Source organism: Ylistrum balloti, unplaced genomic scaffold (genome assembly GCF_031769215.1).
Source record: "Ylistrum balloti isolate Yb309-2 unplaced genomic scaffold, AGI_CSIRO_Ybal_v1 Utg370672, whole genome shotgun sequence".
Classification (NCBI taxonomy): domain Eukaryota; kingdom Metazoa; phylum Mollusca; class Bivalvia; order Pectinida; family Pectinidae; genus Ylistrum; species Ylistrum balloti.
The window spans coordinates 777,794-849,501 of NW_026782406.1; the positions used below are offsets into that span (position 1 = coordinate 777,794).

General features: G+C 37.6%; 1 protein-coding gene across 1 annotated transcript; it reads right to left on the reverse strand.

Moving 5' to 3' along the window:
- Nucleotides 1-9,688: 9,688 nt before the first annotated feature.
- Nucleotides 9,689-29,595, reverse strand: LOC132557456 (neprilysin-1-like). Its single transcript, XM_060221944.1, has 21 exons — nt 29,522-29,595; nt 26,377-26,561; nt 25,401-25,436; nt 24,998-25,159; nt 24,771-24,854; nt 22,230-22,438; nt 21,089-21,268; nt 20,795-20,881; nt 18,218-18,357; nt 16,569-16,668; nt 16,035-16,163; nt 15,182-15,280; nt 14,565-14,642; nt 13,763-13,866; nt 12,956-13,014; nt 12,271-12,322; nt 11,746-11,813; nt 10,806-10,936; nt 10,313-10,474; nt 10,046-10,122; nt 9,689-9,788 (listed from the first exon to the last, which is right to left on the reverse strand). The coding sequence occupies exons 1-21, from the start codon at nt 29,593-29,595 to the stop codon at nt 9,689-9,691; spliced, it is 2,316 nt and encodes a 771-aa protein (XP_060077927.1).
- Nucleotides 29,596-71,708: the final 42,113 nt, after the last annotated feature.

Sequence of the window (71,708 nt, forward strand, 5' to 3'; positions counted from 1 at the left end):
GTGAGACTACACCCAATAGAGTGCAGACGTCAGACTACACCCAATAGAGTGCAGACGTCAGACTACACCCAATAGATCACAGACGTGAGACTACACCCAATAGAGTACAGACGTGAGACTACACCCAATAGAACACAGACGTGAGACTACACCCAAAAGAACACAGACGTGAGACTACACCCAATAGAGTACAGACGTGAGACTACACCCAATAGAGTACAGACGTGAGACTACACCCAATAGATCACAGATGTGAGACTACACCCAATAGAGTACAGACGTGAGACTACACCCAATAGAGTACAGACGTCAGACTACACCCAATAGAACACAGACAGAGACGACACCCAATAGAACACAGACTTGAGACTACACCCAATAGAGTACAGACATGAGACTACACCCAATAGAGTACAGACGTGAGACTACACCCAATAGAACACAGACAGAGACTACACCCAATAGAACACAGACGTGAGACTACACCCAATAGAACACAGACGTGAGACTACACCCAATAGATCACAGACGTGAGACTACACCCAATAGAACACTGACGTGAGACTACACCCAATAGAACACAGACGTGAGACTACACCCAATAGAACACAGACGTGAGACTACACCCAATAGAGTACAGACAGACTACACCAAATAGAGTACAGACATGAGACTACACCCAATAGAGTACAGACGTGAGACTACACCCAATAGAACACAGACAGAGACTACACCCAATAGAACACAGACGTGAGACTACACCCAATAGAACACAGACGTGAGACGAAATCCAATACAGCGATAAGCATTGCATAATAGATTTTGAAGGGAAATTCTTGGTTTCCAACATTTACATGTGTAGCCTACGTACGCACAATTTGTTTAACTCTGTTATAACAGAGGGCAAATGATGATGAAAGAGGGATACAGTGAATTCAGACCCAATAAAACACTCTGATTACAACTTGTATATCATAACTAAATAGAACACAGAATTCACATGTTAATGTACGGTAAACATGTAGTGTTGTATCTATGGCAACAACACACCCTCAAAATCAACTAATAAAGTAGCCACCTTAAAAAGTACGGTATATTATATCGAGGGATACTGCTGACAACTGATCCGCATGGTAAAATGTACATTGAAGATTACATACTTTAGACAAAATGGATACAAATCCGCCTGATTAAATCCATCATAGACAAATAAACACGTGGACCAAAGCATCGTCAGCTCACGTTTCTCGTTTACAAATGAAGATTTTGATAACTTAAAGATTGAATCATAAATCGCCATTAAGACTAGAAAATACAACGCTGAAAATAGACCATACATCAATGTGATAAAATGATAGAAACACTGGAAGATGGAGACCATTGCCAGGTGAGTAACGTGTTTCATTTACAAATAAATACCTTAAAATAAGAGCTTTAAATTTTGCAGTGGTTTTGAGATGAAAATTCCTGAAAGTGAAAAATAGCCGATGAAAGATACAAGTATCGGCGTATGAAATATTAAAATTTGTTATATTAACGGTTAAAGTGGGAGACTATTTTCATAAACAGGTTTTATCAGGATAGGGTTGTTTATCCCCGGCCATAAAGAAATGTTTCCCGACACACTTCCAGAGAAAATTGTTGACCCTACGTAGATATTAAAAGTGCGGCTTTAGCTGGGATCAGAAATACTTGGGGAGAAGTGAGGACAAACACAAACGACGAAAATATAAGCTTTTAATAACTCAACTAGATACAGAGTATACGTCCTGGTGTGTTGTACGTACATGTTACCACTTGTACAAACACTTTTACATGTTTATAGATGTTGGCAGATTCTGCATTTTGTGTGTTCGGAAGCAGAGAGAGTTTAAACACAGCATTAGTGTAAACAATTCATATCCAAAAAAAAATACATTTTTCGTGAAATTGAAAAAATGACGGTTTTTTTAAACATATTTACAACAAAATTAGAATTATTTGAGGTTTGATTAGAAAATATATTTGTTTAACATTACTCGGTGCATCGAGTCATATAACAAAATGGCTACCGGATAAATACATTGAGATTCGTCAAATGTTCTGTTCCACGAAAACGAGGCTCTTTATGCCCATTTATCATGCTATTACATATGTTAAGAGTCTTGCAATGATTGTACATAAGCCATACAAGTGATGGGGTCGGGCGTGAAATTCAATCTTGCAAAAACAAAAACGGTATATTGTTTATCTTTAATATAAGCTTAACTGGTGCGGATAAAACAAATTTGTGTTACTTGTAAGAATTAAATGCGTAGACTACCAAAAGCATCTAGCAGTCTTCTTCGGTTCGGATTGTAAGTGGATAACGTCTGGCTTTCAAACATATCATTCGTACCACAGGTTTACTCCAGGTACCTTATTTGTCTTTATACGGTAAACGAACATATAATATCAAGCAGTCAAGACTAAGAAATCATGCTAGTACAATGACGAATTATCCTTTTAGTGCCAGTCTTGTTACTTACCGAACAACTTTGTGGCTTTCCTATCGAAGGTACCTATCACTTATTTCTAACTGTGATCCTGATGACACTCATCCGTCAGCTTGATGCATACATTCCTCTCACTGTGAATTCATTCTTTTTGGTGGCACAAATCTTTCTGAGCAAGAAACGTACAAATTTTCATGATACTCAGCTTGACATTCATTGTTTTAACGTATTCTGATGGTTGATTATTAAGGGGACAAACAATCAATGACACATATTATACATCACTTCTTAGGCAGTTAAGAGAAAAGATTAAACTAAAGCGCAGCGGGACACTCAGTAAATGTGTGTTGTTCTACCAGGACAATGCCACTGTTCACAATTCTGCCATTGGCATTAACAATTGTGGCTTTGAATTGATTCAGCTTTCTGAAAGGTCAAGAAAAGAATGGCTGTTGTACAGATACCGAATGGGATTATATTGAAAAATAATGCTATATGTCCGCGTAAAGACAAACCCTGAAATATGAGGCTCACAATCTACTCGCCCTCGATCGAAAAAAAAGATATTTACAATGATACCCTGACAAAATGGAATAAGATCAAGTGTTCCAGAACTTACTTCGAAATCGGTTTGCAACTTTTCCCGATCTACAGGTTTTAGGAACCTGGAGCAAATTTGGAAAGGAACATTTCATTCCGACTTACATATAACATCTGCTTACCCCCCATGAAAGATGATAAGATACGCTCCCACGTTAAACACCATTAACGAATCATTCATTTCAAGGATTGAAATTTAAGATAATCATAATCAATAAAGAAATCTACGGAGAACAAAATCATGAAAATAATCAATTTCCTGGTTGACACTGTCTTATTCGGGTTTGGTGGTAAGATCCTCCCAGAGGCTTTTGCCATGTCTTCTGGACTTGACTTTATGTCCAAACGAGGATGAAATCATTGAATATTTTATCGAAACAGGACAGAAAATCATTCGGTTTCAATTGATCAATTGATGAAGTCGCAGTCATTGTTTGGCTTCACTGCTTCTCAATTTAAATTATGAAAAGGTGCTATTCCCGTGCGTGTATTTTGTACAATTTTTAAAACAGGAAATCTCATTGACCATGTTTTCCGTATATATCCATCAAAATTGGAAATCAAGGACAGGAGAGACTTTTCTACATCAACCGCATACCCCGATACTGGCATACAACGAAAACAATTGGACAGTTTTCCACCAAGCTGTATGATATGGGGGATAATTTCAGTTTTTATAATGTGATTTTTCATTTCTGGATAGCAACATACCTGCTTCTCCAATCTATGGTGTTTACATGCCGTACTTGATCCCATATTCTAAGGTTTGTTCCCAAAACTACGTTTGTTGTTCAAGATGGCGGCAACTGACAGCTAAAGTCACAACACAAGGTTTCGGGAGATGCATGTTGATGACAAGGAAGGTTTACGGTCGTTATAGTGATGTTATTGTGAGATGTATCATATCTTTGTGCGATATGAATCTTGACGTGTTTGATGTATGTCAGTTTGCCATTGTTGATTGAACTGACAAGATTTATTTGGCTCGTGTCGAGATGAAAACAGTCAGTATTTCCTGGTCTAATTCTCCTTGTATTTTTTCAGACGTCTCCGTTTAATTTATTTCTTTGGGTATGTTTTACCACAGTGTCATTGTATTTGTGTTTGAATTAAGATTATGTTATCTGTATTTGTTATTACCAACTTTAGTACATTACTTTTATTAACACGTAGCGTTGTTGTTTCTATTTTTCAGTTCGGAGCTTGACATTAATTGGATTTACCTAGATTTACGTAATGCCGTCAAAAATCGAAGAACGCTTAGCCTTCCTGAGCTCCTAGTCTTCTTCCAATATATTTTAGGAATTGCCATGTAAATCTTTGTTTGTATTCAGTATTGTATTTGTCACTAGGTTTTCCTACAGGATTTCCATAAATCGGTCAACACAATGTTAATTACTACTGACTGCATAAACATAAATCACTATTGATAGGAGAAACATTGTTCGTGATTTTAATTGATTTTATTACCATATCATTAAACGTCACGGACGTAATTATATAACATTACGGACGTTATTTAAACAATACGGACGTAATCATCAAACGTCACGGACGTAATCATAAAACATTTCGGACGGATATCTCGAATGAAAAGTGTACATCCATCCATCTCAACATTATATACATTTATATGATTTTAAGCACATACATATGCTAGCCATTATTAGAAAATTACTACAACTTATACACGTGTAACAGTTTAATCAGAATATAATACATTACTAGGAAAGACAGGAATGATTCAGTGTTTTAATTGTTCTCGTCAAGCCTTTGAATTATGTCCCATATACCGTAGAATTATTCATACTAGACGATTTTTTTTACAAAAGTCAAACATAAATCAAATAAAATATAACAAGAATTACATTTTTATAACTTTGATATTTAAAATGTTTATACATATATCTTATCGTAAGAATTAATAATCTTATTACAGCCTTATCAACGATGTATGATTCATGTTGTGGTAATAGCAGTGTTTTGACACATACAAGTATTGGTAACAAATTTAATATCGTGACAATGATATCAATTAAAATCATGGATTATAAATGACCGTTGTCATAGAATATTTCATGTCACCATAGTCGCCTTGAGAACATCATATCTATAATAAAGTAGCCACCTTAAAAAGTACGGTATATTATATCGAGGGATACTGCTGACAACTGATCCGCATGGTAAAATGTACATTGAAGATTACATACTTTAGACAAAATGGATACAAATCCGCCTGATTAAATCCATCATAGACAAATAAACACGTGGACCAAAGCATCGTCAGCTCACGTTTCTCGTTTACAAATGAAGATTTTGATAACTTAAAGATTGAATCATAAATCGCCATTAAGACTAGAAAATACAACGCTGAAAATAGACCATACATCAATGTGATAAAATGATAGAAACACTGGAAGATGGAGACCATTGTCAGGTGAGTAACGTGTTTCATTTACAAATAAATACCTGTACATGATACCAAGAGCTTTAAATTTTGCAGTGGTTTTGAGATGAAAATTCCTGAAAGTGAAAAATAGCCGATGAAAGATACAAGTATCGGCGTATGAAATATTAAAATTTGTTATATTAACGGCTAAAGTGGGAGACTATTTTCATAAACAAGTTTTATCAGGATAGGGTTGTTTATCCCCGGCCATAAAGAAATGTTTCCCGACACACTTCCAGAGAGAATTGTTGACCCTACGTAGATATTAAAAGTGCGGCTTTAGCTGGGATCAGAAATACTTGGGGAGAAGTGAGGACAAACACAAACGACGAAAATATAAGCTTTTAATAACTCAACTAGATACAGAGTATACGCCTGGTGTGTTGTACGTACATGTTACCACTTGTACAAACACTTTTACATGTTTATAGATGTTGGCAGATTCTGCATTTTGTGTGTTCGGAAGCAGAGAGAGTTTAAACACAGCATAAGTGTAAACAATTCATATCCCAAAAAAAAAAAAAAAATACATTTTTCGTGAAATTGAAAAAAATGACGGTTTTTTAAACATATTTACAACAAAATTAGGATTATTTGAGGTTTGATTAGAAAATATATTTGTTTAACATTACTCGGTGCATCGAGTCATATAACAAAATGGCTACCGGATAAATACATTGAGATTCGTCAAATGTTCTGTTCCACGAAAACGAGGCTCTGTATGCCCATTTATCATGCTATTACATATGTTAAGAGTCTCGCAATGATTGTACATAAGCCATACAAGTGATGGGGTCGGGCGTGAAATTCAATCTTGCAAAAACAAAAACGGTATATTGTTTATCTTTAATATAAGCTTAACTGGTGCGGATAAAACAAATTTGTGTTACTTGTAAGAATTAAATGCGTAGACAACCAAAAGCATCTAGCAGTCTTCTTCGGTTCGGATTGTAAGTGGATAACGTCTGGCTTTCAAACATATCATTCGTACCACAGGTTTACTCCAGGTACCTTATTTGTCTTTATACGGTAAACGAACATATAATATCAAGCAGTCAAGACTAAGAAATCATGCTAGTACAATGACGAATTATCCATTTAGTGCCAGTCTTGTTACTTACCGAACAACTTTGTGGCTTTCCTATCGAAGGTACCTATCACTTATTTCTAACTGTGATCCTGATGACACTCATCCGTCAGCTTGATACATACATTCCTCTCACTGTGAATTCATTCTTTTTGGTGGCACAAATCTTTCTGAGCAAGAAACGTACAAATTTTCATGATACTCAGCTTGACATTCATTGTTTTAACGTATTCTGATGGTTGATTATTAAGGGGATAAACAATCAATGACACATATTATACATCACTTCTTAGGCAGTTAAGAGAAAAGATTAAACTAAAGCGCAGCGGGACACTCAGTAAATGTGTGTTGTTCTACCAGGACAATGCCACTGTTCACAATTCTGCCATTGGCATTAACAATTGTGGCTTTGAATTGATTCAGCTTTCTGAAAGGTCAAGAAAAGAATGGCTGTTGTACAGATACCGAATGGGATTATATTGAAAAATAATGCTATATGTCCGCGTAAAGACAAACCCTGAAATATGAGGCTCAGAATCTACTCGCCCTCGATCGAAAAAAAAGATATTTACAATGATACCCCTGACAAAATGGAATAAGATCAAGTGTTCCAGAACTTACTTCGAAATCGGTTTGCAACTTTTCCCGATCTACAGGTTTTAGGAACCTGGAGCAAATTTGGAAAGGAACATTTCATTCCGACTTACATATAACATCTGCTTACCCCCCATGAAAGATGATAAGATACCACGATAATGTCCATCTCCCGTTTTAGTAGACGCTCCCACGTTAAACACCATTAACGAATCATTCATTTCAAGGATTGAAATTTAAGATAATCATAATCAATAAAGAAATCTACGGAGAACAAAATCATGAAAATAATCAATTTCCTGGTTGACACTGTCTTATTCGGGTTTGGTGGTAAGATCCTCCCAGAGGCTTTTGCCATGTCTTCTGGACTTGACTTTATGTCCAAACGAGGCTGAAATCATTGAATATTTTATCGAAACAGGACAGAAAATCATTCGGTTTCAATTGATCAATTGATGAAGTCGCAGTCATTGTTTGGCTTCACTGCTTCTCAATTTAAATTATGAAAAGGTGCTATTCCCGTGCGTGTATTTTGTACAATTTTTAAAACAGGAAATCTCATTGACCATGTTTTCCGTATATATCCATCAAAATTGGAAATCAAGGACAGGAGAGACTTTTCTACATCAACCGCATACCCCGATACTGGCATACAACGAAAACAATTGGACAGTTTTCCACCAAGCTGTATGATATGGGGGATAATTTCAGTTTTTATAATGTGATTTTTCATTTCTGGATAGCAACATACCTGCTTCTCCAATCTATGGTGTTTACATGCCGTACTTGATCCCATATTCTAAGGTCTGTTCCCAAAACTACGTTTGTTGTTCAAGATGGCGGCAACTGACAGCTAAAGTCACAACACAAGGTTTCGGGAGATGCATGTTGATGACAAGGAAGGTTTACGGTCGTTATAGTGATGTTATTGTGAGATGTATCATATCTTTGTGCGATATGAATCTTGACGTGTTTGATGTATGTCAGTTTGCCATTGTTGATTGAACTGACAAGATTTATTTGGCTCGTGTCGAGATGAAAACAGTCAATATTTCCTGGTCTAATTCTCCTTGTATTTTTTCAGACGTCTCCGTTTAATTTATTTCTTTGGGTATGTTTTACCACAGTGTCATTGTATTTGTGTTTGAATTAAGATTATGTTATCTGTATTTGTTATTACCAACTTTAGTACATTACTTTTATTAACACGTAGCGTTGTTGTTTCTATTTTTCAGTTCGGAGCTTGACATTAATTGGATTTACCTAGATTTACGTAATGCCGTCAAAAATCGAAGAACGCTTAGCCTTCCTGAGCTCCTAGTCTTCTTCCAATATATTTTAGGAATTGCCATGTAAATCTTTGTTGGTATTCAGTATTGTATTTGTCACTAGGTTTTCCTACAGGATTTCCATAAATCGGTCAACACAATGTTAATTACTACTGACTGCATAAACATAAATCACTATTGATAGGAGAAACATTGTTCGTGATTTTAATTGATTTTATTACCATATCATTAAACGTCACGGACGTAATTATATAACATTACGGACGTTATTTAAACAATACGGACGTAATCATCAAACGTCACGGACGTAATCATAAAACATTTCGGACGGATATCTCGAATGAAAAGTGTACATCCATCCATCTCAACATTATATACATTTATATGATTTTAAGCACATACATATGCTAGCCATTATTAGGCAATTACTACAACTTATACACGTGTAACAGTTTAATCAGAATATCATACATTACTAGGAAAGACAGGAATGATTCAGTGTTTTAATTGTTCTCGTCAAGCCTTTGAATTATGTCCCATATACCGTAGAATTATTCATACTAGACGATTTTTTTTACAAAAGTCAAACATAAATCAAATAAAATATAACAAGAATTACATTTTTATAACTTTGATATTTAAAATGTTTATACATATATCTTATCGTAAGAATTAATAATCTTATTACAGCCTTATCAACGATGTATGATTCATGTTGTGGTAATAGCAGTGTTTTGACACATACAAGTATTGGTAACAAATTTAATATCGTGACAATGATATCAATTAAAATCATGGATTATAAATGACCGTTGTCATAGAATATTTCATGTCACCATAGTCGCCTTGAGAACATCATATCTATAATATGACTCAGTGTTGATATACATTGTAACACAGCCCAGTACTACCAGACAACTCAATGTTGATATACAAAGTAACATCCCAGTACTACTAGACGACTCAATGTTGATATACAATGGAACAGCCCCTTGCTACAAGACGACTCAATGTTGATATGCAATGTAACAGTCCATTTCTACCTTCCGACTCAATGTTGATATGTAATTTAATAGTCCAGGTGTAACAATCCAGAATTTAACAGTCCAGTACTACCGGGCGACTCAATGTTGATATAGATTGTAGCAGTCTGGTTCTACCAATCCTCTCAATGTTTTAATCCCGGCCTCAAGTTTTACCAAATGACGCACTTTTTCACTGGATTCTGAGGACTTCCAACTGGACAGTTGAACGCCTTTGCAAAATCTTCATTGTTTGACGTCGGACCATTTGCTCTGCAAAGTCAGATTTCATTAAAAGTTTATCATAAATTGTAAGTTTAGTAATAGATATACATACAAACCATATAAATTGTATTTTCATACGATCACATAAACATATTCTGTTCACTTCTTTGTACCACGTAGGAACAATTTCATAAGATATATTAAATGATCTGAGAATATCTAACACAATTTTGATAAATACAGATGAAGTGCGCGTGTAACTATCATAAGACAAATACAAAAACTGTTTTATTTCCGAAACATACCTTGATTTTACATCACTGTGTACATCAACCCGAATTCTGCGGAGTGCTTCTTCTGGTCTAATGATCCCGCACCACACCTAAAAAGTGGATAAAACAATTATTGATAAAATTCAAATCTGAACTGCAATGCATTCTCTGAAGTCTATTTTCGTCCCAACGGTTCGTGCTACAGATATGTATTTTGGTAAAGGATAAAAACTGCTATGGTTTGAAGGTATATTTAAATTGATATTTCTATTTTCACACTGAGACCATAAATATACTTACATGAGCTGCGTTAAGGAAGAAAAGCTGATTAGGAGTGTACTCTAGTCCTGGAAGTTTCGGTTCCTCTCCGTTCTCTTTGACCCACTTCCGGTACGCCCGGAAGCTTTCTTTTAGTCCGCCATTGTCAGCAATGTTTTCACCGAGTGTTAATCTACCGTTTAACTGTAAAAGACATGGCGGCAAACTTGTACACTGATATGTACTTAAATAATTCATTAAGGTATATACATCTCATCTCAGTTAAGTGAGCGGTAAATTGTGTATCTCTTCTATTATAGCACCGAAAAGATTTAACACAGAGTGCACAGGGTATACAAAAATACCAGTGAAATATATAAACAGGGATCGTATTTTATGTTTTCGAGATAATCGTATACCATGATAATTTCCCTAAAGTTGCGTGTGACAAAAAATAATGGTTGTATAACACTATAAGTAATAATATGGTCGAGACAATACAATGTTTAACAAGGTCATGGTATAATATTCTCACGTTTGTATTGGCTGCCTCCACTCTGTATCCACTGTATTGTTCCACCATACAATCCGCTTTGGTTTTAAATTGAGCGATGGAAGCATTTGTCCACCAGGCGTTTAGTTTTCCAGTTTTGTCATATCTTCTCCCTTTATAGAACAAGAAGTCGTACAAAGTGTTAGATATTCATGACCATTCCGATATGTTTTTAACTATGGTAACCTGTAGCCAGTCACACTTTCGTAGCAATATTATATATATATCTATAACGCAAAAAACAGTAGAGCTATGTAAAATCTTTATTCAATGAATCTTACTAGAGCGTTCGGTCGGTAGACCATACTTGGCACCTATGTAACAGAATGGGGCTGTAGTAAGTCGGTCGAGTGACCATCGATGGCACATAGGCCGGAGATTGAGGCCGGAATACAGCGGTCGAGTGAACATCGATGTCACCTAGAGTTCGGAAGGTAGATCATACTTGCCACCAATATATCGATTGAGAGACCATCGATGAGACCTAGGATCGGTCGGTTACCCATCGATGAAGATTCGAGGCTTACTTTTATGCAATTGTTTCAAAAAAATATTCGATGGGTCTCTTGCAATTCGCTCAGTGATTTACTGAGAGTATATTCTACGGCTGACTTATCATGGCCATGGATTATAAACCCGCTAAACAATTACAGTGAACGACTTCATCCCAAATGATAATTTTCGCATTATCATTTGAGTTGGATAAATGTAGATGAAACAAAAGAAGCTTATCTTTCCGGAACACTTGATGATACTCTCCCTTCAGTAGTGTCTTTTCACTTTTCATCATTTTAAGGCCATCACTATGATGTTAGTTATATACACGGGAAATATGTTTACAATTAGTTACTAATCTTAACCAGTGTGTGCTTTGTAACTATCCGATCGTCAGTGTTGTAAACAACAATGAAGTAATACGTACCATTGTCGTCAAATCCATGAGTGATTTCGTGACCTATAACGTAACCGATTCCTCCGTAGTTCAGGTATCTGGAAAGATAATTCCAGACCATATACACACATCAATGTATACAATTAAACTTTATTAAGATTTTTCTTGACGGAGACATCATCTGTTTCCTTGTTCTAGATACAAATTACTCATCACGATTTCTCTGTCATTGTCAAATGTATGGTAATATCGAGTGATAAGAATGAATGATGCTCAATGCAGGGATTTTAATGGAACAATATTTAGCATCCGATGTAAAATATTGTTAGTTATCATTATTTTACTGTTTCGCTAAATGTTTAAAGTAAAATTGTTTTTTTCTTTTTCATTGAAGTTCCGAAACAATGACGTTCTCTATCGATTTCATTTCCAATGTACCTCCTGTTCGCATTTACATTCCATCCTCTGTGACAGTGATAAATGTCTAACTTTTATAATATATATCAATATACTTCACATTACATATAAATTAAATAAGTAAAAAACCTCACTTACTGTGGATAATCTTTGTGATAAAATGGTGGCTGCAGAATTCCGGCAGGGAACGCTGTGACGTAGAAATAAATGCCGAGGTATATCTTAATCAGCAGTTTATGCCAATATCCTACTACATAACTTGAAAGTTTCAATCAATTAAGAAAGAAACTTGTATAAACCTTGCAGAAATCATGTTTATGTCGATATCAACAGTGATCTTTAAAATTTCTAAAATGACAACGTTATAACCTTTAGTTAATTGTTATGACTTTTTTCTATAAATAACTGAAATCATGAACTTTGACCTTCCGACACAAAATCAATTTAAGACATAATGCAGCCATCTATGCTGTTTAAGCTTGATAAGTGGTGCGGAAACTTTTTTATCTGATAAGAGAGTGTACATATACAAGACAATCTCCTGTACCTAAGTCTGGATTTTAAAATGTACTAGGCAATATGTATTTAGGTTTTAGGACGAAAGATCACCTGTATCAACAAGCAACCGACATCCGACGTCGACAAAGACTGTACAAAACAAGTGAATAGCACCTTCTGATAATTTAGAGTTAGATACAGTAGAGCCAAACAATGAATTAAACTGTAATATAGAGTTGTTTCGTCCTTCTAGGACTCTACAGTGATGCTAAGGGCCTAAACATTAATGTCAACTTTCTGTTGTTTCCTGACAAAAAGTACATACTTATCTGATTCCTGGGAGGATTGTAGAAGGCATTTACTGTAGCAGGATCAGTGTCCCAGCTGTATAATAAAGAGTAATAAAACCGGTTAACTTGATAAATGTTTTAAGATTACAAAGCAGAATAACCCTATCATTACAGTAGCTAACGATGTCACTTCTATGGGCTGTTAATGAAGGGAACATAACACCAAGATTGAATGAAGAAGTGTTGCGTAGCATTTGCCATAACAGTACATTGATTTAAATGAACAGAACTGGAGCAATAAAAAAGTCTATTTCTTCACCAACATCAAAATAAAAACAAGAGGAAAGCACCAACATGTTAACACAATCACAATCAAAACCAAAATTCAATAAAACGAGTGCAAAATATGAACAAAATAAAAAATGCATGGAAAGAGTCTTGAAAAAGAATGAGAATAAAACACCAGGAGTTCCAGAAGAGTAAGCGTCTTCTGCTTCATCGACGACACCCAGCATGTAAATTTTGATCAATCCAAACAATGTCACGTTCTCAAATTGAGGAATATGACTAATACCAAGAACAATCTGACGATGAAATCATGATAATTATAATAATAAAAATTAAAGAAATATGATTCTGTTTGATTTGGTAGTAATTTTTAACAAAAGGTAAAGTTTTGCCCCTTTGTCTCATACATTGTATGACGCTCAGCATATTAGACATTTACGAGGCGCTTTTTCATTTATCACGTGACATCACAAGGGTCATCCAAATAAGGAACAGATACGCTATTTGAATACATGGTATAATCAATAAAGTCTTTAGTATGATCTAAAACGTACATTTGTCTGTCAACGTTCTTTCTCAGCTTGCGGAGGCTATAGTACGCACCGTTCATCCTAGAGTTTAATGTGTTGTTGAAATAAGCATTGACAATCACTGTGTGCTGAAAAGTAACAAGACAATTAATTCTTTGCAGAGGCAACTTTGCAAAGCGAGCATCTGACAGCAATTTTCAACAAGCAAGTTGGAGGCAGACTTATTAAGGATATAGGTTAAAAGGTTGACGTATATGTTTTTAAATGTTGAAACTGCGGTATAAGTAATTAAGATTAAGAGTCATGTTTGCATTAAATACAACATTAGTCGTCACAAATGACCAGAAGACAGTTCAAAAGGCAATACAAGATATATTTACTGAAATGATTAATTATGACATGTAATATACAAATACTTCATTACATGATGGCCATTTACATAAGCGATTATATCTGTGTAATATGTTCTCATGTAATATGTCACCTATTGTGACGTCTGCATCAGAAAATAAATTAAAGTCATATATTAGCAGCTTATATTATCACTTATAGAGACGGAAAAAGCACCAAGTGTGACATGGATAAGCGCGTTTCCAGCAATATTTGCCAGAATCGTTTGTCCGATCCAGTGATAAAGAGGATATCTCATTCCTTTCGCTGTCATAGTATACTCAAACATATCTTTTCATTTGCGCACACCATAGGCTCACTTTCATGAAAAATTCTCTGAGACTAACTTCAAAAATCACACATATAACGGACACTCTTGTAAGATCCTTTAAACAGGTGTATTAAAATTAAACATTACGTTTTACTTCTTACTTACATTCTCGTAGCGTTTGTCTAGAAAGCTATCATCCATGACATCATCCGGGTAACCAATCCGGGGCTCAATGGCCTTCAACTGTTAAATAGGAATGTGCCACATTACCAATTTATTATTTGAAACCTTATTCACAAAACCTTCTTCCACGCACTCTACTCCTTTGTTTCAAATTTTCATACCAGCAAGATTCAAATGTGATGTTAATGGATCTTTTTCAAATAGCTGCTATAGCACTACACAATAATTGTCGTAATTGTTCAATATTAATATGTTACGCCATTGGCATAACAATTATAAAAAAACGTTTTCCAATACTGTAAAAAAGACGTTAAATGAATAGCACCTTTTAATATGAATTTTGTGTTAGAGTAAATCAAAGAAAGGAATAAAATAAAAAATTAACCATTCAGATAAAGCATGAAAGAAGTTTTCATTATTAATTTTGATAGATAATAACTTTTTTTTCGAATGTCTATGCGACAGGCTTTTCTTAATATCAACAAACAGTAACTAGCAAATGGCTTCCACATAGATTAAACATAGTGTTAAGAAAACCATTACAGTGCCATGTCGGCATTGTTGCTGTTAATTTTTAATTTTCTTATCTATAACATTACCTTATCGATAGCCACGACTTTGGTGGCATCGTCCATCCAGTCATTCTCGGACAACAGACCTTTCATAGCGGAACGAAGATTTGATATCATCTGTAACGCCTGTGATTCACAATTCACAATGTTATACATAGGATTAGGCTTTTTCACATGATTTGTTAAATTATCTTATTATACCAGGTAATATTCTTGCGTATTATCTAATGCACTGTATATCTATTGTGACGTCAGGATTAAAATAATGAAATGACGTCACATATTCGCTTATAATATTGTTAGCTCAGGCTTGGAAATTTATCGCAATTTCTAGATATAAAAATGATATTGAATTTCATTTTCTGATATTAGATATATTAAACGGTTATTAAGGACATAGCAAAATTGAATATATATATATTTACATAAAAAACTAATACAAAATCAATTCAAATAATCCAAACAAACAAATTGCTCCAAATTAAAGTATATTTACAAACATGCGGTAAACCAAAAGCATCAAGTTACATTTTTTAATGAGAATAATTAAGATTTCCTGTGAATAAGACTTATTTTAAACATTGCTTATATAGCCCGGAACAAATCGAAACTGTTTGAGATCTCAGCCATTTAACCTGTAAACATTAACGAAGGACACATTCACTTACTGTGATTTTATATCATACCAAGATCTTTATAAAATTGTTAATATCATCTTCTACTGACAAAAAATAGATACAATTGTTCGTATCTGTTACAATTTTACACATTTGTAATTCATTACAGAAGGGGAAAATAGTGGTAAAAAATGGCATGAAAAAATAAACTCCTTGGTTTCAAGTATTCCGACACAATACTTGAGTGAAATAAATTTGCTTACATCCTGTTTGGCCTCCTGGTCGAATGCTTCTTTAACAAATAGCTTTCCTACAGCCAGTCCAAATACGTCATTAGCGACCCCAGTACAGGCGTGCCACCTCGGCTCAGAAGTCTTTGATCCTTTCAGAACCTATGTTAGATTCCAATAATACACTAAAGAGTTTCATATGTACCAGCAGGTGAGCATAAACAAACATTATAGATAATTAGGGCCTTCGGAATGGACGAGCCTCCAAACCCAGCCATCTAACACTTGAAGATACACATGAGCGCCCAAGTAGGTTTTAAAGTAAGGAAATGGCTTTCCGAATATTCTGATTTCTGTGTTTTATTTATACGAGTTTTAAGATAATTCTGACATCCTGAATACTCTTGACCTAAGCTAGGGCGTTGAAAATTTGGTGCGTTTAACATCTTTTTTGAAATAAACTCAATCCTTTCAGTAAATAATGTCTCAAGAATCCACGTTCATAATGTACAAAACTTTCACTTCATGATATAAAGTAACCATATTTGATAAAAAAAAAAAACGTACCCCATAGTAATCCTGTCGCAGTGCCCGGATGTTAGCTGGAAGCGAGAGGGTCATTCTTGTCAAACTGATCCACACCACATAATTTGCCAGCACTCGTTCTCTGTGTTAAAAGGATATACTGAGAAATTAGATCTAATTCGTTACCTTCTAGGCTTTAAATGTAAGTCCTTAACATCACTGACGGGCCCCTAAAGGACGAAACAACAGTATGATGCAGTGTTATCCATTATTTAGCTCCACTGTATATAATTCCGAATTGGTATGAAAAGATGTTATTAACATGCAAGTCTTTTGTACAAGCTTCATCATACTCCCCATATCGATAGAATTGTGAAATTAAGAATATACCCGATCGACTGCTAAATCAAAACATTTCTCCAACCAGCCCAAACAGGCTATTACATTGTAGTGATTAATGAAGATTGTGTTCAAAATCCTGGGGCCCATTTATATCTACAACATCCACCACTTATCCCAAAAATACATGTTAACGAAATGTTAGCAGAACCTTAATTTATACATAAATTCGATATAACCAGGAAAACATTTCAACAAAGGATATATGAAAGAAAACAAAAGACTCGTGCGAAAATAAAATTACTACTAACCACTATACAAAGTACTAGCGACATTTCTCTTTAAATGAAGGCTGAACCGTTAGAAAACATAAAGATATAGACCAAAACGATTTATGTCTCAAACGTATTTGTGATAGGGAGCAACGGAATACATGAATATATAGACGCTGTTTATGAAATACCATGAACGACAAGCGTAGTCTAAGGCCACACTGTTCGAGCGTGGAACACGTAGTCTACGGCCACACTGTTCGAGCGTGGAACACGTGGTCTACGGCCACACTGTTCGAGTATGGAACACGTATCTACGGCCACACTGTTCAAGCGTGGAACACGTATCTACGGCCACACTGTTCGAGCGTGGAACACGGCCACACTGTTCGAGCGTACGGCCACTGTTCGAGCGTGGAAACGTCGAGCGTGGAACACGTGGTCTACGGCCACACTGTTCGAGCGTGGAACACGTATCTACGGCCACACTGTTCAAGCGTGGAACACGTATCTACGGCCACACTGTTCGAGCGTGGAACACGTGGTCTACGACAACATTGTTCGAGTATGGAACACGTGGTCTACGGCCACACTGTTCGAGCGTGGAACACGTATCTACGGCCACACTGTTCAAGCGTGGAACACGTATCTACGGCCACACTGTTCGAGCGTGGAACACGTGGTCTACGGCCACACTGTTCGAGCGTGGAACACGTATCTACGGCCACACTGTTCAAGCGTGGAACACGTATACGGCCAACACGTATCTACGGCCACACTGTTCGAGCGTGGAACACTGTCGTGGAACACGTGGTCTACGGCCACACTGCACGGCCACACTGTTCAAGCGTGGAACACGTATCTACGGCCACACTGTTCGAGCGTGGAACACGTGGTCTACGGCCACACTGTTCGAGTATGGAACACGTCCTGTCGTAGCAGCTCGTGACGCACCATTGCACAACACCTTCGGGGCGAGTTGACATGAGACCTTTACTAGAGGAAGATCAGCTCATCATCTTATAATCACAGCAGTATCAGCATTCTGAAAAATGTTTCTGTATAACAGGTTGTACTTACTTGTTCGGTGTTCCGTTGATCATGGTGAAAATTTTACTTAGATAGTCAGGATTTTCCACAATAACATTTTCTGACTCGGTTACTGAGTATCCAATTTTTTCGTCGCCCAACACTCCGTTAAAATAGGTCATCCACTGAAACTGTAACAAATCCGGAAGTGAACTTCTGACATCTGACAAGGCAGATTATCTTACCCAATCGTACACGTGTATTATTAACAACATCAACATGACAAAATAGATGGCGGCATATTTCTCCAGAAGGATCAGTGATTACTGCTGTAATGACAGGTAAAAATGTCATTATGAGTGATTTGACGCTCCCGATGAAATCAAACCGATTTCTCTTTTAAGTAAATTTGATTTTTCATTCACTGGATCTATATATGGTCTCAAAATCACATCCGCTTGTCAACTTCATGGACCTGGTACTAGTTGGTGAGAGGATACGGACAGTGCGAGTCTGTGCCTGCCTTCATCTAACGAGACATTCCGACTTATTCTTGAAACAATTATAAATTTCTTTTCCTTTATAAATGCTAACTGACGGAAGTGTTTTCTTTTCCTAAAATATTCTAGATTCTTTCTTTCTTTCAGAATACTTTATTGTCATGGTGGTATTGACAGTAGGAATTGGGCAACAGGCAGAGCCTATGAAAGCCCTCTCCTTACAGTGCATAAACAAGTATACAGTCACATCAATCAAAATTAGAGATAACAGATAATAAAAATATTAGGAATAAGAATGTAGAAGATAGATTCAAATGGATGATTATATAACCGAAATGCAAAATAGGCATCACCATCGTTTGTATTATTGAGTTCCAGAACAGTAACATAAACTAAAAAATACAAATTAGGTATCACAAGATATTACAAGACTGGGTCAAAATATGTCCATTTGTGGTGGGACAGGCTGCAGGTTCAAACAGTCCATTTGCACATAATCCTGAGCTGAGTCCCTAAAATGGACAGGCGGACCCACACTTGAGACATCAAATATAAATGAGAGATAGAAAAGATAGAAGTATATAGAATGGGATGTACATTTGCTAAAGTAGGCGACCAGTGTCAGTTATGAATCTCTGAACTATATCAAGAATAAATTTATTCATGTTTGCATCAAGTATAGGAGAACCTTTGAGAAATGTATCAATTGTAGGAGGTAAAGAATCACTAAGGTCAGAAAGGGAATTAAAGAGGAGTTGTCTCTGGTTAGTAAAGACGGGACAGTGGAAAAAGAAGTGGGTACAATCTTCAACTGGGTGGCCACAGTTACAGGCAGGGTTAACTTTAAGGTGGGAATTGAATAAATCAAAATTCAGATTACTTGCAGAGTTTCTTAGTTGACATAAAATTATGTTAGCTTTTCTTTGTCCTTTATATTTGAAAGTATCATTTCAGTGGAAAGGAGGAATGGTAGCTTGCTGTGATAAAAAAAGATTTTTTATCGCATAAATAGAAGTTAATGAGGGATACAGACAAGATGGGCCATTCCATTCATTCATGAGTTTTGGAAAGAAGCTAGTGCTATATTGACAAGTTCTTGTATGGGGCACATCAAACAATCTATTGTGTCGAAGTGGATAAGGAGCATTATTATTGTTTATAAAAGGTTGGATAGAGTCAAATACATGAGGAGGGCATCTGTTATTTAAAATCTTTAAAAAATGGATATTTTGATGTAAGTGTCTTCTTTTAGCTAAGGGTATTAATCCAGACTCATTATATAGAATTGCATGACTGGTGCCCCGTCTTAGGCCAGTAATAATGTGAATTGCCTCTAGTTGAATTGATTCTAAGATGTTGCATTCCCTGTCTGTGCAATTAGCCCAAATTCTAGATTCTGATGTTGCACTCTTACTTTATTTAGTATTGTGTTATTTAATACCATCCTATAATTCACTGATCATTTGATTGATGTATCTCTATACTTATATATATATTCCATAGGTTGTGCCAGCTGCCAAATTCATTCTAACATCAATATTTTGACAATAAACAATTGTATGATGAAATTAACAAAACAAAGGTAAATACGTATTTGTCTTTCACTGAACATGTTTACTGAGTTAGTATAGGCTGTTCTACAGAATATACTGGACAGATATCACTATCCATTGTTACCTACCTGTGGGTACCTCTGTTTCAGCGTCGTCACAGTCATTTTGTTATAAAGTCTAGATTGTTCTACAGAATGTACTGGACATTGTTACCTACCTGTGGGTACCTCTGTTTCAGCGTCGTCACAGTCATTTTGTTATAAAGTCTAGATTGTTCTACAGAATGTACTGGACATTGTTACATACCTGTGGGTACCTCTGTTTCAGCGTCGTCACCGTCATTTTGTTATAAAATCTAGATTATACAGAACAGGTATTACTATCCATTGTTACCTACCTATGGGTACCTCTGTTTCAGCGTCGCCACAGTCATTTTGTTATAAAGTCTAGATTGTTCTACAGAATGTACTGGACATTGTTACCTACCTGTGGGTACCTCTGTTTCAGCGTCGTCACAGTCATTTTGTTATAAAGTCTAGATTGTTCTACAGAATGTACTGGACATGGTTACCTACCTGTGGGTACCTCTGTTTCAGCGTCGCCACAGTCATTTTGTTATAAAGTTTATCTGCATTTCTTCTCTGGTCGGATGGCATGGTCAACTGGAGTTTGAACCAGATATCAATTTATTATTTTTAATAGCATCACATTATTAATTTATAAACATTACAAATGTTATTAATAGTCATATTTTGATAAATAAATCAATGGAATAAACAATCAAACACGTGATGTTTACTCGATCACAACAAACAGATGTATGATAATAGACTGGCTTCGTTCAAATTTATTATCTACTAATAACGTACGTTAGCAATCTTTATTTCAAAATCCACCATCTCTTTCATTTGTTGTTCTGCCACAGTGGGATCAGCACCGAATGCCTTAGCTAATTCTACAGCATATTTCTCATACGCTTTCAACATTTTGTCATCGCGGCCATTTAAAAAGTATTTCCGGTCAGGCATGCCGAGTGATGGCTGGTCGATCTGTTCACAAGAAAATGAAACAAACTTAATTAATAAAAACTGTTTACTTTTATATGTATATCATCATTTCCCGTAAGATTAGTTTCAATTCAGAAACATTTTTAATCCAATGATCTTAATGCACAGAATTTGGGCAACAAGAAAAATCCGTGGATGCCATCTCCTCAGAAAATTAAAGTTTACCCATCAACTTAGTTATAGAAGTACATAAAGATGAATCTGGGTATCTACTTAGCAATTAGGATACAGTATGTAATTATGTAATATGGAAGATGGACAATGAAAATATTACTACTTTACAAATTGACCATCATTCTACACATTCTCAAAAATTATAACACTACCACACAAATATCATTTAGTTTCTCTGGTTTGGTCCGTAGATCAGAACAGACAAGCTGGTTATAAAATTCACCGATCTATGTCGATCTATGCTAGACAGTTGATAATAGACCAAGATTTGTGGCAACAGGGATAGAAAAGAAATTATCGAATAGATCTGTATTACTGATGAATCTCTGAACTAATTCTAGAGTAGATATTCAGGTGTTTTCATCAGGACCAGGATATGTCAAAATATCGAATGGTATGGACAGTATGGGGAGCATCACCAAGAGCGGAAATGGGGTTAAAAGACATGTATTTCTTATACATAAACTTACACATGTATTTCTTATACATAACATTACATCTGTATTTCTTATACATAAAGTTACATAGTATTTCTTATACATAAAGATACATAGTATTTCTTATACATAAAGTTACATAGTATTTCTTATACATAAAGTTACATAGTATTTCTTATACATAAAGTTACATAGTATTTCTTATACATAAAGTTACATAGTATTTCTTATACATAAAGTTACATAGTATTTCTTATACATAAAGTTACATATGTATAACGGTATGATATTGTATATTTATTTACATACTGTTATGTACTGTGTATACTTACATACATTATGTTATGTTCAATATCTTTAGAGTCGTCGTACACATACATATCCAGAACAGGCCTGTTACTGTACTTTCTCGTCCGTTTTAGAAGCTCTTCCAGGCCGAGTGACCTTGGCTGACCCCCGGCTGAGTTCTCAAGAACGGGCCAACCTCCCAGCTCATTGATAAATTTTATTCCGTCTGTGATTCCTTGAGAATCTATTGTCTCTATAAAAAAATAAAATTTCATCGTTGTACGTAATAGCCATGCAAGTTTTATTCTTCCATGAAAGATTTTAATTCTTCCAGAAACTAAATTAATTTTCTGCAATTTTTTCCGGGTTTGTATCATTGTAAAGCGAACACGTCGTTAAAACTTGCTAAATAGAAATGTAACTATAGTTCCTGATTAACCGTTCAGTTAACACCGTCATTATCAGTCCCCAGGGTAGATGTTAACATTCTTTGTCTAAAAATAGAAGGAATTCTTGTTGACATGGTGACGGTATGAATTGTCGTTCAGTCACTCATTCTATTGCTGTAGTTTACCTGTGTAGGATTTAGAACAATGTACACCTGAATTGATGTTGTTTGACCTAATAGAACGGCCAAGATCTACATGTAGTTTAATCAAGATTGATGATATTCGTTTCGTATTTGCAGTCTCACTTTGTACACTTCAACAGTAAAATTCGTTATACGTCAGAGAGGTGAAATAGACCTTATAAAGCGAGGACAGAACATCACAATACAGGAGCTACATTAATGAGAACGCACGTTTTTTCACAGAGACACATTTACACACATGTTGTAATGTTGTAGTAGGCCTGATAAAATAAACCTATTTATTTCTAGTTACAACAACTGACCTTTCAGTTTTCATGAATTAAATACAAGGGAGTGAAGCGCCACAATAGTAGCAATATCCTTCGTCTGTGAAAAATCAGACTTGATTAAATCGCCAAGTATCGATTCCGTGATGGACTATCGGTCCAAATAATGACAACAATACAGTCCCCCCCCCCCCCCCCCCCCCCCCCCCCCCATCCGACCTTTTGAAAATAGTTTGTTTCCTAAACTACGTGAAGACATGATGTAACAAATGATAAACAAAGCGATAGAGTCCATTTTAATCTTATGTAGTAAACTATGAATGTCGATGACGTCAACATAATGATATAAAACAAGGAAAGTTAAAACAGGTGTTATGTTGAATTGTACAGGGCTTAATCCAAATATCGACGTTTTCTTGCGAATTCTTGTCTGTGTAAAAATTGAAACTGGGAGTTCGTAACTTTTTATATTTTGAGTAAATAGAGAACGGTGTCCATTATATCGCGTCCAAGCCGAATTACCGTTATAGACTTCTTGGTAACTTTTTTGTTAACAATTTAGGCCCTTGAGGTTAGAGGTAGTAGACACAGTTTGTTGGTCTTAAGTATTCAAGTTTTGCTGTGACCTACATGCCACGTTTTAATTAATTCGAATAATGGCACGGTTCAGACTATACACATGTACTGGACGTTCTTCTAAAGTTATCAGACATCTTATTATTAAAATTACGAAATTACGCCTGTTAGAGTTCACAATTTAGGTCCTTAGGGTCGTGGCAGGTCCTTAAGGGACAGTGTGGCTATGTCGTGCAGTTGTATTCATTGTTCAAGAAAATACCATCATGACAACACAATCATAATTCAAACTCAAATTCCAAGTAAGTAATGTCACGTTCTCAAATGAGAACAAGGTAAACAACAACGGAACCAACAAGCAAACTAACGAACACCAAATACGTCCTGCTTCATATTTCACAAAGAAATAGAATATTTCTCAATGAGATCACTATGGCAACCATAAAATTTTCCCATAATTTTCATAAACCTGCATCTTTTGAACCTTTGTGTTACGAGTATGTCATTCAATTGACGATTTCTTGCACGAAAATCGTTATAATGGGAACAGGCCTTTGAATATCGAATCACCTGTGACATGTAAATACCGTAGGTTGAAGATGCAGGGACATTGTTATCCAGATATGGAAAATTCATGGCAGGGAAACTGAAATCGTCATGTTGATGAAAAGTTGATCATGTTGGTATCGCATTCTAAAATTACATTATTAGCTGTTTTTCACTTGTGTGTCTTTTGTACAATCTCTGTAACACTGAAGTGACTGTAGTACTAATCTATGTTGATTTTCAGACATGTTTATCAAGATAAGTCAAGACCATTACGTCAGCATCTGCGATAGTTTAACTTGACCCGTTTTAATTAAGGAAGAAATGCCTTTCTGAAAGGTCACGCCGTAATTCTCACAGAAATTACAAATATTTTTACGGTGCCTGGACAAATGACACCTTGGACACAGTCAATTTGTGTTTTTTTTCCTGATCGTGTTAGATATATGTTTACAATTTGTTTGTGTTTCACCTGTTAAAATCAAACCGTCTTTAAGTATTTCTCAGTCGCTTATCAACTATCGGTCCTTCAGCATCGTAAGAAGATGGTAGCCATGTATAGTCTGTATTAAATAACGTATTTAAGTGGAAAGGGAGATAATTACCTTCATCTACACAGGACTGGTATGTATGCTTTGCCTTCTTTATGGACTCCGGGTCCTCAATCGTCACTTTCGCCTCCAACAGATCTGGAAGTATAATCGATTCGGCAAATTGTCAATACCATAGACAATACCTATTCCCGGGAAAGTATAGACATACATACACAAAACAAAGGTGTTACATGTTTATTGTGTCTTTGTTACCTTGGTTACCTCGATAAGAATCTTACATTTCAGCGTAACCTTTACATCCTCTCGGACTTGGTAGAACGTGCCAAATACGGACTCATCTGGTTTCAGCACGTGACGTTTCGCCCAGCGTCCGCAGGCAAATTGGTGGAAGTTTTCACATGGATCGGCTGTCACGTCGATAGAGTTCGCCATTTCAGCCGCTGAAAATGACGAAGAGTACTTCAAACGCAACTGTAATGAATGATGTTTTAGGTTGTTATCAGTGATATACATCCCACGTCAAATGTTTGTTACTTTGTCAGAAATGCCATGTTGTAATTAAATGGAAGGAGGCATCCAAAGGTTACTAAACCTCGCTTACTTGGAAAGATTTATTTGAGAATGTGAACAGCACACTGTTTAACTGTTGAAGGATGCTGTGGTTATTGGTAGAGTATTTACCTGCTCGAGCACAGTCGGCTGTGAGACACCGGTACACTGTAAATAAAAATGACAGTAAATATACCAGGTTTAATAATATAAATACACCTCTTTACTGAATGAATTTCTAAAATTATCCTCCTATCAAAATATGGGATTTGTAATAAATCAAAAATGTGTATTTATGATTTTCATGTATAGAAAACGCAGTTTGACAGATGGAGAAAATATACATTCTAAAACTTCACTCGAATATGTAAATATGAGTGAACAGGAGTTTCCAGTAAGACACACATCGATTAATATGAATTGATCTTTAATTTGGTTCCGTAATATTTTATCTCATATATAACTCTTCAAAGTATCTCCTCCATATTATATAAAAGATAGAGGTAAAACAACAAATAGTTTATTTATTTATGGTGTTTCTTTCACTCGACTCATTTTTTTTTAATAAACCAAAATTACAGCTTTAGAATATTTTTTTTTTTTTATTTATTTATTCATTTTTTTTTTTTTTTGTGGAAGAAAAACCACAAGTTTGAATGACCTGTCCTTACTTCGCTACAAGAGCTATTCCAACTATGATATGGCCTGCACTGCACCAAAGTGTTTGTTACCTACATCAGTTAAGAAGTAGTTATATGAACTAGGGTAAAATGCCGCCAATTAATGTGCAAACTGACAGTTAGTCATATACAAAGTAAGGTGGAAAAGATTTATTACGAAACAAATTGGTTTTATTATCTCAAAAACAATAAATTGAAATAAATCCGTATGAAAATAATTATTACAAAAACAATTGTGAAATACTTATTTATCAAATTTCGCGAGTGTATGGATCGTTCTTCAGGTCAAAGTTCACCGTATCTGCCAATCAAAGCGTTTTTACAATAGTTGTAATTATTGATAGATGCCTTGTGGACTCACTAACACTCACCTACCACCTTTTTTTTTAGAAAGAAACATGAACACCAACAATATTTGTATGTATTACCTTTTCCAGACTGTTGATTTCCTTGTCCCAATTGCTTTTCTTGTACAGCATCATCAGCGTCATCTATCTTCTTGGCAGATATGACGGCAAGGGCGATAACTAGTGCCAGAATCACTACTAGACAAAGGACAAGCCCTAGCAGGATACCACGTGACGCCGTACTGCTGTGTTTGGGATCCTTCATGCTGGAAGGTAAAATACTTCTAGATTATAATGGTCGTTCTTTTAAGGAGCAATAGTCTATTTTGTTTCTTTCGTAGATTTATAAAGGGAAGAAACCTCGTGCAAATGAAGTGACCTGCAAAGCAACAAAATGGACAAATTTTTTATCACATTAACTATATTAAGACTCCCGCCACTCTAATTGTGGTTCAACATTTAGTACAATGTTGTGTCACTGTGTTACATTGTTGTAGTTATCTCACATATTGGCACGAAACAGTTACTAGCTTCAATCACCAGGCAACAAACAATATAGTTCATCAACGCGATTAATCATTAAACATGTTATATAAATAAGATGAAAGCATTTTAAAATTTCACTTTCATTTTTACAGAAACATGCAATAAGATTTTCATGAGCCACTTTCAAAAATATTCTTTATTACAGGTAGTATACGCAGTTTATGATGTGGTCCCACCTCAAGCGAATCACATCAAGTCGTCAGATGTACTGTTTTGAAATTAAAAACACATTGATAAAGGTGATTTTTAATGTGTTCTGTCCGCTGAAACAAGATGACAAGAAAGCCTACTGGGTTAGGATCTTGGATGGCTTTAATTCATTGACAGGAAGCGATCAGCCAAAACAGTCACAACAGTTTTAAGATCAGACAAAAAGCTAAAAGGCACACATTACAGTAGCCCGAAGAGTTCTGACAACCTATCTACGGTTTTATATTGGTCGATAGTCAGGGTTCTACCTCACACAAAACCACCAAGAACTAGCGACCCTTGCTAGGGTCAGTATTCAGGCAATGCTTCACACACTTCACAACAGTGCTATAAATCGAACATTGATGGAAAGATAATTTATTTTTCTATTGATATGTATATGTTGTAAACCAAGTATTTTCAATCATTTTCCTCTACAACTTAAAGCATATTTACAATGGCCGCCACTATACTCAAATACTCCTTTATATTATATATATATATATTATATATATTGTGTGTGTAATTCGTGGTTTATATCAAAAACATTTTTACTCTGACTATATATATACATGTATTTATTAAAATCTTTACAGTAAAATATCTTAATACTAATGAACAGTTGGTCATTACGAGTTGAACCGACATGTACCAGAGTGTGACACAGACATTTCTCGGCGATCACATATTTAAGCTCAGTGAGTATAGTAGAAAAACTTGAGTCAACATCTTTCATACAACAGCTTAACATGGTATTTCGCTCCGTATAAAGGGCCATCAGCGTCTATCGTCCGAATTTATCTCTGATACTGGTATATCGTGTGTTATTTATTAAAAAATGAGAAGAAATGGCGATATTGTAACACACGAGAAATTGGTGACGACTTTCATTACCTACTTAAATGTCCATCATTATCAGACTACAGAATCCGACACATAGATACTGTAGGAAGAGACATAAAGCAATTAAATTCAATAAATTAATTAATGCTACTTATTTTAAAAAATTAAGAAACTTTGTATTTTTCGACAGATGTGGGATCGCACAACGTTGTACCATGTGCGCACAATATCTGCACGATTTGCGCACGATAGGAAAATTAGACGAACTAAGCTATAGCACATTTGTGCGCACGTTGTGCGATTCTATCGTGGTTGATATAAATTTAGAAATGACTTATAAATAAGTATGGAATAGGGTTTATTTTTTTCCTAAATTTATAAGAATACAACGAAGTATATTTCCTAATTAAGCCATTAATATATAGGTCGGACACTTGTAGATATATCAGATACACACTTCATAGCTAAATACACTTGTAATTTGGATTGTTTACAAAGAGCCAAAAGTGACCAGGCTTAGTGTCCGGACACACATTATATATACATTATATATGTAAACATTAAATTATCTTTATGTTACAGCAATGAATCCTGTAAAAGTTCATACCGTCAGAAATTCTAGTGTTATTACTTCTTTATTTTTCTCATTTTTTCATACATTTCTTTAACAAAATGCTCTGGTAAATCGTAAGCGTTGATATTTTATCTATTTATGTTTTAACTTATTCATATTTATTTATATTTGTATATAAGTTTGAGAAATTATTTTGTCTTATATATATAGTTGAAAAAAAATCAAATCAACAGTTGATTTGATTATTTTCAACTAGTTAATCGATACACAAAGCTTCTTTAAGTTACATCTCTCTCTCTCTATATATATAGAGAGAGAGAGATTATGACTAGTAGATAATTTGAATTATTCATTTACTTAACTATGTAAACTCTGTAAGATACACAAATTTTTCTCAAAACAGGATGACTTTTGTTCATCAAACATTCTTCGTTCTTTTTTAATTCTAATAATCACTGCAAGTTTGTAACAATTCAGCCATGAAGTTCATCAGATTTTACATCAGAATAAAATTGAGGTCATTGAAACAGGATACAGATAAAGACATAAGACAGACCACAGATAATAATCACAGGTAACTATAGGACACCGCTTATTACCTGTATTGGAGAAGATCACCTGTATCAGGTTTTCATCACTAGTAGTTTTCCTGTAGTCTAAAACTTAATTGTTCACCTTGTACACCACTGGTGTGTCTAGGTACTACGTAAATCTACACTGTATGGTATAACATGTGGTAGGTATGGCCTCCATCTTCTAATAGTCGTGAAAATAGTTCTACTGAGCTGAAGTTACTTGTTTAAAACACGACTTTACATAAAAATTCTTGTATATTACATCAATGTACTGTACACTTACCACAGGACATGCTTTGTATAAACCATCGATAAGATTTCGACAGATCAACAAAATCTTAATTAACACAGTATTGGAAACCATCATAGCACAAATTGTAAAACATTTACAGCGCGACCCTGAGAACAATAACAGGTAAAAATCTGTTAGTTCAAAATGGTAAGTTTTATTTTCATTTGTTTTATTTTAAACGTCACGTGATTTTTTTGCTGTACATACCTTACATCAACGTCAGTGATTGACAGGGAATTCTGGGAGTTCGATAGTCTTTCCTTACTAACACTCCTCGACATTGTTTCTTGACCAGTTCCAAAAGGTTTAGCAATAGCTTGACCAGCACGTTACGTTGTCCAGTCTAAAACAATACAAATACTCGGCTACAGAGAGAGTGAACAGATGGATCGGGGTTAATCTTGTTATGTGGGAGTAGTCTATGACGACGGGACCAAGCATCGTTTGCCATTTGCGTTCATAGAAAGACATTCGATTCTTTTTTTATTCGTCTTTTGTGTTCTCTACGACTCATGTTCTGTGTGTTGTATAACTCTGATAATAACTTGATACGAGATCAACCATCAAGACCCTCAGGAATCAATATGTGATTTTATTACGGCTGGTGGATGAGATGTGTTGATGACAGGTGATTCTGAAGCCTTACCAAATTGATGTAGTGTCGATAGCTTCATTAGACTCCGGTTTCAGTTCGACCGTCACCTACGCAGCGCGTGCTCATCAAGAAAAATCTTGACGTTGCTATCTCTACAGTATTCTTATTCTACAATGACTTAATTCAATAGACGCTCGATCGATTTTTGGTTTGGAAAAAAAGTTGCTGTTTTTCAGTTCGAAACTATTCGCCTAATTGTTCACATTCCAATAACGGATTAGATCAAATGTACTTACGTTATTGTATCGTCGCATAGCTTTGTCACGTGTTGTCATGGTAACTTTTCTTACTCCAGGTTACGTCACGTTTTGTCATATTAAATCTTATTACTCTCCATTAAATTATAACCATTGTAATAAATATTTATGTGCCTACCGTCATAAATTGTCATATTTGCCATTATCAGCCATTATATCACGTATTGTCATATTTGATCTGATCACTCATTACGTCATGTAATGTCATATTTGATTTTTTCATCCATTACATCATGTATTGTCATATTTGATCTGATCATTCATTACGTCATGTACTGTCATAGTTATTGATCTTATCATACATTACGTCATGTGTTGTCATAGTTATTGATCTTGTTATCCGTTACGTCATGTGTTGTCATAGTTATTGATCTTGTTATCCATTACGTCATGTGTTGTCATAGTTATTGATCTTGTTATCCATTACGTCATGTGTTGTCATAGTTATTGATCTTGTTATCCATTACGTCATGTGTTGTCATAGTAATAGATCTTGTTATTCATTACGTCATGTGTTGTCATAGTTATTGATCTTGTTATCCATTACGTCATGTGTTGTCATAGGTATTGATCTTGTTATCCATTACGTCATGTATTGTCATAGGAATAGATCTTGTTATTCATTACGTCATGTGTTGTCATAGTAATAGATCTTGTTATCCATTTCGTCACGTGTTGTCATAGTAATTGATCTAATCATTCATTACGTCATGTACTGTCATAGTTATTGATCTGATCATTCATTACGTCATGTGTTGTCATAGTTATTGATCTTGTTATCCATTACGTCATGTGTTGTCATAGTTATTGATCTTGTTATCCATTACGTCATGTGTTGTCATAGTTATTGATCTTGTTATCCATTACGTCATGTGTTGTCATAGTTATTGATCTTGTTATCCATCACGTCATGTGTTGTCATAGTTATTGATCTTGTTATCCATTACATCATGTGTTGTCATAGTTATTGATCTTGTCATCCATTACGTCATGTATTGTCATAGTAATAGATATTTTTTATCCATTACGTCATGTGTTGTCATAGTTATTGATCTTGTTATCCATTACGTCATGTGTTGTCATAGTAATTGATTTCATCATTCATTACTTTTGAGACTGGATCTGTTATATATCGTCACAGTGATTGTTCTTACTGTTCCTACTGTCAAGTACGTTATGTCTTGTCATACTCTAGTAACTACACCGCCTGATCTTAGATTCATCTATTGTCACTTTTACAATTATTGATGGCTCGATTAGTGATCATTAACAGTTCCTGCGTATAAACAACTACTGCCTTATATGACTTTCAGTACCTATACACCTTGAGGCCAACAAACGCGTTCAAGTAGACATGTTATATATAAGTATGTAAACCTTTGGTGCAGTGTGAATCTACTCTAGTTAAGACAGAACACACTAATATCGGTAGAATGACAGAGACGTTCAGTAATCGCTACCTACCTTAACGTGATATCCCTACTTTTGATTTTTTCCCCTGTAAATGTATACCTCCATCCTTTTTTCTGCATACTTCCTCGGAATGTTTAAGGCTACCATGCGTAGCGATTTTCGTCACGCTAAATCCGACACACGCCTGCCGTGTGATAGACAAATGTATCACATACACCGCGAGGCTCGCGCGGGATCACCAGGTACGGCTGTAACTGTCCCTCATTACAGTGAATCGTGTTCGAATGTTCACTATTCTAACAAATGGATATTATAAGATTTCAAGATATCTTTTTGAGAGTATTATTGAACGAGAAACTTAAAAAAATGAAATATCTAAAAACAAATAACTAGCAAATACAACATCCGTTCACTTAGCTCTTTGGACAACATAAAAGCCAAAATGAAGGACGGTTCACTGAGCTAGAGAGAATGCTGTCTGTGGTTTAAGTAAGACTCCGGTGGTATGTTTTCTGAAAGTCTCAATACCTCTGTGTGGACCGTTATGACGCGTAGAATATAAAATAAAGATTTCTTCGGCGTGAAAGAAGTTGCTGTCTTGTGAATTATGGCAATGCTTAGGAAACACACAGAAATAACGCCGACTTCTGTGAGACTTGGGTGAGAAACAGTGTACTTATTTCTGATAAAGGTGAAACAGGTAATAAGGAATATTATCATCTTCATGTATACTTCAATAGATAATTATGTAGTTTTCTTGGCACCAACTTCTACAAGGCTGCGTCTACCGCCCCCTATATATACAGGTAAATTATACATCTGTTTTAGGAGAACTGGCTATTTATATGAAAAAAAACATTGATCCACGAAGTTAAACCCATAGAGAAAAGACATGTTGTAGAATATAACACTTTCTGGGGATGCAATAACCGTATTCCATCAATCGTGTGATTTCTGACTCAGAACTCGCTTATTTTTAACAGGAACTTGTTTAAACTGACTATCACATATGCGGGAGAGGTCTTAATATACTTTCAATAACTTATGCGCAATCCCTGTTTCAACCAGACATATGTAGAATAAACACAGTTTTTGACGTTCGGTTACAATGATACTTAACTGCCAAAACAACCCACAATATTTGAGAAAGTAAAACAGGCTTGAAATGAAATTTGACTCCTTTCCCAAATTGAAGTATTCACTTCCAGACTTTAAATCTCTGAGCTACTGTGAAGATGACATAAAGCTCTGTACAGAACTGGCCACTCACAGCCGTGCTCCCCTGTGCAGCAACATTGATTTAACAGCTTGTGACGTCATGACTAACCTGCTGTATGGGTACTTTAATTAGTCAGCTATATATAAAAACTTATCTCACTGTTTCCCATTAACAGTAATTATGTTTGTATAATCATGAATTAGGAACTTACACCAGGAAACCCCCGAATTATTCGTCAGGAAAGATACGCACAGAACATTCTTACATATACTTCGTCTTATATAGTGTGTCAGATCAACATTAAATTTAATTGTTAAGAAATCGTGTAAACACAACAATCTTGATTAAACTTACGAAAGGAAATATTTTATAACTTCAGCTGTAAACTTGGTTCAAATTCCTGTAGTTCGCTTGATCACGTGACTCCCTTGAGGTATTGTAAACAAGTAAGTGATCTCATGTTGAGCGTGTCTGTTCGTTAATAGGTATCGTCTGAACAGATGGACATAACAAACGACACACCTGTATATGACATTTACACTTGTAGTGGAGGACACTAGGAAATGACGTTAAGCTGGCCACACATGTTACCGCGGTCACTACGAGTGTTGTGTGTCGCTCTGCCGCTAGATGACGTCATCAAATCGACATTTCTGATTTGCTACAAAAATGCACTACACGCGGAAGGACATAGTAAAACAGTATTTCTGTTTCGACATCTAACATGTTTTCCTTATCCTGCTGTTTAGCTAACCTTTCCCGATACAATTTGTCCTCGTCTTGTATTTACAGTGTGTTTAGCTGACCTTTCCCGATACAATTTGTCCTCGCTTTGTGTTTACAGAGTAACATTATGTACTATCGTTTGACGCCAAAGATTTACTATTTCGAGGTTGTCCTAACTTGTATGATGTCAATCCTGCATCTTATCTAATTGTTTTGACAAGTGCAACAAAGCAGAGCGAATAGTACTGACGGCTTGAGATTTAATTAACACTCTGGGATATAAAGTCAATGACAGAGTGAGCTCCCCTTCAATGACTTTATGTAAGGGTATATGTGTATGACCCACGCCATTGTCTGTTGGAAACCTACTGACCGGGTTTTAACGTTAGCAGTTATCCGGCAGTTTAACCAGTTCTTGATAGTATTCTTCGTTTACTGATAACACGTGATGGTTATTAAATTTATCAGCCGAAACCAGCAATACAGAATACTCCCTGTAATAGAATTACGACCAATAAGTCCGCCGGTTATTGAAGCAACGGTTTGGAGCAGGCGCTATATTGAACTTGAAATGATTGTGTTTTATTTACATAGACTAAGTACAGATATATCAGGAGTCAAGTCTGAAACCAAAATAAAGTCAATAAACAACTCCTATTGTTGCTTACTATCATTAAGGACTAGAGTTCGGTACGAATTAAATCTGAGAATGTCGCTTGTATCTTCATGCTTACAGATAGAGTCGCTGTTCCTTGAGATTTTACAGTGAAATGATTGATATAGATTTTAGTAAAGTGATATTAGTCCGGTCAGAAATATCTTATTTAATTTACACTATAGAATTGTAATCTAAATAAATCTGGCCTCGTGTTGCATGGTATTTGTTCACTAGCAGAAATTTCAGACAAAAATAAAACCAAATTAATGACAGCGTACATCGTTTCACAGCAAGAGGTGCGATGGGCCTGTTTTACGTACATATAGGAGTTCCATTTTGCAACATAATTTGTCTGCGTGACAATAATTTTTTTTGCTAGTCACCAGTTACTTATATCCACGCTGTAACGACCGGCACCAGGTGTAATTAAGGATATTTTAAAACGAAAATCATTGTCGAATCAGATTAAATCGACAGCCGGTACCTAATCCAGACGTTTTCCTGGCAAAATAACGTAAACACTTTTTATCTAAGTTCAAGATGAGCGCCACATGAGGACATGGCAGCTTAAAATTCGCAACAAGGAAGCTTGTTTGTTTATCGAACATACCTTTTCTAGCAATTTTTGTTTTTATTATTTTTTTTAATTGTCAAAGTAATGAAATAGACACAATTTAAATTCATGCTATTGTTTAGAGGGGAAACATTATTCATCAAGAACATATTGGATTAATTCCGTTGTTTATTTACTAACAACCAGCAACACATAAATATATTCTGTTTGTACTTTTTTGTCTTTTACAAAGCATTTGGTAATGGAACTTCAGATTTAACTTGTGCCTTCGTGAAATTTTCTAAATGATCAACCTGTCATCAATATTGTCCACAGCCTGTCAGGTTATGTCACCTTTCAGTTTGAAATTCGTTGTGAATACAAGGAAAATATGTCAAACTATTTCGCCAGTGTTAATTATATGTGATTAGAAATATATACAAAAACAGTATCTGACGCATCTTGTTGTAGCTTTAAACCTGTAAGCTGGAGAAATAGAATTAATGTTTTGAAGTGAAAAACGAATCTATATTTATAAAAGTATTACTTACCTGGAGAAAAGACTATCGACGGGTGCCAATGCTAGCCACCATCAGCAATAGAGTCAGTGTTGTTCTTCTCCCAGGTATAAACCGATAAACGATTTGTGATAACCACCTCGGTCACGTGCAATAAAAGTGGGAACATTATATCTAGGCAACCAAGGTGGGTATGCGGGTTAAGGTTGACAATCGGCTATCTGGCGTTATAAAAATGCAAGGATGGTTATTGGTATAAAGCCAAGCATTAGTGTGGTCCAGACAACTTGATAAATTTCGATGCGGAAAATCCAGGGTTGTTTCCATTTAAAAAAGACATTGCTTTTGTGTATGGCTTTCATATATTTGAAATACAAATTCTTGTATTGGACGATATATATATATATATTTCTTTTTTATTTCCGGAACATTAAACTCGGGAATAGATCGACGCCATTTGACCTCATTTGTTAACATATTGATGTTACACGTCTGTCCCATCCCAAAATTCCACGGGTTCTATTGATATATAAAACACATCTGTCTTTATCAGGAGTAACATGCTGATACATTGGTCAGTATCTTAACCGGATGTGATGGGTTTTAACATTTAGCGACTGGTACACAGTTTTATATATATATCCAGCGTCATAAATAAAGATTTAAAAATATAAATAAATAGCATTTATCTATTTATTTCACGAGGTTTACGTCCACTATCACGACCTGTCGGCCTTCAGCTGATGATTTTCCTTGACAACTCCTCTACACCTTTTGTAACGTGCTACAATCGTTAGGCTCCGTCACAGTCGCCTGCATGCATTCTACACTTAACAGTTAGATGGTTACTGGTTATTTACCGATTTTAACTTTATTGATACCTTAATGTATGTAACAGGCAAAACAATAAGGACGACGGACATTGAAAACGATAAATGTTTCGGAACCCTCCACACCGGGTCATGACACAAGTATTCCAGACAATACAAGGATATGAACGTAACATACAAACCCATAAGACTACCCACCCCATTCCTAACACACAAGTATGATACCATTATATACAAAATAAGTACTTGTTTACTAGTAATGATGTATGTCTACAGACCTTAGAAACACTAGAGATCAGGTCACCAAGTTCGTCACTGTCGTGGCCGTTAGGGTTATTTTGTAGGTATCCAGGACAGCATAAGAATGAAAACTAAGTCGCTGATGCAGTGACTACCTTGTTTTCTTTGAGGACAATTGATATAAGTACCAGGCGACCATTAAGTTAGGTCGAGTAGTACACGATCACGTAACAAATAACATTACTGTCACACAATAACACTACCACCTACAAAATAACAATACAGTCAGACAATAACACTACCAAGTACAAAATAACATTACTGTCAGACAATAACACTACCACGTACAAAATAACATTACTGTCAGACAATAACACTACCAAGTACAAAATAACATTACTGTCAGACAATAACACTACCACGTACAAAATAACATTACTGTCAGACAATAACACTACCACGTATAAAATAACATTACAGTCAGACAATAACACTACCACGTACAAAATAACATTACTGTCAGACAATAACACTACCACGTACAAAATAACATTACTGTCAGACAATAACACTACCAAGTACAAAATAACATTACTGTCAGACAATAACACTACCACGTACAAAATAACATTACTGTCAGACAATAACACTACCACGTACAAAATAACATTACTGTCAGACAATAACACTACCACGTACAAAATAACATTACTGTCAGACAATAACACTACCACGTACAAAATAACATTACTGTCAGACAATAACACTACCACGTATAAAATAACATTACTGTCAGACAATAACACTACCACGTATAAAATAACATTACTGTCAGACAATAACACTACCACGTATAAAATAACATTACTGTCAGACAATAACACTACCACGTATAAAATAACATTACTGTCAGACAATAACACTACCACGTATAAAATATAAAATAACATAAAATACATTACTGTCAGACAATAACACTACCACGTATAAAATAACATTACTGTCAGACAATAACACTACCACGTATAAAATAACATTACTGTCAGACAATAACACTACCACGTATAAAATAACATTACTGTCAGACAATAACACTACCACGTACAAAATAACATTACTGTCAGACAATAACACTACCACGTATAAAATAACATTACTGTCAGACAATAACACTACCACGTATAAAATAACATTACTGTCAGACAATAACACTACCACGTATATAATAACATTACTGTCAGACAATAACACTACCACGTATAAAATAACATTACCGCCAGACAATAACACTACCACGTATAAAATAACATTACTGTCAGACAATAACACTACCACGTATAAAATAACATTACAGTCAGACAATAACACTACCACGTATAAAATAACATTACTGTCAGACAATAACACTACCACGTATAAAATACTACCAGGTATAAAATAACATTACTGTCAGACAATAACACTACCCCGTATAAAATAACATTACTACAGACAATAACACTACCACGTATAAAAGTATAAAATAACATTACTGTCAGACAATAACACTACCACGTATAAAATAACATTACTGTCAGACAATAACACTACCAGGTATAAAATAACATTACTGTCAGACAATAACACTACCACGTATTAAATAACATTACTGTCAGACAATAACACTACCAGGTATAAAATAACATTACTGTCAGACAATAACACTACCACGTATAAAATAAACTGTCAGACAATAACACTACCACGTACAAAATAACATTACTGTCAGACAATAACACTACCACGTACAAAATAACATTACTGTCAGACAATAACACTACCACGTATAAAATAACATTACTGTCAGACAATAACACTACCACGTACAAAATAACATTACTGTCAGACAATAACACTACCACGTATAAAATAACATTACTGTCAGACAATAACACTACCACGTACAAAATAACATTACGGCCGGACAATAACACTACCACGTATCAAATGACATTACCGCCAGCCAATAACATTACCACGTACAAAACAACATTACTGTCAGACAATAACACTACCACGTATAAAATAACATTACTGTCAGACAATAACACTACCACGTATAAAATAACATTACTGTCAGACAATAACACTACCACGTATAAAATAACATTACTGTCAGACAATAACACTACCACGTACAAAACAACATTACTGTCAGACAATAACACTACCACGTACAAAATAACATTACTGTCAGACAATAACACTACCACGTACAAAATAACATTACTGTCAGACAATAACACTACCACGTATAAAATAACATTACTGTCAGACAATAACACTACCACGTACAAAATAACATTACTGTCAGACAATAACACTACCACGTATAAAATAACATTACTGTCAGACAATAACACTACCACGTACAAAATAACATTACTGTCAGACAATAACACTACCACGTATAAAATAACATTACTGTCAGACAATAACAACACTACCACGAAAATAACACTACCACGTACACAATAACATTACTGTCAGACAATAACACTACCACGTACACAATAACATTACTATCAGACAATAACACTACCAGGTACAAAATAACATTACTGTCAGACAATAACACTACCACGTACAAAATAACATTACTGTCAGACAATAACACTACCACGTATAAAATAACATTACTGTCAGACAATAACACTACCACGTATAAAATAACATTACTGTCAGACAATAACACTACCACGTACAACATAACATTACTGTCAGACAATAACACTACCACGTATAAAATAACATTACTGTCAGACAATAACACTACCACGTATAAAATAACATTACTGTCAGACAATAACACTACCACGTATAAAATAACATTACTGTCAGACAATAACACTACCACGTATAAAATAACATTACTGTCAGACAATAACACTACCACGTATAAAATAACATTACTGTCAGACAATAACACTACCACGTATAAAATAACATTACTGTCAGACAATAACACTACCACGTATAAAATAACATTACTGTCAGACAATAACACTACCACGTATAAAATAACATTACTGTCAGACAATAACACTACCACGTATAAAATAACATTACTGTCAGACAATAACACTACCACGTATAAAATAACATTACTGTCAGACAATAACACTATAAAATAACATTACTGTCAGACAATAACACTACCACGTATAAAATAACATTACTGTCAGACAAAACACTACCATATAAAATAACATTACTGTCAGACAATAACACTACCACGTATAAAATAACATTACTGTCAGACAATAACACTACCACGTATAAAATAACATTACTGTCAGACAATAACACTACCACGTATAAAATAACATTACTGACAGACATTAACACTACCACGTATAAAATAACATTACTGTCAGACAATAACACTACCACGTATAAAAGTATCAAATAACATTACTGTCAGACAATAACACTACCACGTATAAAATAACATTACTGTCAGACAATAACACTACTACCACGTATAAAATAACATTACTGTCAGACAATAACACTACCACGTATAAAATAACATTACTGTCAGACAATAACACTACCACGTATAAAATAACATTACTGTCAGACAATAACACTACCACGTATAAAATAACATTACTGTCAGACAATAACACTACCACGTATAAAAGTATAAAATAACATTACTGTCAGACAATAACACTACCACGTATAAAATAACATTACTGTCAGACAATAACACTACCACGTATAAAATAACATTACTGTCAGACAATAACACTACCACGTACAAAATAACATTACTGTCAGACAATAACACTACCACGTACAAAATAACATTACTGTCAGACAATAACACTACCACGTACAAAATAACATTACTGTCAGACAATAACACTACCACGTATAAAATAACATTACTGTCAGACAATAACACTACCACGTATAAAATAACATTACTGTCAGACAATAACACTACCACGTACAAAATAACATTACTGTCAGACAATAACACTACCACGTATAAAATAACATTACTGTCAGACAATAACACTACCACGTATAAAATAACATTACTGTCAGACAATAACACTACCACGTATAAAATAACATTACTGTCAGACAATAACACTACCACGTACAAAATAACATTACTGTCAGACAATAACACTACCACGTATAAAATAACATTACTGTCAGACAATAACACTACCACGTATAAAATAACATTACTGTCAGACAATAACACTACCACGCATCAAATAACATTACTGTCAGACAATAACACTACCACGTATAAAATAACATTACTGTCAGACAATAACACTACCACGTATAAAATAACATTACTGTCAGACAATAACACTACCACGTATAAAATAACATTACTGTCAGACAATAACACTACCACGTATAAAATAACATTACTGTCAGACAATAACACTACCACGTACAAAATAACATTACTGTCAGACAATAACACTACCACGTATAAAATAACATTACTGTCAGACAATAACACTACCACGTACAAAATAACATTACTGTCAGACAATAACACTACCACGTATAAAATAACATTACTGTCAGACAATAACACTACCACGTACAAAATAACATTACTGTCAGACAATAACACTACCACGTATAAAATAACATTACTGTCAGACAATAACACTACCACGTACAAAATAACATTACTGTCAGACAATAACACTACCACGTACAAAATAACATTACTGTCAGACAATAACACTACCACGTATAAAATAACATTACTGTCAGACAATAACACTACCACGTATAAAATAACATTACTGTCAGACAATAACACTACCACGTACAAAATAACATTACTGTCAGACAATAACACTACCACGTATAAAATAACATTACTGTCAGACAATAACACTACCACGTACAAAATAACATTACTGTCATACAATAACACTACCACAATAACACTAACACGTATAAAATAACATTACTGTCAGACAATAACACTACCACGTATAAAATAACATTACTGTCAGACAATAACACTACCACGTATAAAATAACATTACTGTCAGACAATAACACTACCACGTATAAAATAACATTACTGTCAGACAATAACACTACCACGTATAAAAATAACATTACTGACAATAACACTACCAGACAATAACACTACAACTTATACAAAATAACATTACTGTCAGACAATAACACTACCACGTATAAAATAACATTACTGTCAGACAATAACACTACCACGTATAAAATAACATTACTGTCAGACAATAACACTACCACGTACAAAATAACATTACTGTCAGACAATAACACTACCACGTACAAAATAACATTACTGTCAGACAATAACACTACCACGTATAAAATAACATTACTGTCAGACAATAACACTACCACGTATAAAATAACATTACTGTCAGACAATAACACTACCACGTATAAAATAACATTACTGTCAGACAATAACACTACCACGTATAAAATAACATTACTGTCAGACAATAACACTACCACGTATAAAATAACATTACTGTCAGACAATAACACTACCACGTATAAAATAACATTACTGTCAGACAATAACACTACCACGTATAAAATAACATTACTGTCAGACAATAACACTTCCACGTATAAAATAACATTACTGTCAGACAATAACACTACCAGGTATGAAATAACATTACTGTCAGACAATAACACTACCACGTATAAAATAACATTACTGTCAGACAATAACACTACCACGTATAAAATAACATTACTGTCAGACAATAACACTACCACGTACAAAATAACATTACTGTCAGACAATAACACTACCACGTATAAAATAACATTACTGTCAGACAATAACACTACCACGTACAAAATAACATTACTGTCAGACAATAACACTACCACGTATAAAATAACATTACTGTCAGACAATAACACTACCACGTATAAAATAACATTACTGTCAGACAATAACACTACCACGTATAAAATAACATTACTGTCAGACAATAACACTACCACGTATAAAATAACATTACTGTCAGACAATAACACTACCACGTATAAAATAACATTACTGTCAGACAATAACACTACCACGTATAAAATAACATTACTGTCAGACAATAACACTACCACGTATAAAATAACATTACTGTCAGACAATAACACTACCACGTACACAATAACATTACTGTCAGACAATAACACTACCACGTATAAAATAACATTACTGTCAGACAATAACACTACCAAGTACAAAATAACATTACTGTCAGACAATAACACTACCACGTATAAAATAACATTACTGTCAGACAATAACACTACCACGTATAAAATAACATTACTGTCAGACAATAACACTACCACGTATACAATAACATTACTGTCAGACAATAACACTACCACGTATAAAATAACATTACTGTCAGACAATAACACTACCACGTATAAAATAACATTACTGTCAGACAATAACACTACCACGTATAAAATGACATTACTGTCAGACAATAACACTACCACGTATAAAATGACATTACTGTCAGACAATAACACTACCACGTATAAAATAACATTACTGTCAGACAATAACACTACCACGTATAAAATAACATTACTGTCAGACAATAACACTACCACGTATAAAATAACATTACTGTCAGACAATAACACTACCACGTATAAAATAACATTACTGTCAGACAATAACACTACCACGTATAAAATAACATTACTGTCAGACAATAACACTACCACAAAATAACATTACTGTCAGACAATAACACTACCACGTACAAAATAACATTACTGTCAGACAATAACACTACCACGTACAAAATAACATTACTGTCAGACAATAACACTACCACGTACAAAATAACATTACTGTCAGACAATAACACTACCACGTATAAAATAACATTACTGTCAGACAATAACACTACCACGTACAAAATAACATTACTGTCAGACAATAACACTACCACGTACAAAATAACATTACTGTCAGACAATAACACTACCACGTACAAAATAACATTACTGTCAGACAATAACACTACCACGTATAAAATAACATTACTGTCAGACAATAACACTACCACGTATCAAATAACATTACTGTCAGACAATAACACTACCACGTATAAAATAACATTACTGTCAGACAATAACACTACCACGTATAAAATAACATTACTGTCAGACAATAACACTACCACGTATAAAATAACATTACTGTCAGACAATAACACTACCACGTATAAAATAACATTACTGTCAGACAATAACACTACCACGTATAAAATAACATTACTGTCAGACAATAACACTACCACGTATAAAATAACATTACTGTCAGACAATAACACTACCACGTACAAAATAACATTACTGTCAGACAATAACACTACCACGTAAAATAACATTAATAACATTACAGTCAGACAATAACACTACCACGTATAAAATAACATTACTGTCAGACAATAACACTACCACGTACAAAATAACATTACTGTCAGACAATAACACTACCACGTACAAAATAACATTACTGTCAGACAATAACACTACCACGTATAAAATAACATAACTGTCAGACAATAACACTACCACGTATAAAATAACATTACTGTCAGACAATAACACTACCACGTATAAAATAACATTACTGTCAGACAATAACACTACCACGTACAAAATAACATTACTGTCAGACAATAACACTACCACGTACAAAATAACATTACTGTCAGACAATAACACTACCACGTACAAAATAACATTACTGTCAGACAATAACACTACCACGTATAAAATAACATTACTGTCAGACAATAACACTACCACGCATCAAATAACATTACTGTCAGACAATAACACTACCACGCATCAAATAACATTACTGTCAGACAATAACACTACCACGTATAAAATAACATTACTGTTAGACAATAACACTACCACGTATAAAATAACATTACTGTCAGACAATAACACTACCACGTACAAAATAACATTACTGTCAGACAATAACACTACCACGTATAAAATAACATTACTGTCAGACAATAACACTACCACGTATAAAATAACATTACTGTCAGACAATAACACTACCACGTATAAAATAACATTACTGTCAGACAATAACACTACCACGTACAAAATAACATTACTGTCAGACAATAACACTACCACGTATAAAATAACATTACTGTCAGACAATAACACTACCACGTATAAAATAACATTACTGTCAGACAATAACACTACCACGTATAAAATAACATTACTGTTAGACAATAACACTACCACGTATAAAATGACATTACTGTCAGACAATAACACTACCACGTACAAAATAACATTACTGTCAGACAATAACACTACCACGTATAAAATAACATTTCAGTCAGACAATAACACTACTACGTATAAAATAACATTACTGCCGGACAATAACACTGACATTACTGACAGACCACTGTCTCAGTTTGACAGACGTGATTGTTATCTTCATACATTTGAAGTTGAAACTGACATTGTTTTGAGACATCTGATGCGATAAATTCCGTCTTTTGAAGATACAGAGTTGTCTGCTCTTGTCACCAAATATTGACTTTTTGGTTTTACAGAGATCAAACATTAGTTTTCAAGATCTTCAAATATACACGGACAAGTAGGACATTAAAAGCACACAGAAAATGTTAAATTATTTCGTTCATTACCTAAGGTGAATATTTTGCGAATGATACGTTGCTATTTCTGTAATGGTCTTTGTATAGGTGTTCTCGAACAAAAAGAACGTATTGCCCAAACCTACCATCGATCACCTCTCACTGGGCATGCGCAATTAATGATGTCGTGACATTTCAGTTCGTACAATGGAAATACTTCCGTTTTTTACAGGTTTAACGTACAAGGTCGACCATATCATAGGATATACAGATGGGCCGGCCCGAAGTTTGATTAGATATCTGGTGTAATAGAGACTAAAACATGTAACATGTCCTGGTATCGAGATAAGTCTTTTTTTCAAGACTGTTGAGTATGTAAACAAGTATTCCATTTGGACCTAATTCAAGACTACAAACATATAGTACAGAAAAAATGTGTTTACCCTAACATTTACTTGTGGTACTATCTAACATACTTTGTTTAACAGGGCATATTGTGGAAGCCATCATACAGGGGAATTCGTTTCTATTCTCGCCTACCTGTTCTGTCTCGTTTCCATTCCTTGCCTACCTGTTCTGTCTCGACTCCATTTCTCGCCTACCTGTTCCATCTCGTCTCCATCTCTCATCTCTTTTTCTGTTTCGTCTCCATTTCCCGCCAGCCTGTTCTGTCTCTTTTCCATCTCTCGCTTACCTGTTCTGTCTCGTCTCCAGCTCTCGCCTACCTGTTCTGTCTCATCTCCGTCTCATGCCTAGCTGTTCTCGCTTGTTTCCATCTCATGTCTACCTGTTCTGTCTCGTCTCCATCTCATGTCTACCTATTCTGTCTCGTCTCTATCTCTCATCAACTTGTTCTTTCTCGTCTCTATCTCATGATTACCTGTTCTGTCTCGTTTCCATCGCTCGTCTACCTGTTCTGTCTCGTTTCCATCTCATGCCTACCTGTTCTGTCTCGTCTCCATCTCATGCCTACCTGTTCTGTCTCGTTTCCATCTCTCGCCTACCTGTTCTGTCTCGTTTCCATCTCTCGCCTACCTGTTCTGTCTCGTTTCCATCTCTCGCCTACCTGTTCTGTCTCGTTTCAATCTCTCGCCTACCTGTTCTGTCTCGTTTCCATCTCTCGCCTACCTGTTCTGTCTCGTTTCCATCTCTCGCCTACCTGTTCTGTCTCGTTTCCATCTCTCGCCTACCTGTTCTGTCTCGTTTCCATCTCTCGCCTACCTGTTCTGTCTCGTTTCCATCTCTCGCCTACCTGTTCTGTCTCGTTTCCATCTCTCGCCTACCTGTTCTGTCTCGTTTCCATCTCTCGCTTACCTGTTCTGTCTCGTTTCCATCTCTCGCCTACCTGTTCTGTCTCGTTTCCATCTCTCGCCTACCTGTTCTGTCTCGTTTCCATCTCTCGCCTACCTGTTCTGTCTCGTTTCCATCTCTCGCCTACCTGTTCTGTCTCGTTTCCATCTCTCGCCTACCTGTTCTGTCTCGTTTCCATCTCTCGCCTACCTGTTCTGTCTCGTTTCCATCTCTCGCCTACCTGTTCTTTCTCGTCTCCATCTCATGCCTACCTGTTCTGTCTCGTTTCCATCTCTCGCCTATCTGTTCTGTCTCGTTTCCATCTTATGCCTACCTGTTCTGTCTCGTTTCCATCTCTCGCCTACCTGTTCTGTCTCGTTTCCATCTCTCGCCTACCTGTTCTGTCTCGTTTCCATCTCTCGCCTACCTGTTCTGTCTCGTTTCCATCTCTCGCCTACCTGTTCTGTCTCGTTTCCATCTCTCGCCTACCTGTTCTGTCTCGTCTCCATCTCTCGCCTACTTGTTCTGTCTCGTCTCCAACTCTCGCCTACCTGTTCTGTCTCGTTTCCATCTCTCGCCCTGTTCTGTCTCGTTTCCATCTCTCGCCTACCTGTTCTTTCTCGTCTCCATCTCATGCCTACCTGTTCTGTCTCGTTTCCATCTCTCGCCTACCTGTTCTGTCTCGTCTCCATCTCTCGCCTACTTGTTCTGTCTCGTCTCCATCTCTCGCCTATCTGTTCTGTCTCGTTCCCATCTCTCGCCTACCTGTTCTGTCTCGTTTACAATATGTCTTCTATGATATAGACATGTCTTGTAGGGGTGATATAGACGGGTATGTCTTGTAGGGTGTGATATAGACGGGTATGTACGGTTGTATGGACGAGGATGGTGTGATATAGACAAGTATGTCTTGTAGGGTGTGATATAGACAAGTATGTCTTGTAGGGGGTGATATAGACGGGTATGTCTTGTAGGGGATGATATAGACAAGTATGTCTTGTAGGGGGTGATATAGACGGGTATGTCTTGTAGGGGGTGATATAGACAAATATGTCTTGTAGGGGATGATATAGACAAGTATGTCTTGTAGGGGTGATACAGACGGGTATGTCTTGTAGGATGTCTTGGTGATATAGACAAGTATGTCTTGTAGGGTGATGATATAGTCTTGTAGGGGGTATGTATGTCTTCTTGGGGTGGGGATGATATAGACAAGTATGTCTTGTAGTGGGTGACATAGACGGGTATGTCTTGTAGAGTTAGATATAGACAAGACAAGTATGTCTTATAGGGTGTGATATAGACAAGTATGTCGTGTAGGGTGTGATATAGACAAGTATGTCTTGCAGGGGATGATATAGACAAGTATGTCTTGTAGGGGTGATATAGACAAGTATGTCTTGTAGGGGGTGATATAGACAAGTATGTCTTGTAGGGGGTGATATAGACAAGTATGTCTTGTAGGGGGTGATATAGACGGGTATGTCTTGTAGGGGGTGATATAGACAAGTATGTTTTGTAGGGGCCGATATAGACAAGTATGTCTTGTAGGGGGTGACATAGACGGGTATGTCTTGTAGGGTGTGATATAGACAAGTATGTCTTGTAGGGGTGATATAGACAAGTATGTCTTGTAGGGGGTGATATAGACAAGTATGTCTTGTAGGGGGTGACATAGACGGGTATGTCTTGTAGGGTGTGATATAGACAAGTATGTTTTGTAAGGGTTGATATAGACGAGTATGTCTTGTAGGGGGTGATATAGACGGGTATGTCTTGTAGGGGGTGATATAGACGGGTATGTCTTGTAGGGGGTGATATAGACAAGTATGTCTTGTAGGGGGTGATATAGACGGGTATGTCTTGTAGGGGGTGATATAGACGAGTATGTCTTGTAGGGGGTGATATAGACGAGTATGTCTTGTAAGGTGTGATATAGACAAGTATGTCTTGTAAGGTGTGATATAGACAAGTATGTCTTGTAGAGGATGATATAGACAAGTATGTCTTGTAGGGGGTGATATAGACGAGTATGTCTTGTAGGGGTGATATACACAGGTATGTCTTGTAGGGTGTGATATAGACAAGTATGTCTTGTAGGGGATGATATAGACAAGTATGTCTTGTAGGGGTGATATAGACAAGTATGTCTTGTAGGGTGTGATATAGACAAGTATGTCTTGTAGGGGGTGATATAGACAAGTATGTCTTGTAGGGTGTGATATACGGGTTTGTCTTGTAGGGGGATATAGACAAGTATGGTGATATAGACAAGTATGTCTTGTAGGGGTGATATGATATAGTATGTCTTGTAGGGGGTGATATCGCCGAGGATGTCTTGTAGGGGGTGATATAGACAAGTATGTCTTGTAGGGGGTGATATAGACAAGTATGTCTTGTAGGGGGTGATATGTAGGGGGTGATATAGACGAATATGTCTTGTAGGGATGATATAGACGGGTATGTCTTGTAGGGGTGATATAGACGAGTATGTCTTTTAGGGTGTGATATAGACAAGTATGTCTTGTAGTGGGTGACATAGACGGGTATGTCTTGTAGAGTTAGATATAGACAAGACAAGTATGTCTTGTAGGGTGTGATATAGACGGGTATGTGTAGTAGGGGATGATATAGACAAGTATGTCTTGTAGGGGGTGACATAGACGGGTATGTCTTGTAGTGGGTGATATAGACAAGTATGTCTTGTAGGGTGTGATATAGACAAGTATGTCTTGTAGGGGGTGATATAGACAAGTATGTCTTGTAGGGGGTGATATAGACGGGTATGTCTTGTAGGGGGTGATATAGACAAATATGTCTTGTAGGGTGTGATATAGACAAGTATGTTTTGTAGGGGGTGATATAGACGGGTATGTCTTGTAGGGGGTGATAGGGGTGTGATATAGACGGGTATGTCTTGTAGGGGATGGTATAGACGAGTATGTCTTGTAAGGTGTGATATAGACAAGTATGTCTTGTAGGGGATGATATAGACAAGCATGTCTTGCAGGGGCTGATATAGACAAGTATGTCTTGTAGGGGGGATATAGACGAGTATGTCTTGTAGGGGGTGATATAGACAAGTATGTCTTGTAGGGGGTGATATAGACAAGTATGTCTTGTAGGGGGTGATATAGACAAGTATGTCTTGTAGGGGGTGATATAGACGGGTATGTCTTGTAGGGGGTGATATAGACAAGTATGTTTTGTAGGGTCCGATATAGACAAGTATGTCTTGTAGGGTGTGATATACACAAGTATGTCTTGTAGGGAATGATATAGACAAGTATGTTTTGTAGGGGGTGATATAGACGGGTATGTCTTGTAGGGGTGATATAGACAAGTATGTCTTGTAGGGTGTGATATAGACAAGTATGTCTTGTAGGGGGTGACATAGACGGGTATGTCTTGTAGTGTGTGATATAGACGAGGATGTCTTGTAGGGGGTGATATAGACAAGTAGGGGGTGATATAGACAAGTATGTCTTGTAGGGGGTGACATAGACGGGTATGTCTTGTAGTGTGTGATATAGACGAGGATGTCTTGTAGGGGGTGATATAGACAAGTATGTCTTGTAGGGGGTGATATAGACGGGTATGTCTTGTAGGGGGTGATATAGACGGGTATGTCTTGTAGGGTGTGATATAGACAAGTATGTCTTGTAGGGGGTGATATAGACAAGTATGTCTTGTAGGGGTGATATAGACAAGTATGTCTTGTAGGGGGTGATATAGACAAGTATGTCTTGTAGGGGGTGATATAGACGGGTATGTCTTGTAGGGGTGATATAGTATGTCTTGTAGGGGGTGATATAGACGGGTATGTCTTGTAGGGGGTGATATAGACGGGTATGTCTTGTAGGGGTGATATAGACGGGTATGTCTTGTAGGGGTGATATAGACGAGTATGTCTTGTAAGGTGTGATATAGACAAGTATGTCTTGTAGGGGGTGATATAGACAATTATGTCTTGTAGGGTGATGATAAAGACGATTATGTCTTGTAGGGGGTCATATAGACTATTATGTAGTGTATGTTGTGATATAGACGGGTATGTCTTGTAGGGGATGATATAGACGGGTATGTCTTGTAGGGGTGATATAGACGGGTATGTCTTGTAGGGTGTGATATAGACGGGTATGTCTTGTACGGTGTGATATGGACGAGGATGTCTTGTAGGGGGTGATATAGACAAGTATGTCTTGTAGGGGATGATATAGACATGTCTTGTAGGGGTGATATAGACAAGTATGTCTTGTTGGGGGTAATATAGACAAGTATGTCCTGTAGGAGGTAATATAGAAAAATATGTCTTGCAGGGGCCGATATAGACAAGTATGTCTTGTAGGGGGTGATATAGACGGGTATGTCTTGTAGGGGTGATATAGACGGGTATGTCTAGTAGGGGATGATATAGACGAGTATGTCTTGTAGGGGGTGATATAGACAAGTATGTCTTGTAGGGGATGATAAAGACATGTCTTGTAGGGGTGATACAGACGGGTATGTCTTGTAGGGTGTGATATAGACAAGTATGTTTTGTAGGGGCCGATATAGACGGGTATGTCTTGTAAGGTGAGATATAGACAAGTATGTTTTCTAGGGGCCTATATAGACAAGTATGTCTTGTAGGGGGTGACATAGACGGGTATGTCTTGTAGGGGGTAAAATAGACGGGTATGTCTTGTAGGGTGTGATATAGACAAGTATGTTTTGTAAGGGTTGATATAGACGAGTATGTCTTGTAGGGGGTGATATAGACGGGTATGTCTTGTAGGGGGTGATATAGACAAGTATGTCTTGTAGGGGGTGATATAGACAAGTATGTCTTGTACTTGACCGAAATCAGCTCCATTTTGATACACAACCATTTTGAGGTTTAACCGCCATTGAAACGAAAGTTCTAGAGACCAGTTCAGGAAGTAATTTCTCCTTTAGTTTGGGATGAATATTTACGTACATCGGAAATAGATCCAAGGAAACCAAATACTGTTCTATATCAAAGCTTTTCAAAGTTTACACAACACAACCAACAAGGTCGTCTTTTTGCTAAGCTGTTTGATAGACTTTCCCTATCTCCACATAGTAACAACCCTGCTTCCCAAACTTTTTGTGTGTACGTGTGCAGATAGGTGCGATATACAAGAAACCAGTTACCGATGTCTCAAGCTCCGTAAAAGATGTCGACATCGTTACCAATGTCTCAAGCTCCGTAAAAGATGTCGACATCGTTACAATGTCTCAAGCTCCGTAAAAGATGTCGACATCGTTACAATGTCTCAAGCTCCGTAAAAGATGTCGACATCGTTACCAATGTCTCAAGCTCCGTAAAAGATGTCGACATCGTTACCAATGTCTCAAGCTCCGTAAAAGATGTCGACATCGTTACCAATGTCTCAAGCTCCGTGGAAGTTGTCGACATCGTTACAATGTCTCAAGCTTTGTAAAAGATGTCGACATCGTTATCAATGTCTCAAGCTCCGTAAAAAAATATCGACATCGTTACCAATGTCTCAAGCTTTGTAAAAGATGTCGACATCGTTATCAATGTCTCAAGCTCCGTAAAAAGTGTCGACATCGTTATCAATGTCTCAAGCTCCTTAAAAGATGTTGACATCGTTACCAATGTCTCAAGCTTTATAAAAGATGTCGACATCGTTATCAATGTCTCAAGCTCCGTAAAAAGTGTCGACATCGTTATCAATGTCTCAAGCTCCTTAAAAGATGTTGACATCGTTACCAATGTCTCAAGCTTTATAAAAGATGTTGACATCGTTACCAATGTCTCAAGCTCCGTGGAAAGTGTCGACATTGTTACCAATGTCTCAAGCTTTATAAAAGATGTCGACATCGTTACAATGTCTCAAGCTCCGTAAAAGATGTCGATATCGTTACCAAATCTCAAGCTCCGTAAAAGATGTCGACATCGTTACAATGTCTCAAGCTCCGTAAAAGATGTCGACATCGTTACAATGTCTCAAGCTTCGTAAAAAATGACGGCATGGTTACCAATGTCTTGAGCTCCGTAAAAGATGTTGACATCGTTACCAATGTCTCAATCTCCGTAAAAGATGACGACATGGTTACCAATGTCTCGAGCTCCGTAAAAGATATCGACATCATTACCAATGTCTCAAGCTCTGTTAAAATTAGACATCGTTACCAATGTTTCAAGCTCCGTAAAAGATGACGACATCGTTACCAATGTCTCAAGCTTTATAAAAGATGTTGACATCATTACCAATGTTTCAAGCTCTGTAAAAGATGTTGGCATCGTTACCAATGCCTCAAGCTCTGTTAAAAATTAGACATCGTTATCAATGTCTGAAGCTCCTTAAAAGATGTTGACATCGTTACCAATGTCTGAAGCTCCGTAAAAGATGTTGACATCGTTACCAATGTCTGAAGCTCCGTAAAAGATGTTGACATCGTTACCAATGTCTCAAGCTCCGTGGAAGTTGTCGACATCGTTACAATGTCTCGAGCTCCGTAAAAGATGTCGACATCGTTACAATGTCTCAAGCTTCGTAAAAATGACGACATGGTTACCAATGTCTCGGGCTCCGTAAAAGATGTCGACATCGTTACCAATGTCTCTAGCTCCGTAAAAGATGTCGACATCGTTATCAATGTCTCAAGCTCCGTAGAAGTTGTCGACATCGTTACCAGTGTCTCAAGCTCCGTAAAAGATGTCGATATCGTTACCAAATCTCAAGCTCCGTAAAAGATGTCGACATTGTTATCAATGTCTCAAGCTTCGTAAAAAATGACGACATGGTTACCAATGTCTCGGGCTCCGTAAAAGATGTCGACATCGTTACCAATGTCTCTAGCTCCGTAAAAGATGTCGACATCGTTACCAATGTCTCAAGCTCTGTCAAAAATTAGACATCGTTACCAATGTCTCAAGCTCTGTAAAAGGTGTAGACATCGTTACCAATGTCTCAAGCTCCGTGAAAGATGTCGACATCGTTACAATGTCTCAAGCTCCGTAAAAGATGTCGACATCGTTACAATGTCTCAAGCTCCGTAAAAGATGTCGACATCGTTACAATGTCTCAAGCTCCGTAAAAGATGTAGACATCGTTATCAATGTCTCAAGCTTTATAAAAGATGTCGACATCGTCACCAATGTCTCAAGCTCTGTTAAAAATTAGTCATCGTTACCAATGTCTCAAGCTCCTTAAAAGATGTTGACATCGTTACCAATGTCTGAAGCTCCGTAAAAGGTGTAGACATCGTTACCAATGTCTCAAGCTCCGTAAAAAATGACGACATGGTTACCAATGTCTCAAGCTTTATAAAAGATGTCGACATCGTCACCAATGTCTCAAGCTCCGTAAAAGATGACGACATCGTTACCAATGTCTCAAGCTCTATAAAAGACATCGTTACCAATGTCTCAAGCTCCGTAAAAGATGACGACATCGTTACCAATGTCTCAAGCTTTATAAAAGATGTCGACATCATTACCAATGTCTCAAGCTCTGTCAAAAAATGTCCACATCGTTATCAACGTGTCAAGCTCTGTCAAAAAACATCGACGTCGTTACCAATGTCTCAAGCTCCGTAAAAGATGTCGACATCTGACATGATAACATACAACACAGAGTTGCGATAGATGTCGATTTACGATCTCTCCAAGAGATAATCTATTTCCTAGTTTGATTTCAAATGATATTTGTTTGATACTTGTTAATTTTCTAGGTAGTTTTGTTGTTATGGGAGTCATCGATGAAGCAGGAGACACTTCCATTTCCGGAACACCTGGTCTCATGATTTATTTGTCAATGGCCGTAAGCAAATAGCATCTGTCAATACATATAAAGAATAAGGTAAAGCAGTGTAACATTATTGATTAAACTAAAGCATACTGTCGTTCCGTCCTTCAAGGACAGACAAGTCATGCTACGGTCTTAATCTAAAAACCTATATCAAAATTGATCGAATTTCATTTGAAATCCAGCTGGTTAGGTGCACCGTTCCCGTAATTGAACAAGTTTCCTTCTGTCATGTATCTGATAACACAAAAAGAATGTCCATTATATATGTGTATACGGTTTATCGTGTAGATCTTGTGTTTGTTTATATTTCAAACTCGTTTAACATATTTTGAGTCTGAATGTAGATTTAATTAACATGTCAGCTCTATCTTGTGTACTTCTGGCTGTAACTGCACCTAGATTATGTCTAAACTTATATTCATTATATTACACGTGAATATAGTCTCCATAACTCGTATTCTTTATACATGGCACATGCCATCTGTATAGGAATGTATTTTCAGACTACTGAACTGTTATACAATTAATAAAATAATTTATTATGTTGTGATTACACAGCTAATCGATTCATATATTGGAACAAGATTGATTTAGTATGTACATGTATACTCGCATCAAGATCTGTACAACGAAACATGTCGTTATTACCTCCCTTTGTATGATCTTACAAGGGAGATAACTCGCGCAGTGTTGTTTACATCCTCAATGTAATGTAAACATGCTTAATTCCTTGCACTTCAATAAACTATGCTACTGTTTGTGGTAATAAACAATCAACACTTGGTTAATGATTCCTTACGTTCACCTAATGGCCGTAACAATACTGGCGGTGTATCATTCTCGCTACGAATAGTTACAATTATCATAACTCTTGTGTACCTATGTTAATGGTATGCAATGGATGTCGGCACGGCTAACACAGACCAGACAAACCCCTGAGACGTGACCTCTCTGCCACGGAATGTTAATTGTAGACGTTCATCTGCCACAACAAGTAGCACGTGCTGCTCGTTCACATCGTCATCACATCATTAATGGTTCCCCCCTTCTAAATTGTCCGCGTGAGGTAAATATTCCGGAAATTGGGAGGTTCATTTTCAAACACAACAAATAAAATCGATCAGTCTTCCGGGTCTTTCAAATCTTGAATCCTGAAAATCAAAAACAAAAATGATCTTACTTCATTTCATTAAATTATTCTGTGAATTTTATAAGATAAATGCAAAATTTATAACATCTTCAATGAACACCAATATAAGCAAATCATGCATTAAAGTAAGTATCTAGCAAACACAGTGCCATCGTGTTGGTCATCATTAAATCTCCATTAATGCCTACAACTCGTCTCTTTATGTAGGCCGGTCTCCATCCTGTGGTAACGTGATGTTACCGTGACGTCATTTGTCGATAGCAACACGGGACGCCATTTGTTTCTGATAGAAGAACTCGTTACTTGGCAGTTGCGTGTGGTAAGAAAATGTGTTTGCGAAACTTTCAAAGAAATGTGTACAGTATGTTACTGGGTCGGATTAAAAATATCTTAGTTTGATAAGCATCACATTTATTCCCAATGTCCGATATATTTAGAAGCATCGAACATTTTTTATTTCTATGGATGAAATAGCAAACCGATTGATGTAAGTCGGGGACCGGATGACGTTCATAGCCGAATATAGTGAAACCAATTTTTATGTATTAGATTCAGAACACAAATCTTCAAATCAATTACCCTCTTAAACAAATACCGATATCTACCTTTTGTTTAGTTACAGTGTAAAACACTATAACTCGACACGCTTCAGAAAACATACTGGTATCGTTTTATAGCACAAAGTCTATATAATCTAACTTTTTATCAAGGTTTTCATCAATTCTTGTAAGCATCAATGTTACGTTACGCTAAATATACACACATACCCATATTACTCGACTTGTGACGCTGTATTGTGACGTCACAATGCTCTTACCGGCTGTTCCATGATTCGGCTGTTCTTATGAATGACTTTACTTGGTTATATAACAGAAGTTTGTTGTGTTTAATAAAACGAAATATCTAATAGATGTAGTCAAAAACGTAATGTAATTATATATAATGAAGTAATTTGTGAAGGTAATTATAGTTGATATAAATGACAAAACGTTTTTCGCGTGAATCTTTCACGAATCATTAAATTGTATAGAAAATGTGGTGATGGTTGTGAAGTGTGTAACGTGTGCGTGTTTTAGAGAGCTTTGGTGATGCGGCATATATAGGGCCTTATTACAGAGCGTATAATTAAACCCAGTCTGAAGTAAACGGAAGTTATGAATAAAAAGTTGGAAATATGTTCCCCCTTCACATAATCTTTTTTTTTCGCAATGCCACACACATTTGCAAATTAAAACTATCCTAAATATATCCTATCGTAAAAATACACAATGGCAATTATCTCTGTTAATACTGACTCACAACATGGGTCAATCGAAAAATGAAAAATAAATCAGCTTGGAACAACAATGGACAGTATAAACATACAAGGCCAAAATATACCACAGCGTCAACACGACGACAAAATTTACCACAGCGTCAGTACCCAAGGACAAAATATACCACAGTGTCAGTACACCAGGACAAAATATACCACAGTGTCAGTACAACAGGACAAAATATACCACAGCGTCAACACGACGACAGAATTTACCACAGCGTCAGTACACCAGGACAAAATATACCACAGTGTCAGTACAACAGGACAAAATATACCACAGCGTCAACACGACGACAGAATTTACCACAGCGTCAGTACACCAGGACAAAATATACCACAGTGTCAGTACACCAGGACAAAATATACCACAGTGTTAGTACACCAGGACAAAATATACCACAGTGTCAGTACAACAGGACAAAATATACCACAGTGTCAGTACAACAGGACAAAATATACCACAGCGTCAGTACACCAGGACAAAATATACCACAGTGTCAGTACAACAGGACAAAATATACCACAGCGTCAACACGACGACAGAATTTACCACAGCGTCAACACGACGACAGAATTTACCACAGCGTCAACACGACGACAGAATATACCACAGTGTCAGTACAACAGGACAAAATATACCACAGCGTCAACACGACGACAGAATTTACCACAGTGTCAGTACACCAGGACAAAATATACCACATTGTCAGTATACCAGGACAGAATATACCACAGCGTCAACACGACGACAGAATTTACCAAAGTGTCAGTACACCAGGACAAAATATACCACAGCGTCAACTCGACGACAAAATATACCACAGCGTCAACATGACGACAGAATTTACCACAGTGTCAACTCGACGACAGAATTTACCACAGCCTCAACACGACGACAGAATTTACCAAAGTGTCAGTACACCAGGACAAAATATACCACAGCGTCACACGACGACAGAATTTACCACAGTGTCAACACGACGACGGAATTTACCACAGCGTCAACATGACGACAGAATTTACCAAAGTGTCAGTACACCAGGACAAAATATACTACAGCGTCAACACGACGACAGAATATACCATAGCGTCAACTCGACGACAAAATATACCACAGCTGTATGATTTAACATCACTGACGAGTCCTAAAAGGACGAAACAGCTGTATGACGTAGCATCACTGACGAGTCCTAAAAGGACGAAACAGCTGTATGACGTAGCATCACTGACGAGTCCTAAAAGGACGAAACAGCTGTATGACGTAGCATCACTGACGAGTCCTAAAAGGACGAAACAGCTGTATGACGTAGCATCACTGACGAGTCCTTGAAGGACGAAACAGCTGTATGACGTAGCATCACTTACGAGTCCTTGAAGGACGAAACATCTGTATGATTTAGCATCACTGACGAGTTCTAGAAGGACGAAACAGCTGTATGATGTAGCATCACTGACGAGTCCTTGAAGGACGAAACAGCTGTATGACGTAGCATCACTTACGAGTCCTTGAAGGACGAAACATCTGTATGATTTAGCATCACTGACGAGTCCTAAAAGGACGAAACAACTGTATGACGTAGCATCACTGACGAGTCCTAAAAGGACGAAACAGCTGTATGACGTAGCATCACTTACGAGTCCTTGAAGGACGAAACATCTGTATGATTTAGCATCACTGACGAGTTCTAGAAGGACGAAACAGCTGTATGATGTAGCATCACTGACGAGTCCTTGAAGGACGAAACAGCTGTATGATGTAGTTTACTTCTATAAAAATGTATTAAAAGGTGTTATTTATTTGTGTTCTTGTGTAAATCCTCTGGCTAGGTGGTTTTAAAGAAGAAAACTTTAGATTCCGTCTACTGGTAATGTTTTAATGACTATGATTACTCTCAACACGAAATGAATCTCCAGCACATGTAACTTACACCTCGTCTTTATTGAACGGATTGAGTTCTAATTTGGCCATTAGCTAGGACTTCCGTTGGCAGGCTCCCTGCTCTCTAACATATATTGGTTTGAACACATGCCAGATCGTCTGGCCTTCTTCTAAGTTTCTAACTTTCAATTAACATTTTATAAAGTGTTTACATTACGCCATTTTACACACTGCCATAACTTTGTCAATTTTATGAGAACACCTGGTGCATTATTTTTTATGTCAGCGACAACAGGAATCAGAATCAAAATGAAAGTTTTGAATCTTTGACATTTCGGTTCACATTGGGCAGATATTATTTATCAAGTCATTAGATTAACCACCAACCCATCATATTGTTTATCTACCACCTCATTATATCATTAAGCACCTCCTTAGATTATCTAACAACACATTTTGTTATCTACCGACCCAATTATTTATTTACCAAACTTTTCATTGTTTATATCCTCCATGGATTATCTACCAAATTATTGTATTATTTGTCACCTAATTATAGTTTCACAAACCCACGGCTCATTGTTAACCACTCCGTTGTTTTCCCGCTTGTTGGACTGTTTACCACTGCAATACATCATTTACTAACTTATTACATTGTTTAAACATCATCGTATCATCTACTGCCCTATTACATCGTTTTCCACCCCGTTACATTGCTTACCGATCTATAACATTATTCACCATCCTAAACCACCCTTTGCTAAATTATCAAACTATTTAACACTTTCCGGCATTATTCCCCGCCCCGTTACATTATTTATCAATAACTTACATTTTATCAAAAATCGTCTTAAATATTAACTTACGTTAAACAACAGAAAAAATGACCTTGACATTCTGACCATCATAACACTTTATTTTCGTGATAGTGTCGTGCAATTGACGTCGAGATGTTTATCCTTAATTAATGATCGCCATGGGTTGACTCCGAGAGCCTAGTTTGTATACGTAGGTCGTAATGGTGTACGGTTTGACACTAAGAACCCTAGTTTGTATACGTAGGTCGTAATGGTGTACGGTTTGACACTAAGAACTCTAGTTTGTATACGTAGGTCGTAATGGTGTACGGTTTCACACTAAGAACCCTAGTTTGTATACGTACATCGTAATGATGTACGGTTTAACGCTAATAACCCTAGTTTGTATACGTCGTGATGGTGTACGGTTTGACACTAAGAACCCTAGTTTGTATACGTACGTCGTGGTGGTGTACGGTTTGACACTAAGAACCCTAGTTTGTATACGTCGTGATGGTGTACGGTTTGACGCTAAGAACCCTAGTTTGTATACGTCGAGATGATGTACGGTTTGACGCTAATAACCCTAGTTTGTATACGTATGTCGTAATGATGTACGGTTTAACGCTAATAACCCTACGTCGTGATTTGTATACTAGTTTGTATACGTACGTGATGGTGTACACTAAGAACCCTAGTTTGTATACGTCGTGGTGGTGTACGGTTTGACACTAAGAACTCTAGTTTGTGTACGTCGTGATGGTGTACGGTTTGACACTAGGAACCCTAGTTTGTATACGTACGTCGTGATGTTGTACGGTTTGACGCTAATAACCTTAGTTTGTATACGTCGTGATGGTGTATGGTTTGACACTGAGAACCCTAGTTTGTATACGTACGTCGTGATGGTGTACGGTTTGACACTAAGAACCCTAGTTTGTATACGTCGTGATGGTGTACGGTTTGACGCTAAGAACCCTAGTTTGTATACGTACGTCGAGAGGGTGTACGGTTTGACGCTAAGAACCCTAGTTTGTATACGTACGTCGTGATGGTGTACGGTTTGACGCTAAGAACCCTAGTTTGTATACGTCGTGATGGTGTACGGTTTGACGCTAAGAACCCTAGTTTGTATACGTACATCGTGGTGGTGTACGGTTTGACGCTAATAACCCTAGTTTGTATACGTACGTCGTAATGGTGTACGGTTTGACGCTAAGAACCCTAGTTTGTATACGTAGTGATGGTGTACGGTTTGACGCTAATAACCCTAGTTTGTATACGTCGTGATGGTGTACGGTTTGACGCTAAGAACCCTAGTTTGTATACGTCGTGATGGTGTACGGTTTGACGCTAAGAACCCTAGTTTGTATACGTCGTGATGGTGGACGGTTTGACGCTAAGAACCCTAGTTTGTATCCGTACGTCGTGATGGTGTACGGTTTGACGCTAAGAACCCTAGTTTGTATACGTCATGTTGTACGGTTTGACGCTAAGAACCCTAGTTTGTATACGTACGTGAGAGGGTGTATAACTAGTTTGTATACGTCGTGATGGTGTACGGTTTGACGCTAAGAACCCTAGTTTGTATACGTCGTGATGATGTACGGTTTGACGCTAAGAACCCTAGTTTGTATACGTAGTGATGGTGTACGGTTTGACGCTAAGAACCCTAGTTTGTATACGTAGTCATGATGTACGGTTTGACGCTAAGAACCCTAGTTTGTATACGTACGTCGTGGTGATGGTGTACGGTTTGACACTAAGAACCCTAGTTTGTATACGTACATCGTGGTGGTGTACGATTTGACGCTAATAACCCTAGTTTGTATACGTCGTGATGGTGTACGGTTTGACACTAAGAACCCTAGTTTGTATACGTACGTCGTGGTGGTGTACGGTTTGACACTAAGAACCCTAGTTTGTATACGTCGTGATGGTGTACGGTTTGACACTAAGAACCCTAGTTTGTATACGTCGTGATGGTGTACGGTTTGACACTAAGAACCCTAGTTTGTATACGTCGTATGGTGTACGGTTTGACGCTGGAACCCTGTTTGTACGGTGATTGTACGGTTTGACGCTAAGAACCCTAGTTTGTATACGTACGTCGTGATGGTGTACGGTTTGACACTAAGAACCCTAGTTTGTATACGTACGTGATGGTGTACGGTTTACGAACCCTAGTTTGTACGTACGTCGTGATGGTGTACGGTTTGTCGCTAAGAACCCTGGTTTGTATTCGTAGTGATGGTGTACGGTTTGACGCTAAGAACCCTAGTTTGTATACGTCGTGATGGTGTACGGTTTGACGCTAAGAACCCTAGTTTGACTAGTTTGTATACTAAGAACCCTTGTTTGTATACGTACGTCGTGGTGGTGTACGGTTTGACGCTAATAACCCTAGTTTGTATACGTCGTGATGGTGTACGGTTTGACACTAAGAACCTTAGTTTGTATACGTCGTGATGGTGTACGGTTTGACACTAAGAACCCTAGTTTGTATACCTACGTCGTGGTGGTGTATGGTTTGACGCTAAGAACCCTAGTTTGTATACGTACGTCGTGATGGTGTACGGTTTGACACTAAGAACCCTAGTTTGTATACGTACATCGTAATGATGTACGATTTGACGCTAAGAACCCTAGTTTGGATACGTCGTGATGGTGTACGGTTTGACGCTAAGAACCCTAGTTTGTATACGTACGTCGTGAGGGTGTACGGTTTGACGCTAAGAACCCTAGTTTGTATACGTACGTCGTGATGGTGTACGGTTTGACGCTAAGAACCCTAGTTTGTATACTTACATCGTAATGGTGTACGATTTGACGCTAAGAACCCTAGTTTGTATACGTAGTGATGGTGTACGGTTTGGCGCTAAGAACCCTAGTTTCGTGATGGTGTACGGTTTGACGCTAATAACCCTAGTTTGTATTCGTAGTGATGTTGTACGGTTTGACGCTAAGAACCCTAGTTTGTAGTTTGTATACGTCGTGATGGTGTACGGTTTGACGCTAAGAACCCTAGTTTGTATACGTCGTGATGGTGTACGGTTTGACGCAAAGAACCCTAGTTTGTATACGTACGTCGATGGTGTACGGTTTGACGCTAAGAACCCTAGTTTGTATACGTACGTCGTGATGATGTACGGTGTACGGTTTGATGGTGTACGGTTTAAGAACCCTAGTTTGTATACGTCGTGATGGTGTACGGTTTGACGCAAAGAACCCTAGTTTGTATACGTACGTCGAGAGGGTGTATGGTTTGACGCTAAGAACCCTAGTTTGTATACGTCGTGATAATGTACGGTTTGACGCTAAGAACCCTAGTTTGTATACGTCGTGATGGTGTACGGTTTGACACTAAGAACCCTAGTTTGTATACTTACATCGTAATGGTGTACGGTTTGACACTAAGGTGTACGGTTGGACGCTAAGAACCCTAGTTTGTATACGTACATCGTGGTGGTGTACGGTTTGACGCTAATAACCCAAGTTTGTATACGTACGTCGTGATGGTGTACGGTTTGACGCTAAGAACCCTAGTTTGTATACGTACGTGATGGTGTACGGTTTGACGCTAAGAACCCTAGTTTGTATACGTCGTGATGGTGTACGGTTTGACGCTAAGAACCCTAGTTTGTATACGTACGTCGAGAGGGTGTACGGTTTGACGCTAAGAACCCTAGTTTGTATACGTAGTGATGATGTACGGTTTGACGCTAATAACCCTAGTTTGTATACGTCGTGATGGTGTACGGTTTGACGCTAAGAACCCTAGTTTGTATACGTAGGTCGAGAGGGTGTACGGTTTAACTCTAATAAACCTAGGTTGTATACGTCGTGATAATGTACGGTTTGACGCTAAGAACCCTAGTTTGTATACGTACATCGTGCTGGCGTAAGATATGACGCTAATTACACGAGTGTGTATACGTACGTCGTACTGGTGTACGGTTTGACGCTAAGAACCCTAGTTTGTATACCGTCGTATGGTGTACGGATTGACGCTAAGAACCCTAGTTTGTATACGTCGTGATGTTGTACGGTTTGACGCTAAGAACCCTAGTTTGTATACGTACGTCGTGATGGTGTACGGTTTGGCGCGAAGAACCCTAGTTTGTATACGTCGTGGTGGTGTACGGTTTGACGCTAAGAACCCTAGTTTGTATACGTACGTCGTGGTGGTGTACGGTTTGACTCTAAGAACCCTAGTTTGTATACGTACGTCGTGATGGTGTACGGTTTGACGCTAAGAACCCTAGTTTGTATACGTCGTGATGGTGTACGGTTTGACGCTAAGAACCCTAGTTTGTATACGTCGTGATGATGTACGGTTTGACGCTAAGAACCCTAGTTTGTATACGTAGTGATGGTGTACGGTTTGACGCTAAGAACCCCCTAGGTTGTATACGTCGTGATGATGTACGGTTTGACGAACCCTAGTTTGTATACGTCGTGATGGTGTACGGTTTGACGCTAAGAACCCTAGTTTGTATACGTCGTGATGGTGTACGGTTTGACGCTAAGAACCCTAGTTTGTACGTACGGTTTGACGCTAAGAACCCTAGTTTGTATACGTCGTGATAATGTACGGTTTGACGCTAAGAACCCTAGTTTGTATACGTCGTGATGATGTACGGTTTGACGCTAAGAACCCTAGTTTGTATACGTAGTGATGGTGTACGGTTTGACGCTAAGAACCCTATGGTGTACGGTTTTGTAAGAACCCTAGTTTGTACGTGATGGTGTACGGTTTGACGCTAAGAACCCTAGTTTGTATACGTACGTCGAGAGGGTGTACGGTTTGACGCTAAGAACCCTAGTTTGTATACGTACGTCGTGATGGTGTACGGTTTGACACTAAGAACCCTAGTTTGTATACGTACGTGATGGTGTACGGTTTGACGCTAAGAACCCTAGTTTGTATACGTAGTGATGGTGTACGGTTTGACGCTAAGAACCCTAGTTTGTATACGTCGTGATGGTGTACGGTTTGACGCTAAGAACCCTAGTTTGTATACGTAGTGATGGTGTACGGTTTGACGCTAAGAACCCTAGTTTGTATACGTAGTGATGGTGTACGGTTTGACGCTAAGAACCCTAGTTTGTATACGTACGTCGAGAGGGTGTACGGTTTGACGCTAAGAACCCTAGTTTGTATACGTACGTCGTGATGGTGTACGGTTTGACACTAAGAACCCTAGTTTGTATATGTACGTCGTGATGGTGTACGGTTTGACGCTAAGAACCCTGGTTTGTATGGTGTACGGTTTACGTCGTGATGGTGTACGGTTTGACGCTAAGAACCCTAGTTTGTATACGTACGTCGTGGAGATGGTGTACGGTTTGACGCTAAGAACCCTAGTTTGTATACGTAGTGATGGTGTACGGTTTGACGCTAATAACCCTAGTTTGTATACGTCGTGATGGTGTACGGTTTGACGCTAAGAACCCTAATTTGTATACGTAGTGATGGTGTACGGTTTGGCGCGAAGAACCCTAGTTTGTATACGTCGTGATGGTGTACGGTTTGACGCTAAGAACCCTAGTTTGTATACGTACATCGTGGTGGTGTACGGTTTGACGCTAATAACCCTAGTTTGTATACGTACGTCGTAATGGTGTACGGTTTGATGCTAAGAACCCTAGTTTGTATACGTCGTGATGGTGTACGGTTTGACGCTAAGAACCCTAGTTTGTATACGTACGTCGTAATGGTGTACGATTTGACGCTAAGAACCCTAGTTTGGATACGTCGTGATGGTGTACGGTTTGACGCTAAGAACCCTTGTCTGTATACGTAGTGATGGTGTACGGTTTGACGCTAATAACCCTAGTTTGTATACGTCGTGATGGTGTACGGTTTGACGCTAATAACCCTAGTTTGTATACGTCGTGATGATGTACGGTTTGACGCTAAGAACCCTAGTTTGTATACGTCGTGATAATGTACGGTTTGACGCTAAGAACCCTAGTTTGTATACGTCGTGATGGTGTACGGTTTGACGCAAAGAACCCTAGTTTGTATACGTACGTCGAGAGGGTGTATGGTTTGACGCTAATAACCCTAGTTTGTATACGTAATGGTGTACGATTTGACGCTAAGAACCCTAGTTTGTATACGTAGTGATGGTGTACGGTTTGGCGCTAAGAACCCTAGTTTGTATACGTACGTCGTGATGGTGTACGGTTTGACGCAAAGAACCCTAGTTTGTATACGTACGTCGTGATGGTGTACTTTTTGACGCTATGAACCCTGGTTTTTTTACGTACTTCGTAATGTTGTACGGTTTGACGCTAAGAACCCTAGTTTGTATACGTACGTCGAGAGGGTGTACGGTTTGACGCTAAGAACCCTAGTTTGTATACGTACGTCGTGATGGTGTACGGTTTGACGCTAAGAACACTAGTTTGTATACGTACGTCGTGATGGTGTACGGTTTGAAGCTAATAAGCCTAGTTTGTATACGTACGTCGTGATGGTGTACGGTTTGACGCTAAGAACCCTAGTTTGTATACGTACGTCGAGAGGGTGTACGGTTTGACGCTAAGAACCCTAGTTTGTATACGTACGTCGTGATGATGTAGGGTTTGACACTAAGAACCCTAGTTTGTATACGTCGTGGTGGTGTACGGTTTGACACTAATAACCCTAGTTTGTATACGTAGTGATGGTGTACGGTTTGACACTAAGAACCCTAGTTTGTATACGTACGTCGTGGTGGTGTACGGTTTGACGCTAATAACCCTAGTTTGTATACGTCGTGATGATGTACGGTTTGACGCTAAGAACCCTAGTTTGTATACGTACGTCGAGAGGGTGTACGGTTTGACGCTAAGAACCCTAGTTTGTATACGTCGTGATGGTGTACGGTTTGACGCTAAGAACCCTAGTTTGTATACGTGATGGTGTACGGTTTGACGCTAAGAACCCTAGTTTGGTGATGGTGTACGGTTTGACGCTAAGAACCCTAGTTTGTATACGTCGTGATGGTGTACGGTTTGACGTGATGGTGTACGGCTAAGAACCCTAGTTTGTATACGTACGTGATGGTGTACGGTTTGACGCTAAGAACCCTAGTTTGTATACGTCGTGATGGTGTACGGTTTGACGCTAAGAAACCCTAGTTTGACGTACGTCGTGATGGTGTACGGTTTGACGCTAAGAACCCTAGTTTGTATACGTCGTGATGGTGTACGGTTTGACGCTAAGAACCCTAGTTTGTATACGTGCGTCGTAATGGTGTACGATTTGACGCTAAGAACCCTAGTTTGTATACGTCGTGATGGTGTACGGTTTGACACTAAGAACCCTAGTTTGTATACGTCGTGATGGTGTACGGTTTGACACTAAGAACCCTAGTTTGTATACGTCGTGATGGTGTACGGTTTGACGCTAAGAACCCTAGTTTGTATACGTACGTCGTGATGGTGTACGGTTTGACGCTAAGAACCCTAGTTTGTATACGTACGTCGTGATGGTGTACGGTTTGACGCTAAGAACCCTAGTTTGTATACGTAGTGATGGTGTACGGTTTGGCGCGAAGAACCCTAGTTTGTATACGTCGTGATGGTGTACGGTTTGACGCTAATAACCCTAGTTTGTATACGTCGTGATGATGTACGGTTTGACGCTAAGAACCCTTGTCTGTATACGTAGTGATGGTGTACGGTTTGACACTAAGAACCCTAGTTTGTATACGTATGTCGTAATGATGTACGGTTTAACGCTAATAACCCTAGTTTGTATACGTCGTGATGGTGTACGGTTTGACACTAAGAAACCTAGTTTGTATACGTACGTCGTGGTGGTATACGGTTTGACGCTAATAACCCTAGTTTGCATACGTCGTGATGGTGTACGGTTTGACACTAAGAACCCTAGTTTGTATACGTACGTCGTGATGATGTACGGTTTGACGCTAAGAACCCTAGTTTGTATACGTAGTGATGGTGTACGGTTTGACGCTAAGAACCCTAGTTTGTATACGTCGTGATGGTGTACGGTTTGACGCTAAGAACCCTAGTTTGTATACGTACGTCGAGAGGGTGTACGGTTTGACGCTAAGAACCCTAGTTTGTATACGTAGTGATGGTGTACGGTTTGACGCTAAGAACCCTAGTTTGTATACGTCGTGGTGGTGTACGGTTTGACGCTAAGAACCCTAGTTTGTATACGTAGTGATGATGTACGGTTTGACGCTAATAACCCTAGTTTGTATACGTCGTGATGGTGTACGGTTTGACACTAAGAACCCTTGTTTGTATACGTAGTGATGGTGTACCCTCAGAACCCTAGTTTGTATACGTAGTGATGGTGTACTTTTTGGCGCTAAGAACCCTAGTTTGTATACGTACGTCAAGAGGGTGTACGATTTGACACTAAGAACCCTAGTTTGTATACGTACGTCGTGGTGGTGTACGGTTTGACTCTAAGAACCCTAGTTTGTATACGTAGTGATGGTGTACGGTTTGACGCTAAGAACCCTAGTTTGCATACGTCGTGATGGTGTACGGTTTTACATCGTAATGGTGTACGGTTTGACGCTAAGAACCCTAGTTTGTATACGTCGTGATGGTGTACGGTTTGACGCTAAGAACCCTAGTTTGTATACGTCGTGATGGTGTACGGTTTGACGCTAAGAACCCTAGTTTGTATACGTACGTCGAGAGGGTGTACGGTTTGACGCTAATAACCCTAGTTTGTATACGTACGTCGTGATGGTGTACGGTTTGACGCTAAGAACCCTAGTTTGTATACGTACGTCGTAATGGTGTACGATTTGACGTTAAGAACCCTAGTTTGTATACGTCGTGATGGTGTACGGTTTGACACTTAGAACCCTAGTTTGTATACTTACATCGTAATGGTGTACGGTTTGACGCTAAGAACCCTAGTTTGTATACGTACATCGTGGTGGTGTACGGTTTGACGCTAATAACCCTAGTTTGTATACGTACGTCGTAATGGTGTACGGTTTGACGCTAAGAACCCTAGTTTGTATACGTCGTGATGGTGTACGGTTTGACGCTAAGAACCCTAGTTTGTATACGTAGTGATGGTGTACGGTTTGACGCTAAGAACCCTAGTTTGTATATGTCGTGGTGGTGTACGGTTTGACGCTAAGAACCCTAGTTTGTATACGTAGTGATGGTGTACGGTTTGACGCTAAGAACCCTAGTTTGTATACGTATGTCGAGAGGGTGTACGGTTTGACGCTAATAACCCTAGTTTGTATACGTCGTGATGATGTACGGTTTGACGCTAAGAACCCTAGTTTGTATACGTCGTGATGATGTACGGTTTGACGCTAAGAACCCTAGTTTGTATACGTACCTCGTGGTGATGGTGTACGGTTTGACACTAAGAACCCTAGTTTGTATACGTACATCGAGAGGGTGTACGGTTTGACGCTAAGAACCCTAGTTTGTATACGTCGTGATGGTGTACGGTTTGACGCTAAGAACCCTAGTTTGTATACGTACGTCGTGATGATGTAGGGTTTGACACTAAGAACCCTAGTTTGTATACGTACGTCAAGAGGGTGTACGGTTTGACACTAAGAACCCTAGTTTGTATACGTACGTCGTGGTGGTGTACGGTTTGACTCTAAGAACCCTAGTTTGTATACGTACGTCGTGATGGTGTACGGTTTGACGCTAATAACCCTAGTTTGTATACGTACGTCGTGATTGTGTACGGTTTGACGCTAAGAACCCTGGTTTGTATACGTAGGTCGTGGTGGTGTACGGTTTGACGCTAAGAACCCTAGTTTGTATACGTACGTCGTGATGGTGTACGGTTTGACGCTAAGAACCCTAGTTTGTATACGTACGTCGAGAGGGTGTACGGTTTGACGCTAATAACCCTAGTTTGTATACGTAGTGATGGTGTACGGTTTGACGCTAAGAACCCTAGTTTGTATATGTCGTGGTGGTGTACGGTTTGACGCTAAGAACCCTAGTTTGTATATGTCGTGGTGGTGTACGGTAATAACCCTAGTTTGACGTGTGACGGTACGGTTACGCTAAGATAGTTTGTATACGTCGTGATGGTGTACGGTTTGACACTAAGAACCCTAGTTTGTATACGTACGTCGTGGTGGTATACGGTTTGACGCTAATAACCCTAGTTTGCATACGTCGTGATGGTGTACGGTTTGACACTAAGAACCCTAGTTTGTATACGTCGTGGTGGTGTACGGTTTGACACTAAGAACCCTAGTTTGTATACGTACGTCGTGATGATGTACGGTTTGACGCTAAGAACCCTAGTTTGTATACGTACGTCGAGAGGGTGTACGGTTTGACGCTAAGAACCCTAGTTTGTATACGTACGTCGTGATGGTGTACGGTTTGACGCTAAGAACCCTAGTTTGTATACGTCGTGATGATGTACGGTTTGACGCTAATAACTCTAGTTTGTATACGTACGTCGTAATGGTGTACGGTTTGACGCTAAGAACCCTAGTTTGTATACGTAGTGATGGTGTACGGTTTGACACTAAGAACCCTAGTTTGTATACGTAGTGTACGGTTTGACGCTAAGAACCCTAGTTTGTATACGTCGTGTGTACGGTTTGACGCTAAGAACCCTAGTTTGTATACGTCGTGATGGTGTACGGTTTGACGCTAAGAACCCTAGTTTGTATACGTCGTGATGATGTACGGTTTGACGCTAAGAACCCTAGTTTGTATACGTAGTGATGGTGTACGGTTTGACGCTAAGAACCCTAGTTTGTATACGTACGTCGTGATGGTGTACGGTTTGACACTAAGAACCCTAGTTTGTATATGTACGTCGTGATGGTGTACGGTTTGACGCTAAGAACCCTAGTTTGTATACGTACGTCGAGAGGGTGTACGGTTTGACGCTAAGAACCCTAGTTTGTATACGTAGTGATGGTGTACGGTTTGACGCTAATAACCCTAGTTTGTATACGTCGTGATGGTGTACGGTTTGACGCTAAGAACCCTAGTTTGTATATGGTGTACGGTTTGACGCTAAGAACCCTAGTTTGTATACGTGTGATGGTGTACGGTTTGACGCTAAGAACCCTAGTTTGTATACGTACGTCGTGATGTGTGTTTGACACTAAGAACCCTAGTTTGTATACGATGGTGTTTGACGCTAAGAACCCTAGTTTGTCTTCGTAGTGATGGTGTTCTGTTTTGCGCGCAGAACCCTAGTTTGTATACGTCGTGATGGTGTACGGTTTGACGCTAAGAACCCTAGTTTGTATACGTAGTGATGGTGTACGGTTTGACGCTAAGAACCCTAGTTTGTATACGTACGTCGTGATGGTGTACGGTTTGACGCAAAGAACCCTAGTTTGTATACGTACGTCGAGAGGGTGTATGGTTTGACGCTAAGAACCCTAGTTTGTATACGTCGTGATAATGTACTAGTTAACCCTAGTTTGTATACATACGTAGGTCGAGAGGGTGTACGGTTTAACGCTAATAACCCTAGTTTGTATACGTCGTGATGGTGTACGGTTTGACGCTAATAACCCTAGTTTGTATACGTCGTGATGATGTACGGTTTGACGCTAAGAACCCTAGTTTGTATACGTCGTGATGGTGTACGGTTTGACACTAAGAACCCTAGTTTGTATACGTCGTGATGGTGTACGGTTTGACGCTAAGAACCCTAGTTTGTATACGTCGTGATGGTGTACGGTTTGACGCTAAGAACCCTAGTATGTATACGTCGAGATTCTGTACGCAATGACGCTAAGAACCCGAGTTTGTATACGTCGAGATGGTGTACGGTTTGACGCTAAGAACCCTAGTTTATACGTAGTGATGGTGTACGGTTTGACGCTAAGAACCCTAGTTTGTATGTCGTGGTGGTGTACGGTTTGACGGTTTGACGCTAAGAACCCTAGTTTGTATACGTCGTGATGATGTACGGTTTGACGCTAAGAACCCTAGTTTGTATACGTCGTGATGATGTACGGTTTGACGCTAAGAACCCTAGTTTGTATACGTCGTGATGGTGTACGGTTTGACGCTAAGAACCCTAGTTTGTATACGTAGTGATGGTGTACGGTTTGACGCTAAGAACCCTAGTTTGTATACGTAGTGATGATGTACGGTTTGACGCTAAGAACCCTAGTTTGTATACGTACGTCGTGGTGATGGTGTACGGTTTGACACTAAGAACCCTAGTTTGTATAATGGTGTACGGTTTGACGCTAAGAACCCTAGTTTGTATACGTACGTCGTGATGGTGTACGGTTTGACGCTAAGAACCATAGTTTGTATACGTACGTCGTGAGTGGTGTACGGTTTGACGCTAAGAACCCTAGTTTGTATACGTACGTCGAGAGGGTGTACGGTTTGACGCTAAGAACCCTAGTTTGTATACGTACGTCGTGA

Excerpts from the sequence above, each read along its gene's own strand:
- LOC132557456 (XM_060221944.1), bottom strand. The coding sequence starts at position 29,595 with ATGTCGAGGAGTGTTAGTAAGGAAAGACTATCGAACTCCCAGAATTCC. Across the intron at positions 18,358-20,794 it reads TGAAACAGAGGTACCCACAG|TTTCAGTGGATGACCTATTT; the intron begins GTAGGTAACCAT and ends GATTTGTTACAG. Across the intron at positions 9,789-10,045 it reads CACAGTGATGTAAAATCAAG|AGCAAATGGTCCGACGTCAA; the intron begins GTATGTTTCGGA and ends CTGACTTTGCAG.